The sequence below is a fragment of the Canis lupus genome, chromosome 2, assembly GCF_048164855.1.
Source record: "Canis lupus baileyi chromosome 2, mCanLup2.hap1, whole genome shotgun sequence".
Classification (NCBI taxonomy): Eukaryota; Metazoa; Chordata; class Mammalia; order Carnivora; family Canidae; genus Canis; species Canis lupus.
This window is the reverse complement of record NC_132839.1, coordinates 28,008,923-28,080,474: the sequence shown is the minus strand read 5'-3', so window position 1 is coordinate 28,080,474 and position 71,552 is coordinate 28,008,923. Positions and strand designations below refer to the sequence as shown.

At 44.4% G+C, this 71,552-nt stretch overlaps 1 protein-coding gene, 1 long non-coding RNA gene and 1 pseudogene across 2 annotated transcripts; 2 read left to right on the top strand and 1 right to left on the bottom strand.

Annotated features, from left to right (window-relative positions):
- The first annotated feature begins 16,119 nt into the window (after window positions 1-16,119).
- Window positions 16,120-58,160, top strand: THBS4 (thrombospondin 4). The gene is made up of 22 exons (XM_072793631.1): window positions 16,120-16,229; window positions 21,027-21,230; window positions 32,234-32,481; window positions 34,771-34,879; window positions 35,255-35,337; window positions 35,685-35,736; window positions 35,948-36,159; window positions 37,943-38,080; window positions 40,586-40,654; window positions 42,580-42,732; window positions 45,812-45,916; window positions 46,442-46,549; window positions 46,823-46,982; window positions 48,831-48,949; window positions 49,835-49,887; window positions 52,506-52,699; window positions 53,615-53,793; window positions 54,361-54,409; window positions 54,507-54,703; window positions 55,411-55,583; window positions 57,266-57,405; window positions 57,939-58,160. The coding sequence occupies exons 1-22, from the start codon at window positions 16,142-16,144 to the stop codon at window positions 57,998-58,000; spliced, it is 2,895 nt and encodes a 964-aa protein (XP_072649732.1). The 5' UTR covers window positions 16,120-16,141; the 3' UTR covers window positions 58,001-58,160.
- LOC140614372 (uncharacterized) lies at window positions 51,733-57,888 on the bottom strand. Its single transcript, XR_012015264.1, has 3 exons — window positions 57,213-57,888; window positions 55,863-56,281; window positions 51,733-55,099 (listed from the first exon to the last, which is right to left on the bottom strand). It is a non-coding gene; the product is annotated as an uncharacterized lncRNA (long non-coding RNA).
- Window positions 58,161-66,508: 8,348 nt separating the features above from the next.
- On the top strand, window positions 66,509-69,163 carry LOC140614359 (WW domain-binding protein 11 pseudogene; annotated as a pseudogene).
- Window positions 69,164-71,552: the final 2,389 nt, after the last annotated feature.

Genomic DNA, 71,552 nt, shown 5'->3' with positions numbered 1-71,552 from the left:
TTTCTTTAGAACCAAGTTGGTGGCAGCAAAAGCTAAATAGAGACGGATTTCCCTGAGATGATCCAGGTATCTAGGCTGCTTCCTTGCAGCCAGGGCAAATGATGTCCTCTTGGAGCTTGCATGCTTGGCCACAAGTAAGAGAACTTCTATAGAGGTCTACGAGTCTCTGGAGGAGATAGGAAGGCACATTCTAAAGGGCTAAATCTGGCCTCACCTGGGGGCTGGAAGGTAGACAACAAGTAGGTCTATGAGATGTAATAGGAGAGGGGAATTCATGTTCTGGAGCTCATCCTTATGCCTTCTGGCACATACCTCCCTCTGATAAGGAGCCTCTGATAATCATGTGTTTCATTGGAACAATACCATCCTCATCATTAATAAAATGATGGCTGATGGTGGAGGTTCATGGAGAAGGTCCCTGGGGAGGCCAAGTGTCACAGGGAAGACTGGAAGACAGGCTCCCAAGGGGAAAGTGCCAGAGCCCAGGCTCTGGGAGTCAGTCTTAGGCATACGGGGGGAACTCTTCTCTTGTCAGTGTGTGAGGGAGGTTGGAGATTAAAGCACAGACTGCCAGGATTGTCATTAAAAGTCAAGGTGTCTTTTATGAGGTTGACATTCACATCAGCCTGGTAAGTACATTCTTTGGCAAACTGCAAGGAAGCCAATTTAACAGAAAGTTGCCTGGCAAGCAGCAAAGCGGCTGTTGAATGGGGTCAGTCTGCAATTACCTGATGCATCCATTTCCACCATGTGGCCTGCCTGCTTCCTGGACCAGGAAGGCTGCCTTTGGGGCCAGGACAACCCTTCCATGAAGGGTACTCCTATGTCCACTGCCAACTTTTGCCTCACTGACTCTTCCCCGTGCCACCCATTTCCAAACTTCAGTGTCTGACTAATTCCCTTTCTGACTGACACAGTCTTTCCTTAAATGTGTTAAAATCTTTCATCAGGAGAGGTCACACTCTAAGGTATGGCTGCACACTAGGTTTACCCGTTACACATGCTCAGCTGGCAAAAGGCTATTTCCTTTCCTAGCCTAATTCTTGGGGTCACCCCATTATTGCCCTCCTGCCATATAACACCTACACTATGGTCTTAAAATGTCATTTTGTTTTATTTAATTTCATTTTTATTTTTTGTGTTCTTCTAAATGTCTCTACTGATTTTCTTGAGTGGGATTACTCCGAGAAAGGATGTTATTTTTGGCATAAATTGAATCAAGTGAGATGAAATCTTATAACAAATTCAACTGCCACAATCAACTTCATTATATCAAGGGAGGGCAGGTTCTTTCCCTGTTACAATTTCTCTTTGAGAGATAAAACTATGTTCATAAACAGTGAAATGATGGAACCTGCTTGGCTCAGAGAGTTGGGCCTCTGCCTTCAGCTCGGGTCATGATCCTGGCCAGGGTCTTGGGATCAAGCCCCGTGTCGGGCTTCCCTGATCAGTGAGGAGTCTGCTTCTCCCTCTCCCTCTGTAGCTCCCACTGCTTGTGCTCTCTCCCTCAAACAAATAAATAAAATCTTTTTTAAAAATAGTGAAATGAATATACATATATCATCACATTTAGAATTACGGTTGGCTCTGAAAGTTGGTCTCACTGGCAATGTGAGGTAATCAGTTTTTATTTCTCTTTTTCATAAGACTTTGTCTTGTTGGTGTTTTGCAACCACCAGCAGCTCCTAAAAACCCCAAGCCTAGACAAACTACTTGTGATTCCAACCTTAGATGAGCAGTTTCTTTTTCTTTTTTTTTAAGATTTATTTATTTATTTATTCTAAGTAAATAAATAAATAAATAAATAAATAGAGAGGCAGAGGGAGAAGCGGGCTCCATGCAGGGAGCCCAACATGGGATTCGATCCCGGATCTCCAGGATCACACCCCGGGCTACAGGCGGCGCTAAACTGCTGTGCCACCGGGGCTGCCCAGATGAGCAGTTTCAAACAGGATAGATTAACGCATACCTCACTCCCAATAACAAAGAACTCTACAGAGCAGGCGACATAGTTGCTGCTTTCTAGATTTCAATCTTCTGTTTGCTTTAATCATTTTATTTTTATTTATTGATTCACTCAATTGTATATCTATTCTTACCTGATTTTTGTTCCACAAAGCATGTAAGACAGATGACAAGAACACAAGATGAAACTTAGGATCAGAAAAAATCAAAATCAGTGTTAGATAAAGTGAGAGGGAAGAGTTACAAGATACATAGGATAATAGTAGTTCCTGCATGATTATTAAAGTGGAGGTCAGTGTTTGGGCTGGGCTTCCAGGCGGCAAAAGGAAAAATGAAAATATAATGGATATGAAATTACCTACTACCCCTAAAGAAAACCTCCCAAAATAAACAAAGCTTTTTTTTTTTTTTTTTTTTTTTTGGCATTGAAGCTGAAAGAAATTTCTTATTGCCTCTTTTTTTTTTATTTTTTTTATTGGAGTTCAATTTGCCAACATATAGCATAATACCCAGTGCTCATCCCATCCAGTGCCCCCCTCAGTGCCCATCACCCAGTCACCCCAACCCCACCCGCCCACCTCCCCTTCCACCACCCTTTGTTCATTTCCCAGAGTTAGGTGTCTCTCATGTTTTGTCACCCTCACTGATATTTTCACTGATTTTCTCTCCTTTCTCTTTATTCCCTTTCACTAATTCTTATATTCTCCAAATGAATGAGACCATATAATGTTTGTCCTTCTCTGACTGACTTACTTCACTCAGCATAATACCCTCCAGGTCCATCCACATTGAAGCAAATGGTGGGTATTTGTCGTTTCAGGCTGAGGAATATTCCACTGTATACATAAACCACATTTTCTCTATCCATCGTCTGTCGATGGACACTGAGGCTCCTTCCACAGTTTGGCTATTGTGGACATTGCTGCTAGAAACATCGGGGTGCAGGTGTCCCCGCGTTTCACTGCATCTGTACCTTTGGGGTAAATCCCCAGCGTGCAATTGCTGGGTCATAGGGCAGGTCTATTTTTAAGTCTTTGAGGAACCTCCACACAGTTTTCCAGAGTGGCTGCACCAGTTCACATTCCCACCAACAGTGCAAGAAGGTTCCGCTTTCTCCACATCCTCTCTAAGAGTTGTCTTGTTAATTTTCCCCATTCTCACTGGTGTGAGGTGGGATCTCATTGTGGTTTGGATTTGTATTTCCCTGATGGCAAGTGATGCAGAGCATCTTCTCATGTGCCTGTTGGCCATGTCTATGTCTTCCTCTGTGAGATTTCTCTTCATGTCTTTTGCCCATTTCATGATTGGATTGTTTGTTTCTTTGCTGTTGAGTTTCATAAGTTCTTTTTTTTTAAGATTTTATTTATTTATTCATTATTCATTATATATATATATATATATAGAGAGAGAGAGAGAGAGAGAGAGAGAGAGCGCGAAAGAGGCAGAGACACAGGCAGAGGGAGAAGCAGACTCCATGCAGGGACCCTGACGTGGGACTCGATCCCAGGACTCCAGGATCACGCCCTGGGCCAAAGGCAGGCACTGAACTGCTGAGCCACCCAGGGATCCCCGAGTTTAATAAGTTCTTTATAGATCTTGGATACTAGCCCTTTATCTGACAGGTCATTTGCAAGTATCTTCTCCCATTCTGTAGGTTGTCTTTTAGTTTTGTTGACTGTTTCTTTTGCTGTGCAGAAGCTTTTTACCTTGATGAAGTCCCAATAATTCATTTTTGCTTTTGTTTCTCTTGCCTTCATGGATGTATTACCTCTTTATATAAGAAAAACTTAGTAATACGGATGCCATCCACAATATAGTTTGGCAACTTACAAACCAAAAGAATTCTGTGTATTTTGAGGGATTTTTTTTTCCTTGTTCATTTTCTTCCTTTTACTGGAGCAATACATCCTTTGTCTATTCTTCCAAATGTTAGTATAAATATATTAATTTTTAATAACATCTAAATTTAATCAATATTTTTACCTGCTCCTGAGAAGTACAAGGACATTTTAAGATTGTATCAAATTTCTTCCCTCCCAACTTTATTTTTTTTTTCTTTTTCCCTCCCAACTTTATAAGCTTACTATAAGTTTATAGTACTTTGGGTTTTTTCTTGCTTTGTAATTCTACAAATTAAACGTTGTTATTTTATGTAGCCAATGTTTAAATTTATTTATATTTATGAATGGCTTTACTCACCATTTTTTGTTGCATTCCAGACTTTCAATTTGCGTTCATTTTCTGAGTCTGAAGTAAATCCTTTAGAATTTGATTTTGTGAGGATTTATACTCAGTTTGATTTGTCTTAAAATGTCTTTATTTTCCTCTCATTATTAAAAGAACTTTTCACTAATTGTAGAGTTTGGGATTGATAATTATCTTCTCTCAGAACATTAAAGGTAATTCCTTATGTTCCAACTTCCACAATGCTACTGAAAACAATGCCACAACAAAACAATTCTAATTTTTATTCACTTGAGGTGACTTTGGCTGCCTTTAAGATCCTCTCTTTGAGCTTGGTATTCTGAACGTTTGCTACAATGTGTCTAGGAGTGATTTTCTGCTTATTTATCTTGTTTGGGATTTGTAGGGATTCTGTGGTTTGCAGTCTTTCAACAATTCTGAAAAACTCTCAGCCACTATCTCTTTAAATACTGTCACTTTTTCATTCTTTCTACTGTCTCCATCTAGAACTTCAGTAAGACATGGACTTCCTCATTCTATCCTCCTTTACTTGTAATTACTCATATTCTTTTTAACCTGCTTTTCTGTGCTACCTTCTGTATAATTTCTTTAGCTTTATCATCTGCTTCACTAATTATCTCTTAATTTTGTCCAATCTGTTATTTAATTTATACATTATTTTTAATTTCAATTCTATTTTTCATTTCTAAAAGATCTATTTCAAATACACTTGGTTTTTTATTTAATACTTTTTGTTTGTGTGTTTCTTATTCTTGCTTTCAGGCTTCTCTTTTATTTCTTGAGGCATATTAAATGTACTAACTGTATAGTTTGAAAGTTTGTGAAAATATAATTCTGTTCTCTGTATTTTTGTTGGTTCTCACTTATGACCCTTGTTTCCTTGAGTGTTTTGTAATTTTCTTTTCATTATGGGCCTATATTCTTTGGAACATTATCTGTAGGAATTTTTTGAGAACTGGGCTAATGTTCCTGTCCCCCAGAGAGGATTTTCTGTGACTTTAGTTGCCTGGAGTCACTATCAGTTCTCTATTTGGGTTTTTCACACCATATTTGAGCATGAATTTGAGACTACAGAACAACAAGGAGCAACATCAGCTATGAAGCATTCTTGATGAAAATATTTCACCTGAATCTAGTCATGAGAAAAAATTTGATCAAACCCAGAATATAGGACATTTTACATGACTACTGGCCTGAATTCTTAAAAAAAAAAAAAAAGTCATTGTCACATAGGCAAAAAGAAAGGGCAGGATACTCTTAATTAAAAAACAAAACAACAAAAAAACTAAAGAAACAGAACAATCCAATACAATGCACTTTAATCAGCTTGTTTTCCTTTTTTAAAGTCATTAAACATATTTGGGAGACAAGAATATTAAAATATTGAACATATATGAAATGATATTTTGGAATTCTTACTTTTCTGAAGTAAGATATGTTCTGAAGTAAGAATGCCTATTCAAGTATTTAAGGGTGCTGCGTTTGTGTCCTGTGCTTATAACTTCATTTCAGCTGGTTCAAACAAAAATCCCCTAGGGACAACAAAAATGAGCCAGTGGGTGGCTCAGCAGTTGAGCATCTGCCTCCCGGCTCAGGGAGTGAGCCCAGGGTCCTGGGAAGGAGTCCTACGTCGGGCTTCCTGCATGGAGCCTGCTTCTTCCTCTGCCTGTGTCTCTGCCTCTCTCTCTCTCTCTTTCTATCTCTCATGAACAAATAAAATCTTTTAAAAAGCCCAGATGGTTATTTACACACACACACACACACACACACACACACACACACACACAGAAGTATAGGTATAGGTAGAGAAATTGGTGATTCTAGGAAAACTATTCATTTTTATTTTCTCTTGACTTTTTTTGTAGGTTTTTAAACATTTAAACTTTTAAATTTTGTGGGAAAAGGCAAAGACAAAGAAATAAACCACATGAGGGATAGCTGTAGCTACAAATTTTCAGGAGGAAGACTTTCTCCCCTCCAGGAGAGCCAAGATGAAGACAGGCAAGTCTCCTCATTCTCCCCCTTCTGAACAGAAGGTTTATTTCTAATCTTGTCTTACACTGAGTATGTAACCCTTGAGGTCTCAGCCTTATATGGAAGAGGAGGTCCTGTATTAGACTCTTCACCTTAGAAGAGCCTTAGGCTTTTTAAAAACCCCTTCAACCTAGGAAACTGGTAAAACAAAAGTTCAATATCCCAGGGTTTATCAGATAATTTCAGGGTAAAAGCTGATTTTCCTGCTCATCTACCTCCCAGGATTCACACTCTATATTTGACTTCTATGGATTTCTTGCTTTCTTACAGCTCAGCAATTCATCTAATTTGTAAAATATTTTCCACCCCAAAATTTTAATTGTTCTTACTAGGAGAATCATTTAGGGCATCTTGCCCTATTATACTAGTAGAAACAGAAGTCTTCATGCAACAACATTTTAAATGAAAGGTATTAAAAAAAAAAAAAAAAAAAGAAAGGTATTGTTTTTCTTCCGATTCCTGCAGAGATTTAAAAAGCGGTTAAAGCCACAGGCACATTTTGAAAAAACATTCCTTATCGTATCATTATTATAAACCCTTGGCCTTAATACATAAATCCAGTGTATTTACCTTTCAACTATCCGATTGAAAATATAGTTGTCTCAAAAAAAAAAAACAAAAAAACAAAAAAAATAAAAAAAATAAAAAAATAAAAAAGAAAATATAGTTGTCTCAACACAAAAAATTACTCCATTAAGTCGATCTTTTCCCCTAAGTTAAGAAGCTCATTTATTAAATTTATTATAAAGTCATAATTCTACATTCTGTGTCCAAAATATATATATATATGAGAGGCTAGATCATGAAAGAACACCTTCTCAGTAAGTCATAAACACCTTTCATAACAACAGTAGAAACAGCGCTGTTGAAAAGAGCAAAACATCCCTTTTTCTATGCTTGATTTATTTGGCTCTGTGAGGAGCAGACTACTAAAGCCACTATCTCTCACATCTTCTTTCTTATTGTAGTGGACTTGGGACGCTCTGGATCAAGGTACTCCCTAGGATGTCACACTTCCCTTAACACAAGCCTCCAGCTAAGAACCAGGGTGAGCCTTTCCCTCAAGTAGCTGAGTAGGCTATCATCAGTTCCCTCAGTTGTGTGAATACCAGCCTCAATTGGTGAACAGAAAATAAGGAAAAAGAAAAGAATAATTATATATTCTGCAACAAGCAAATTTCAGAATCATAATTTTCCATGATGTTCCATAGTCCCTGATTACAGTAGAATAATTGTTCTCCAATGTCAGTTATGGGTTGTGGATGGAGGATATTTTCACTCTAGGACCTTCCTTGGCCTGAACCAGACTCAAACTCTATTTTTCTGATCTGTATCTTGGCCAACATATCTAGGTGTCCCTGTACACACATAGTTACTCGGGAGTGAGATTATTCTGCTTCTGTCTATAGTAGTATAACCTCCTCCCTTGATTTTGAAGCTCAATTTTTGCCCTTGGTTACCAAAGCAGTCAAAAGCATCAATTTTTGCTTGTAGTCAGGATAATTAAAACTTCCTCTAAATCCTGCTGTCCTTTTCTTCTTTTTACAAGAGGGTGGGTACCCTTTCCCTACAAGAATATGCTCTACTTGGGACGCCTGGGTGGCTCAGTTGTTGAGCATCTGCCTTTAGCTCAGGGCGTGATCCGGGGTCTGGGGATTGAGTCTCGCATTGGGCTCCCTGTGGGGAGCCTGCTTCTCCCTCTGTCTGTGTCTCTGCCTCTCTCTGTGTGTCTCTCATGAATAAATAAAATCTTAAAAAAAAAAAGAATATGCTCTACTTGTTTAAAGATTGTCAAGGCAAGATACTGCTTCTCCATTTCCTTTCATTTAGGCTCTGGATAATAATAGATTAACTAACTCAATGACAAATGACAATACCTGAACCTCATGAAAGAAGAAGAAGGAGAAGGAGAAGGAGAAGGAGAAGAGGGAGAGGGAGAGGGAGAAGAAGAAAAAGAAAGAAAGAAAGAAAGAAAGAAAGAAAGAAAGAAAGAAAGAAAGAAAGAAAGAAAGAAAGAAAGAAAGAAAATACAATGATCAACAACTGTGTCCTAGGCAATAGGCAATTAGGTCAAATTGATCTTAAATACTTTACTAGCATCTCCATTCACCTTACAGCAGGTACCATGAGCATCTTTATCCTAGAGTGACACTCCAGTCTCCAAGACAGAGCTATTTAATGGCTTCCCAAGGATACATGGAAACAGAGTCAGGAACAAAACCAGGCGTTATGGCCACAGAGCCTCCTGCAGTCCTAACCAGGACACTACCCCTGCTTGTTTTCACCATCTGCTCAGAATTGTTTTGAATTCATACATCTGGGATGTCAGCTTCAGGTCTCCAGAGTCAGAGCCCCAACCTAGGAATAAACAACCACTACTAATTGAAAGCCACAATATATCAGGTACCATCCTAGAGCTGCCTTTCTACAACTCACAAGGTTGGTGTCATTTGCACTTCCTGCTGAAGAAATGGAGATACCATCCCTCCCACAACAAAAGCCTAAGGGTATTCCCAAAGCCAGACACCTAATAAATGCCTGAGCCTGGTGTGGCTCCTCCATGCTACTTCCCGGATTAGTCATAGCATTTCCTTCACAGGTCAGGGCTAGGTGGTAATATACTGTGTTAATGATCATGCCATTTTGGCAATGGTCTTTAAAAGGTATATATATATAAAAAGTAAATACTGGAAAACTGAGTTTTTGTTTCACATACCATTTTTTAAAAAGATTTTATTTATTTTTTCATGAGAGACACAGAGTGTCAGAGACATAGGCAAACGGAGAAGCAGGCTCCCTGAAGGAAGCCTGATGCAGGACTCAATCCCAGGAGCCCCAGATCATGACCTGAGCCAAAGGCAGACACTCAACCACTGAGCCACCCAGATGTCCCTCACATATCATTTTCATATAAAATTAACAATAAGAAAGTCATTCTTATGGCTTCACTTCACTTCATCTGCCTAGGAAGCAAGGTTTTATGCATTGATCAGATTTTCACTCTCCCGAGGCAACACAGCAGAACAAAGGGGTGCTGGGCCTGGGATCAGAGACCTGAGTGTGAGTCCAAGCTCCGGCATTTCCTTGGGAAGGTTGTTCAACCTCCCAGACTTTTAGTTTTCTAGTCTGTATAGTAGGAATTATAATCATCCTATCCATCACATCTTGTTGTGAAGATTGAGATGAAATATATGAGCTACTGAATGAGATATTAATGAGATATTTAAAGTTGATTACTATTATGATGTGGGGTACTACGACTCCGCCACAGAAAAAAGAAAAAGATGAGGTGTATGTATGTGCTTACGAATATACACACACACACAGATATGCATGCATGAACACATATGCATGTACTATGTATAAGTAAGCTGTGTTGTACAGATGAAGGTGAAAAAAATTAGTCATAATATGACAGGAAAAGTCCTGATACAGTGTGCTAAGACAAGCCTGCAGGCCTCGTTTTAGCTGCTAACTATGGGATATGCAAAGAGTGTTGAAAGATTGCTGCTGTGACCAAGAGGAATGATAGTCCTCAGAGGACCGGAATGAAGCTTTGCCTCCACTGGGGACTCCAGGGAGCTGCCATGGAACACCCTAGTTCCCCCAGAGGGCACCAGAAATGAGCTCTCAAGCCAGGGGTGTGGGAGAGGGAGGGATGTGGGATGATGAAAGAGGAAGGTATTACAAGGGGCATGGGACTCACTGAAGGGAGTTTACAAAGAATCAGCATTTAACAGCCCTGGACACAATAAGCTTGTCCTTAAGGGATGCTTTGCTGCCTTCTCATCTCTCCTTCCCCTGCTCTCCTTCTCTTTTTCTTATTCCCTAGTTCCTCTTCTGCTTTTGCTCAGTTCTGGTTTTGTGGGCACAACTTTTACGCAACTGAATTGGACAGATCTATTTTCCTTTCCTGCTGTTCAATTTTTAAATGCAGCAGCCAGAATAATCATCACTAGCAATTAGATCTATACTCAGATTACGTCTGTGAAAGGAACACGCCAGACCCCATAAGGAAATCTCTGAGAATTACATAAGTCAGAATTTCATTTTTAACTGACATGTATGATGGAACACATGCTATATACCAGTGAAAGCCATTGTTCCAACAGAATGCTAAAATGTGTTTGCAGTTCCCATTTCCCATAAAAGGAATCACATTTTCATTAGACATTTTTCAGGTCAGTGACCAACTCTTCATCTCCTGAAACGGATAGAAAGCTGGTCCATTTTAATACCACTGGGAAAAAACTGTACCTCGAAAGAGGAAGGAGAGAAACCGTGGATTTAATATTAGTTTGTGGTGCTAGACAGCAAGATGTAACTCATGCCCATGCCCCTCAAAACCTAGGTTTGAGCAGAAGATAGTAGAGTAAGGAATGGAGTATCAGCAAGAGGAGTCCACTAATATTTGCTTCTTCCTTCCTACCCTTTTTTCCTCTCTGCTTAGTAATTAAGCCTAACTTACTGGACAGGATTTTCAGAAAAATTATGGTCTGAAACAGAGCTTGGTAACATTTCTGTAGAGGGTCAGGGAATAAAGACTTGAGGCCTTTACATTCCATAGGAATTCTGTTGCAACTGCTCAACTTTGCAGTTGTGCAATAAAAGCAGACGCAGATGAGTGAACATGGCTGTGTTCCAATAAAACTTTACTTATAGCTTAAATTGTACCTAATTTTCACATGTCAGGAATAATACTCTTCCAGTTTTTTCGTATCCTTTTAAAAATATAAAAACTCTTCTTAGCTTGCTGAGTCTACAAAAAGAGACAAGGGGCCACTGTAGGCCAGTTTGCCAATTCTGGTCTAGAACTTTTTAAATATTAAGAGTATTCTTCCCATTAGACTCGTCAAAGTAGAAGTTACTCTGTCTTTTATTCCCCTTCCACTTTTCCCTACATCAGTTATTTTTCCCCATAGCCTCCTTCCTACTCTGATTTGCTATTTTGTACTATGAACCTCACAAGAGAAATTGCCAAAGACCCCCTTGAAAGCACCCAGCATTGGAGAGAGCACTAATGAGATGGAAGACACAGAGTCTGTGGCTAACCACGTTGACACGGCCAGTTATCCATTATCCTCTTTCTTGTCCTTCCTAGTACATTCTACTCCCACAAAAGAGGCTGAACACTAGTCATCACTTTCCCACCCCTCCTGGTAGACAAGACATGGGTATGTCTGTGAGCCACACCGAGACAATTAAACCTGAGAAGTCTCTTTGGGTGCCCCTGAGAAAGGTTTTTTTCCACTAGAAAAAGAGAGAAAGAGAGAGTGACGGCCAAAGTGTGAGAGAGAGACAAGAGCAGAAGCCTCATCTCCTTGCTACCTACCTTTGGATGATGTCATATAAGATTTGGAGCTATAGCAGCATCCTGCAACATGAGGAAAATCCAAAATCTTTCTGTCACATGGAAAATGCCTTCTTATCCTTTATGACCCAAATGAAAAGCCAGCTCTTCTGGGAAGCCCTTTCAAATTCTAACTACAAGTTATTTTCCCTTAAGTACTTCCTAATTTCTTAGGATACATGTCTATTATAAGCCTGAACATATTTTTTATATCTTTTCTGAATAGACAATGAGCTGGAGAATAAGAGCTATCTTATTTGACTTTGTATGCCTATCATCTAACACAGTGCTGGGAACATTCTAGGAGACTCTCGGTAAATACTTTTTGAGTGAATTAAGTAATGGATACAGAGTAATTATTTGTTGCTTACCTGATCACATGAATGAGAAGAAACTCTAAGATTCTGTACCCAATAGGCAAATATTCTAACTCAACACTTTTCTCACTCAGCAACACCCATATAATTTTAGAATTTGGAGTTGGAAAAGTTGTAAATATCTAGCCCTACTCCTTTATGAACTCATTTAAGGCTCATTTAATTAGCAGTATGAGTTTTCCCCTTGATAGTAAACAAAGATCTTTGATATGTTCATTCTCTTAGTTAGGTCAAACATGTACCCAGGAACCCAAGTGATTCTATTTGTCTGCTTACAAAACTTTTTTTCCACAGAAAAACTTCAATTCAAAGCAAATTATCCTCAACCCTAAAATCCTTACATCCAAATGAATAGAATTATAGCATTTTTTGCAAGTTTGCTTTATATCATATTATTTTATTACACTTTGTATTGTGTTTTCTTAGCAAATATATTTAGACATCTGATATAAATTTGATATTGTCCTGGCACAGTAATCATTGTTATCACCTGATATTGCAGGAACTACCATCTGGGTGGATTAATGTATTGTTTAATGAAGTAGAGAAGTTACTTTAAGAAATGCTAGTTGCAGGGTGCTTGGGTGGCACAATTGGTTAAGTATCCTACTCTTGGTTTTAGCTCAGGTCATGATGTTAGGGTCATGAGATCTAGCGCCATGTCAGGCTCCATGCTGAGCACAGAGTTTGCTTGAGACTCTCTCCCTCAGCCCCCATGTGTACTTTCTCTCTTAAATAAATAAATAAGTCTTAAAAAAGAAAAACGAGATGCTAGTTGTCAAAACTCTGGACTTCAAGTTGGGTAGACATTGTTATTTGTAGTAAAGGTCCTCACAACTGCATTTTTCTAAGGAATTTTTACGCAGTATTTAGTAAAGTATGTTAAAGAAGCTTAATGAAAGCTTTTTTAAATAGTCTGCTTAGACCCTTAGTGAAATTGAAAATGAGTGATTTTATACATTTGTGTTTTGCTTCACTAATCTTCAGTGCCTAAATTGCTGTCTTTTAAGTTCTGGGAAAAAAAAAAAAAAAAAAAACACCAAAAAAACTTTTTACTTTTAACTGCACACTAATCAAAAGCCCTCTCCTTAATTTACCAGGCCCTTATTTGTGCTAACTAGTTTCTAGAGAAGCTATTTTCCTGTCAGTTAATCAAGTGCCTTCCTTTGCTATTCACATTAAATTACATAGTAGCCCAAAGTCTACATTTTCCAGTGCTGTGGCATAAATGTTATCACACATTAGACTATAAACCATATTCCCTTAAAGCCATCTTTAAATGTTAATAATTATTTTCCATTTCCACTCCCTTCAAGAATTCAAGTGGAAAACTTAACATAACTAATGATAACCTTATTCAAATATCAATTAACAAATATGTGTAAAGCTACTTAGCTGTGCCAAATAACAGTATATAATATGAGTAACTTCTCCCACTTCTGAGGAATGGAAGGAGCAGGAGCAGGAAGGGTATTCCCGTACACAAAATGTGATCTGGATGTTAAGAGTGATGACAGTGCCACACATGCACAAAAGGGTTTGAAAATGTTTATCACCCACATAATGAGGCTTTCTGGCAAGAGTAGGATGGGCTCCCAAGCTGATGTGAAGACGGCTTGAGAGAGTAGGGAAAGGAGGTCGTTTGGGGGTTTTCATGGTGGTTAGAGTGTGACGCCAGGGTGATGATTCCTGGGTATGATGTGGAGGTTGCACAGTTGGAACTTCCTGCCAGCACCAAAGGAAGGAACACCCAGGCTTTCTTATCGGCTCGCTGAGATGTAGGGCCAATGGGAAGGGGAATGCCAGAGCTCAAGAGCTGTAAGCAAACATGAAAAAATGAAGTTATACTCTGTACAAAATAGTTACAAGTGGAAAGACACCTAGTATACCAGTTATCTATTGCTACAATAATACTACATAATAATCCTAAAATCGTAATGACATACAAAATAAACTTTTATTGTTCCCATGTTCCCATGTCTGGAGTTGGCTAGACAGCTCTGCTGATCTTGCCTGAACTCACTCACCTGTCTGAATCAACTGCCGGCTGATCTTAGGTGGCTATGCCCAGGAGGACCGTGGTGACCCAGCTCTGCTCCATGTCGCTCATCCTCTAACAAGCTAGCACAGCCATGCTATCATGGCAAAGGCAGAAGTGAAAGAGTAAGCAAGTCCAATCACACAAAACTTCTTAAGCTTCTGAATGTGGCATTTTTTTTCTAAACTCTATTGTGCAAGGAAGTTACATGGCCAAGCCTAGAATCATAGTGGGAAAGCAACAGATGTGTAGACTGCAGAATGAAGCATTAGGACAATTTTTGCAACCTACTGCACTAATGGATCACTAACATATCACGACCTCTTATCCTACAGTGCTGCTGGTAGAGGGAAAGACAATTCAACGCGCTACTCACTACTATGTGCTGGGCACCAGGATTTGGGTCTACAAAAATAAATGAGAGATAGTGCTAAGGAGGTCAGAGTCGGACATTGGGGAAAAATCAAATAATGCATTATTAAAATAAATTAAAATTCACTTTAATAAGTGCAACAACAGATATTTTAATGAGGTGTCAGGAAAGACACTAACATTTTCATCTCTGTTATCGTAGATTTCATAGCCAATGTAATGGATTTTATTGTAATCGAATTTCCTCTTGGTTCTGAAGGCATAAAGAAAAAGCTGACGAGATTCTCCAATGAATGGTTTCATAAAAATCCAGACTCTTTGGAAGCAAAAGGAGATTGTAAGTATGCTAGGCTAGTGGAAAGTCGCTACACTGTTGATCTGCTACACTTAGCAGTCATCCAGTTTCAACCAAACGTTACCTGTGCAAGCTATTTTGCTGGGAATTTTCTAGGAATTGGCGTTACCTAGCAAAGATGAGTAAAAAATAATATCCACCTTTAGTTATTCTAAAAGAACTTAGAATTTAGTCCTGCTGACCTTCACGTCCATCGTACAAGATATATGTAAGCGAAGCTCTTCTGCTTAAAGCAGAAGTTGTAAACCTGGAGCTCCCTCTAACTCAGGTCACTGTTGGGGACACAGTTGATTTGAAGATTACTCAGCCATCCCATTAGCTTACAGTCACATTGCTACAGTACACTGTCATATACAGATCAATGATGACCCATCCCACAGAGTGGCATCTGTGTGAGGGGACACCAAATGAAGCCTAGAGCTAAGGTAGACCTCAAAGAGAAGAGAGGCCTCAAGGTAGCCGGCAAATCTCCAGGTCACCAGCTACGGCCACAATCATAACTGGTGAGGGGTTATCCCAGCACAGTTCGAAAATAAGATGGTGAGTCAATCTTCCAGCTCGTGGCAGATTAAATTTCGAAACGCAATTCTTTGAGACATGAAGACAGGGACAGAAATGCTTTGGGGCACTTTCTCCAGTTCTCAAGTTTTTTCAACAGGCAAACGTTTAGCCATTGCTCCGAGATAGTTTTTCTTCTAGTTACACCACCTTATTTCCAGGGGGCTTCGCCTGGGAGAAAGACAACTTCCTTGGGTTCCTTCCGGACCTTTGAACGGTCCCGAAGCCCGTCCAGGAGGACGGAGGTGGGGGGGGGGGGGGGGGGGGCTGGCCGAGGCCTGGAAGCCCAAGGCAGAGACCTTGCCGCGAGGCAGCCCCGTCCTGGGCCGATGGGTTCCTCGGGATGTGTTTTATTTCCATTAAAAACCCAACGTTTTCAAACGTTCGCTGTTCAGGTCTCAAAAGTCGATGGGAAAAGTACTCAACATTTGGAATATTCAAGAAAAGCTTGGAGAAAGGACAGAAACCGAGGACCCCCGGGGCCGCTTTGGGGGGCAGGCGTTCCTGGGGAGCCTTCAGGGCTCCTGGGCGGGGGGCCTGCGACGGGGGTTCGGGAGCCTCCGCAAGAAACGTTCTGGGGCGGTGAGGGGGGGTGGGGGGGTGAGGGGGGTGGGGGGTGGGGGGGCGAGGGGGGTGGGGGGTGGGGGGGCGAGCGGGGTGGGGGTGCCGACGCCGGCGGGACCGGGTCGCTGTCCTCCTCCCGCCGCCCCTTCTCCGCCTGCACCGCCCCGTCGGGGCGCCGGCACTCGGCCCTCCCCCCGCCCCCCGGCCTCGGCCCTCCCCCCGCCCCCCGGCCTCGGCCCTCCCCGCCCCCGGGCCGGGCCATAAAGGGCCGGGCGGCGGCCGCGCGGCCAGCTGCGAGCGCGCCCCCTCCGCCCGCCGCCGACATGCCGGGCCCGCGCGGCGCCGCCCTCCTGCTGCTGCACCTGGTCCTGCAGCCGTGGCTGCGCGCCGGCGCCCAGGGCCCCCCCCAGGGTAAGTGCGCTCGCGCCCCGCCGGCCCCCCGCGCCCGAGCCGCGGCGCCTGCGACTGCAGGGGGGGTCGGGGGAGCGCGTTTCCCGAAGCCCTTATTCGGCGGGGACGCCAGCTCCCCAGACAGCCGCCCCGGGGATGCCAGACGGCTTTGCAGCCGGTGCACACAGCGGGGCTCCCGGCCTGACGGCTGCTGACCCCGCGCCCCCCGGCCCCCCGCCCTCCGCTCCCACCCCCCCGGCCCCCCCGCCCTCTGCTCCCGACCCTCCCCGCCCCCCCCCAGAAGCGCACGGCGTTCCCCTGCTCTGCCCTTGGTTGGGACCCCAAAACCTCCCTTGCGAGCCGACTTGATTCCTTGACACCAGCAGATTCCCCGACGCCAGCCCCTGGATTCCCGAGATCAGCGGAGCAGGACCGACGGAGAAGTGGGCGCTTCTCTCCTAGACGCACCAAGGCCCTGTGGCCGCCCCCAAATCCCCCGGTACACAGGGCGCCAACAGCGTTGGCCAGAAGGCACTTAAGCTTCAACTGGGTTTTTGTGGGTTTGCTTTTGTTCGTTTTGAAGCCCAAAAAGAAAAAATTATTTAAGCCAGGAAAGATCCTCGGGCTCTCTGGCCAGGGATGACCTTCACCTGCTGCCCTGGGCCGACTGGTGCAGAAAGCTGCAGGAGCCCACAGGCTGCAGCACAGGCTGTCCTCCCTGGCTGGGGCGCAGGCAGGGACTTCTCCCCTTCCTTCCCTGCCCAGGGCAGGGATCCCCCGCTTGAACTCTGCCTTTCACCAGCTAACTCCCTTGGATTTCTGACCAGGCAACCAAACTAGCAGGTTCAGGGGGTAATGTACTGCATTTAGTTTTCCTTGAAATATTTGAGAGGAAAGTGACAACCTCGATTCCCTAAGTATACACATTGTGAAACGGTCACCACAGTAAGTCTAAACATCCGCCGCCATACAGCATTACAAAAGACTATTTTCTTATGATGAGAACTTTTGAGGTCTTCCCTCTTAGCGACTTTCAAATATGCAATACCCTATTATTAACTACAGTCGGGTGCTGTGCTTTAAATCCCCATGATTTACTTATTTTATAGATGGAAGTTTGTACCTTTTGTCACTTTTCACCCATTGCCCGCCTCATCTGCTGCCTGTCTAGGAGCTCGGGTCGTTGTTTTAGATTCCACATATAAAAGGAGATCGTGCAGTATTTGTCTTTCTTTTTTATTTATTTATGATAGTCACAGAGAGAGAGAGGCAGAGACACAGGCAGAGGGAGAAGCAGGCTCCATGCACCGGGAGCCCGATGTGGGACTCGATCCCGGATCTCCAGGATCGCGCCCTGGGCCAAAGGCAGGCGCCAAACCGCTGCGCCCCCCAGGGATCCCAGTATTTGTCTTTCTGTGTCTGACTTACTTCACTTACCATGATGTTCTCAAGAGGCATCCATTTTGTCACAAATGGCCAGATTTCTTCCTTTTTTATGGCTAATATTCTATTATATACATCTATATATCCCCCACATCTTCTTTATCCATTCATTATTAATGGACACTTGGGTTATTTCCATCTCTTGGCTACTGTAAATAATGTTGCAGTGAACGGGACGTGCATGTATCTTTCTGAATTAGTGTTTTTGGGCTTGTTTGTTTGTTTGTTTTGGATAAATATCCAGAAGTGGAATTGCTGGATCATATATAGTTCTATTTTTAGTTTTTTGAGTATCCTCCATACTGTTTTCCGTAGTGAATGCGCGGATTTAAATTCCTACCAACAGTGCACAAGAGTCCCTTCTCCCCCCCCCACCCACCCACATCCTCACCTACACTTGCCATTTCTCTTTGATGATAACCATTCTAACAAGTGTCAGTTTTTACTTTGCATCTCCCTGGTGATTGCTGATGTTGAACATCTTCTCACTGCCCGTTGCCCCCTGTATGTCTTCTTCGGACAAATGTCCACTTGATCTTCTCCCCACTTAAAAATCAGATTGCTTGTTTCTTTTTTGCTATTGAATTGTAGGAGTTCTTTATATATTTTGGGTATTAATCCCTCATCACATATGATCTGTAAATACTTTCTCTCATCCTGTAAGTTGTCTTTTCATTTTATTGGTGGTTTCTTTTGCTGTGCAGAAGTTTTTTGAGTTGATGTAGTCTCACTTGTGTATTTTTGCTTTGTTGCCTTTGTTTTTTGATGTTAGAAAGGAAGCTTTATAACACAACTCAAAGGTTTACTGATTGCAGACATTATTTGGCAGTTTTAAATTTATGGGTTTAATATTTTGTGTTTTATAAATTCTTGACAGTGGAACACACAACTTCATGGTGTGCTGCATGTCTGAATTTTGCTTCTTAGAGCTGTTTTTAAACAGCTCCCTGTTTTATGGGAGTTGAAATCAGCCTGAACTACCTAAATTACCTGGTTAATTTAGTTGCTGTAGATTATCAGATTAAGTCAAGTTTCTGGTAGATTCTTTTAGTGAGTTAATTAGTCTTTTAATCATCAGCTCAACTGAATACTTTGCTTTTATATCCTTTCTCCTCTGGGCTGCCTTGCTAGTCTTCTTAGTATGTATTCAATTTTCATACCATGGTGTTTGGGCTGATGGGTAGTAATTTCACCTCTAACACTAGAAGGTTGTACTTAGATCCTGGCACTATTACTAAAATGTAATAACATTAATAGAAAATTGTTGTGTCTCATTTCCTTTTCAAAACACACTCCAAACTCATTACTAACTAATCCCAACTCTGCCCCTTGAGAGAGAAGCCAATGGATTAGATGAGCCTTGCAGATTGAAATAGAGTAAATTTAGCTTAAGTTAAATTATGAACGTAATCATAGAGCAAGAATCAGGAAGAGTTTAATTTTGAATGCAATTCCCATACCTTAAACTCACATCTGCAGATACCCTGTCCTGAATGGAACTTCTAGACCTTTTTTTTTTTTTAATTTTTTTTCTTTTTTTAATTTATGATAGTCACAGAGAGAGAGAGAGAGAGAGAGAGAGAGAGAGAGAGGCAGAGACATAGGCAGAGGGAGAAGCAGGCTCCATGCACCGGGAGCCCGACGTGGAATTCGATCCCGGGTCTCCAGGATCGCGCCCTGGGCCAAAGGCAGGCGCCAAACCGCTGCACCACCCAGGGATCCCGGAACTTCTAGACCTTTTGCTCTTACCGGTGGACATGTAAAGCTTCCAATTCTCTGGAAATTAAAAAATATTTCCCTTTTGAAGTACGGTAGGCAGCAAGCTTCATGTTTTGGGGGAATGTGAAGTGCTAGAAGGAACATAGTAGATTTTCTGCTTTCCAATGCTTCTAGTATCAAATTCATTATTTTGTAAGGCGCTAAGCACATGGGAAAGAAACAATACAAACCAGTATTAAGGCAGATTGTCTTTTACAGAGTAGACATTCTTGAGTAACTAGGTTTTACCTGTTGGTTTTACAACTTTTATTTACTTTTTCCTACTGCAAAAGCAACACCTGTTCATTGTAAAAATAAAAATAAAAAACTGGATAAGCAAAAGAAAAGGAAATATATATATAATTATACAACCAGGAGATATCTGTTATTCATGTTAGCATTCTCTTGTGTTGTCTTTCAAAGCTTTTATGTGCAAATATTTATTTCAAATGGGATTATGTTATACATAGTTTTATTATTTTTTTCCAGTTCATATACCTCTAAGTAGTCAGCTGTATTACCCTTTTAGTTAGCTAATATTCTACTTTTTGGAAGGACCAAAATTCATTTATCCAGGGTTTTAATATAGGACACTTAAGTTGCATCAAGTGGCTTGATATTATAAACAACAATTTGTTGAACAATTGTGGTGCGCAGGAGGGCTTGGGATAGCTAATATCCCCTTGATCTCTGTTAAGGCCTTCTCTCTCTGCTAAGGACAGTTTATGTTTTAATAACAGTGTTATCCCAACAGGGGTTTGTTTTTTCACCTCTTCCAGTCAGATTTTCTCATAATTCCTTCAAATAGAAATTATAGAATTACCACTGGTAATTAATGCCTTTGGGTGTTATCGTATTTATTGTATTTTCAATGAGATGGTGTAAAATAATACCTTATTTTTCAACTTAGCAATTCCTTAATCTTTAGTTAAACATGAACTTTTATATGTGTATGTATACACACACACACACACACACACACTTATTTGCCATTGTAACTCTTTTTCTGTAAATTGCTTTTTCATTCATGTTTTGTGCCCGTTTTTCTATTGCTTATTTTATTGATATGTAAGAGGTCTTTATAAATTATGGGTACTATTACCCTTTCATAACCAGATCATTGTATCTAAAGTTTTAGAGGCTGAAGGCAGAAATTCACTGCTTGGGCCCATAGGAGAAACAGTGACTTGAGTGTTCTCACCTGTTCCCTTTGTACTCTAAACTATTAGTCCTTTACCTAGTGGGCATTTTCAGAGCCACTTCTTTGACCAAATACAATTTAGGGTTTGCAAATTTAGCCTTCTCTTGGGGGCCATGACCCAGCGATGAAAATTGTACTGTATTTTTTTCTGGCTCAAATGTCCAGCCACTATAAGAGTGATAAGAAAGAACTGTAAAGAAAGAAAGAAGGAAAGAAGGAAAGAAAGAAAAGAAAGAAAAGAAAGAAAGAAAAAGAGAAGAAAGCAAGTTAATGAACTGGTGATTTTAGCAATGTGGAAAGTGGTAACAGTGTTAGTTGACATTCCTTGTATCTTACTAACAAATTGTGCCCCCTCAAAAAATCTAGTTGTCTCAAACTTTTTTCACTGATGATCCTTTTCTCCCTGTTATTTCCAGTCTTTGATCTTCTCCCATCCTCCAGCCAGAGACTGAACCCAGCTGTTCTGAAGCCAATCCTGACAGATCCCACCCTGAATGAGGTCTATGTGATCTCTACCTTCAAGCTGCACACTAAAAGCTCAGCCACCATCTTTGGCCTTTACTCTTCAACCGACAACAGCAAATATTTTGAATTCACTGTGATGGGACGCTTAAACAAAGGTAAGCACATTTGCAGAAATCCTTTTCTTAAGAATTTTCTTTCCCTATCCCAGCTTTTGGGGTCCACTTAGATGGTTTCCTCCTACAAATCTATTCTCATCCACCATTCATTTCTGTTTTCAAGACCAAACTCTTCTTGTACATTGACCTATACGGGGAGGATGAGTTGATATATGGAGCGAGAACAAAGAATTGCTTATGGCGAAAAGGCCCAACCTCCTGTTATTCTGGGTCCAGTTTGGAAAGGAACAGGACCCAGGGCCATTAGGCCACCATCTTAGTTCGGGCTGTTATACCAAGTACTGTAGACCGGGTGCTTCAAACAGTAGACAGTTATTTCTCATGGTACTAGAGGCTGAGAAGTCCAAGGTCAAGGTGCCAGCAGATTTTGTTCCTGGAGAAAGCCTGTGTGCTACTGCCTTCTTGCTCTGTCCTCACATGACCTTTCCTCAGCCATCATGAGGGTCCTACCTTTATGACCTAATTTAAACCTAATTGCTTCCTAAAGACCCACTTCCTACTACCACCACATGGGAGGTTAGAGCCTCAACATATGAATTTGCGGGGAGAGAGGGACAGACACCCACACCATTCTTATGTTCCCTTGGAAGCATGTGGCTTAACACACCTAACTCCCAGCTCTGCAAGCACTTTCCTGGACTTGATAAAGAGAATATGCCTCAGTCAGTAGAACTAAATGAATGGCTCTCTTTTTCGCCTGTTTTGTGCCAGTTTACACAGGTCTGACACCTGTTTGGTTGCTTTGCTGTCAAATGTTTCACTGTCAGAATGAGTTACTACAAATGCTAAGAAATGGCTTGCAAAGAAAAAGGTCACTATTTTTTTCATCTCTTTCCCTTCCACCCGTGCCCTGAGGACAACACCTGTTCCTGCTTATTGAGGAATGTGACAGATACATGTTCTTGCTGCTGCATGCTTTTAATAATAATAGTTAAAAAAAAAAAAAAGGAGGACTGGTCCTTCTGGCTAGATTTTATATTTATTTTTGTTGCACTGCTTCAAGACTCTATCAGATTCCAATTGTGATTGAACACTGAAATTTTCAGATATTAGGAGCTAAAAGAAATTCCTAATTCTTAGCTTTCATAAGACAGCAGAATTAAAAGCAAGAGGGAATGGGATTTTAATTCCTTTTATGTCAAGTTCCAACATCCACCTTCCCACTTCCCTCCCCACTCACTTGTGCCCTCTCTGTCTGTAGCCAGTCCTCTCAGATACTGTGGTAAGGTCTCAGAGAGTGAAGGGAGACTGAGGACATGGCTCAGCAGATGGTCTAACCATTCCTGCCCCCTTTGCCCCATCCGTACCCCTCATGGGAGACAACTTCACCTATCTCTCTGCGTTGAATCAGATAGCCCCATATGCCTCCCATCTCTGAAGGAACTGCTCATGCTCTAATAACCCAGGCTATTTAGTTTGTGATCTATAAACACCACCCTTCTTCATCCAGAGATCAGAGCTTCTCACAGAACTGTGTATTTTAGATGCATTGGAAGATTCTGGATTAGCTCACTAAGCTTAGTAGCTAGAGGGCCCTCTATGGAGTGAAAAACTCTGTGTCTAGCAGTCCATCCTCACTGAATCTCCCCATCTATTTCAAAATTGGCCAGTATGTGGGAGCCCATTGTGGAAAATCTGTGTTGCCTGGAAACATAAGGCCACAACTTCCAGGAACTGATTCTTTCTGTCTGCTCTATATGAGCAAAGGTACTGCTGGATAGGACGGTGGAGAAGTAATGGTATTTGTAAATGTATTTACTTTGGAAAGCCACCAGTCATGTAAACACCAGCTAATCTCCATGTTGCTGAACACCTCTCCACCCTCCAATCTATTAGAGAAGATAAATAGCTCTTAGGATTCTTTTTATGAATATTTTCTAACAAACTCCAGAAATGAAAATTCTCAGAAAACAAAGCAATTTATACCAGAGTTTGGAGAGTTAAAGAATTTGGCAAAGAGACGTTTCACTGGAGCAATAGGAAAAAGCACAGAAATTTGCCAACATTGGTGGATCTGGAGGTTCTAAGGAGCAGCAGCCCATGGTGATGCAAACAAGGAGAAGTCACTGGGTCCATTAGCTCCCTGGAAAAGATGGGCATGTGGTTGTGACTCCCCGTTGAGGTATTTGGTGTAGCCGTGCAGGCCTGACATAATTTGTGGGGGGAGAACCTCTTCCTGGAAGGTGAGCCCCAGTCATTATCTAGGGCCCTAGACGAGCTCCTATAATCAACTGAAGTGGATTCCAGGAAGACTGCAATGCACAAGTTTGCCACTGAGCTCTCTGCTTCTACTGTCTTGCTCCCAAGACATCTTTCCAGTCATTACTGTTCACGAGCATAACCTGAAATGAGTTACACCGATAGCATATAGTTACTGTCTTCCCATTCCAGACTGAATAAGGTACAAATGTCCCTGCTGGGCAGTCAGGACTTTCGGCTACATGATCCCTAACCAGCCTTTCCAATGTATCCCTCCTTCCAGCCCTCTCTGTAGCTTACCCTTCAGTTGATGGACTAGTTACATTCCCTGGGGTGCCCATGCTGTCTGTGTTTCTCTGTCCTTTTACTGTTGCCCTCTGCTCCCCACTGGTATGTTTACTGCACCATCTGCAGATGCCAAATCATACAGATGCAAGACCCATGTCCTAGTCCTTCTGACATCTTTCATTATAGGACTTCGTCCTTCCATAGAAGGTACTAATATTAGTTTCTTAGTTTGCCTTGTACATGAATTAACTCTAGGTCTTCTCTCCAGTAGGTTGTAAGCTCCCTCAAAGCAGACACTGAGCCTCCCTTTACTCATGGTTGTGGCTGCTGCAGCACCTAGCGCAGTGCCTCATACAAGGAAGTAGCTCATGAGCAAATTGAATGGCGGCTGGGAAGAGTAGCCTTATTTCTTGAAAAAGATATATACTATTGTGAAAATTCTGGAAGTACACAATGTCTGGCACATAGTAGGTCTGATTGAAATTCATTCATGAATTAATGAATTTTGAACACCATTTGGATGAGGTCATAAAGGAAATTCAGTCGTATTTCTGATATAAATGATCTATCAGATTGTTAGTAATACAGGTGGTACAATCTTGCTAGAAATGAGCATTCTACAGAAACCACCTGGCTGGACAGAAGATGTGGTTGATACTTTTCTTGTATCTAGCATAGGGCAACTTTCCAGTTAGTATTTTGAGTTTGAGTCACAGTAAAAATCCTGACAGCTGTGTCCCCATGAATATGTCTCTAAATTGCCCAGCCTTGGTTTACTGTCTCTACAGTGGGGGGTGATAATAACTACTACACAGGTTGATTGCAAGAACTGAATTATATAAAGTATGATTTTTTTAGATCGTGATGCTCAATAAAAATTTGAGGTTCTTCCATAAGCTTCTATAAGATGGGTAGGTAGAAAGAACGAAGAAGGGGAGATGAAGATCTCTACTTTTCAGCAACTGTCTTCTGAAGATGATTTGGTGAACTCTTGGCTTGCTTTGATGAGGCCTTCACCTTTAGAAAAAAAAAAAAAAGAGCTGCTCCTTTAGTCTTAATTTGAATGCCACAGAAAATCAACTTGGTGCTGTGGAAACAAAGGGAACCCCAAAATTTGCAGTAATGACTGTAGATAATCCAGCCCCTTAGCCTAAGGATAGGAATGTCAAATAGTGCAGAGTAAGGGTCCACAGAGAAGCCTGTGGGCTAAAGAGAAACCCAGCATGAGGGAGCTAGAAGAGTTTCAAAATTAGAATTATGAACCCAGTACTGAAGGAGGAAAGTGAGGTGAATTTGTGGAGCTCTTATAATGTACCAGGACTATACTGAAGGCTCAACACTCATTTTCTTTTTTTAATCTTCACAGTATTCTTGTGAGGTGCCCTTGAATTGGCACACATTTAAAGTGATCATATACGGAAAATGGAAAGAATTTTAGTGAACTTTAGGACAGACTCCTGGAGGGTTATATCATTATCCTTGTATTTGGGGATTACTTAGGAAAGGAAGCTGGGATTATTTGAAGGCAAATAGGTTCACTAAAAAGAAGTCATGCTGAACTTTTTTAAAGTAAAGATTCTAAGCTGACAGATCAAAAAGATACTGTGAGCGTAATGTATCTTGACATCAGAAAAGAATTTTATGAAGTCGCTCATTATACCTTTCTGGTTACTGTAGAAAAGAATGAACTAGATAAATAATACTGTTAGGGGTTAATAAGTTGTTTTATAGCAAAGTATCTAGTGGTTTTTGACAAGGCTCTATCTTGGGCATTGAATTATTCAACAAATCAGTGACTTAGGTGAAGACGTAAATAGTATTTATCATGTTTGCAAATGGCACATAGCTGGAAAAGACAGTTGAACATACTGGATGCCATCAAGAAGATTAAAAAGGTCCTAGGTAGGACCTGACACATATATGCCACAATCAGCCAGATGAAATTTAACGAGAAGAAATGTAAATTCATCATGTAGGAGTGAAAAGTAAATTGCGCGACTACAGGATATGGAACACATATCCTAAGAGTTCTAGGCAACAACATTCAGAACCAAGTAGTGTTGGGCACAGAGCCTAACATTTAGTAGCTATTTAGAAATGTTTGCTGAATGAATGAAAGAAAAGATACAGTGATTTTTTTTTTTAGCAGTTTTTTAAATCTTAAATTTTAGGCTTCATTAATGCATTCATGTGGCCAGATTAAGGGAGCTAATAAGTCCCACCTTACTCGTAACCGTCCAGGCCACATGTAGAATGTTATGTCTCATCCTGAACACATTTCAAAGGGACACTCTCAAGTCCGAGATCACCTTGAGGAGACTCACCAAAACAGTAGCCCATTTTTTTATGACATCACAAATCACCAATGTTAAAGGACTTGGAGAAATAAAGGAACCAGATAGAAGACATAAGAGAGATGAAAGTTGCCTTAAAATATTTGAATAGCCTTTAGATTAGGGTAAGACTAAATTTACTGTCTATAGCTCTGAACAGTATCGTTAGGACCCATTGGTAGAAGTCAGGGAGAGCAGATACTGGCTCTGTATTTGGAAAATCTTGGAGAGCAATCCAAAAGTGAAATGGGTTTCTCTTTAATTAGTTCCGAAGGGCATTAAGGAGAATACAAGAGAGATGAGCACTGGTTGTTATACTATATATTAGAAAATTGAATTTAAATAAAATATTTTTTAAAATCTATCATCTTCCTACTTGTCAAAAATAATTAGTTCCTTATTCCTGGAAATGTGCTGGTAGAGGCTGTACTTTTATTGAAGGGATTTGTGAAGTGAGATACTGCACGAGATGACTTACAGGGCTCATGTTCTGTGGCTCTGCTACGGCCAGAAGGTTCCATGGGCGCTTAAGGAATTGCTTTGCAACTCTCTCCTACAACATGACCTTGGGATTTTGTGCACCCTCCCAGCTTTGTTGTCCACCAGATAGTCGAGTATACCATGCATCTCAAAACTTCTCCACGTATAACGTCCTCTGCAGATGTTTGATATAATTGCTGTGTTTCCTTTCACTGGATGGTTTCTTTGCAGGGCGGGGGTGAGAGGGTGGGTGTACGTACATATACTCTGTATACTGTATATTTGTTCAAACTGCTAGAAGAAGGTTTCGAAACCTCCAGACTGCATCCATCACACCTGGGAGTCACCAGAGTACTTCCAGGAAAAGCAATTTGATGATTTACCTTTTATATTATCTTTCCAAAGCACTGAGTTACAAAGTAACAAAGACCCAGTGTATAGGGCATAAAGATAAATAAGCAAAGGCAAACAAGAATATCCATCACCAGAGACATTAATGGCAAGAAGGCTTTTTTAAAAATGTACAATTATTTAAAAGAAGAGGAAAGGTTGACAGCAATGGCTTTCATCATATATTTAAAAGTGCCAAAGAGCAAAGCCATTTGCCAAGCAAAGCAGAAAGCCACAGACTACCTTCACACATTTGCTGCCTGCAGGCCAGGTCACTCTGAACTCTTTTGCCCAAGCAGACAAAATATTATCATTTCCAGTCCTTGAAAGCTGGCACCCTGCTTCATTGCTTTGACATTCAGTACATCATAATATTTTTGACTACCAAGTCCACTTTTTAAACAGTACCTTTTGAAAATTTTTTTCCAAGAAAGCAATATTTCAAATCTTCCTTGCTTGGGTTTGCTCTTTCATCTCCTGCCAGTCAAAGAGACAGTTTTTAATCAAGCTAGGCTCTGTGGTTCTGGTGTCAGGCTGGTATCCGGGCATGGAAATAAAAGTATAAAATCAGACCCCAAATTGTCCAGTGTACAAAGATGTAAAGTTTAGAAGACTAAAACTCTGTAAAAATAAGCCAATAGAAACTGCCCCCCCCCCACACACACATATTATTTAAGAGATTGTGGGTAAAAAAAAAAAAAATCGGAGTGGATACATGAATATTCTCTTTTATCTGTTTTTCATTCAATAAATAGTTGTATTTGGTGTTGTCAGATGCTGTGGTATATGAGAAAATTAATAAGAATAGAATGCTGGTCCCAAGAGCTGTGTTCTAATAGGGAAGATAAGAAATAAACACAAATAGATATACCTACTGTTGTAAAGCAGTTTATAGTTTTTGCATTTTCTTGTTTGACTACCACTGAAAACAAAATGGGACAGAAGGTGCAAATCTTACTAGCTCCATTTAATAGTTTAAGCAATGGACATTTCGCAAAAATAACAGGCCCAGGATCACATAGTTATTAGGTGTCTGGGCCACAACTGGACTCTGCATCCTGGAAAAGTGTTATGGGAACAGGAATGAGAACAATTGCCAGCCATTGGGAAGAAGAAAGACTTTGGGGAGTATTAGGGTACATTTGAGCTGGGTCTTGGCTTCGGACACGTAGCAGTGATGGATCGCGGAAGAGAGTGATGGAAAAGAGAACATTCCACACAGGGAAGGAGGAGGGAAGCCAGAGAAAGCTAGAGAGAGGTGAAAAAGTAAGACAAACTGTTCAGCTTGGCTGGCATGGCAGCATGGAGGGAATGCAGAGGGGGAAGGTTGTAGCTAGTCCTGGGATGAGGAGTTCAGCTCTTAGGGACCACTGGGGAGCTATTAAAAGATTTCATTTGCTTGTGTGTGGCTTTGCGAAGGCAATAACTTGGTCAGAAGAGTCCTGTAAGGAGCTCAAGCTGTCGGTCCAGAAAAACTGCAGCAAGAAAGCTTCAGTAGGAAGGTGAGTCAGGAATTGGGGGCCACACTCAGTGGTAGAATGGAGTAGAGGCCCAGAGGCCACGTGGAGACCCGTAGCCTTCCATGTAATCACATGTGTGCCCAGGTCTTTGTACAGGCCCGGGAGAAGCAGGCTGACAGCACCAATGAGCTGGTGTCAGCTAGGGCTGAGTGAAGACGGACTAGGAGAACTCAGCGTGCGACAGCTGAAGAAAGTTGTACCCAGTGACCATTTCCAAGTGCCGTACTCCTGGAGATGGTGATGGGCAGAGGGTGGTTGACCCAGAAGACCACTCCCTCCAGCCTCAGGGCTCCCACTCTTGCTGGAGGAGGGAACGATGTGTTACTAGCTCTGTGCTACTTCCCCTCTGGTCTCTCTGCTGTGTGTGTGTTCACGCACATGTGTGCATGCATTGGGCTAAGAGAGGGCTAAGTGAGCGCTGAGAAAGGGAGAGAGAGAAGAAAGCAAACATGTCTGTTCTCTCCTGCTCCAGTGGTACTATCTCTGGAGAACGTCAGAGAAACTTCCACCCAGCAGGCTGCAGGCTCCTGGAGCCAGAGCTTTAGACTGTTTCTGGACTCATTGTGACTGATGCGAAAACATTGAGTTTCCTGAGCAGGTGCCTGTCTGCCCTCTGGGGTAGTCTTAGTGCTCTGAAGATAAAATAAGTATTGAGGCACTGAGGTAAGGAGTTTGCAATAAAAAAGAAAAATGAAAGCCATAAGAGAAACGAGAATTACCAAATCAAATATGAAGAATGGTAAATGTCAAAGCACTTGATAATTTTTCTGCTAACAGAGATTGTGAAGATGGAAGTTTCCATAATTCTTCTTTTCCTTTTTTTTCCTCTTGCTATTGTCGCAAGGTCTGGGAGCCTGAGGAATTTGTCATTTCAGTGTTGCATTGCAACATGAAGCAAGGCAGAGGTATAGAAACCCCTTAAATGACAGCATGAGCACAAAGGAGCCTTTGCTACCTGCAGTAGATGTTGAATTGCCACTCTCTAGACTTTTAAATTTATATGTGAAATGCTTTCAATGCGATCATTTTATTATTCATCGAAAGTTCATGTGCGCAACATTTAATGTGCACCTGTTACGTGTAAAGTACTCCACTGGGTACTATTTATAAAATTAAACTTGGTGATTTCAGATCTGAAAATAAATCATGACCCACATACTCTGGAAGGACTGACTGTCAAAAAGCAAGCAGGATGCCCGTGAAAGTATGTTTCCCTTGAATTCCACAGAAATCTCTGTTTGGGAAAGAAAACCATGCCTATTTGTTTTCAACCACTATGTGTATCTCCTCAACTGTTAATATGAGGAGCCCAGGTTGCAGCTGTAAAGAGAATAAGGAGATGTTGACCATACGTGTCTATGACCTAACTGAAGCTTGGTGATCCCAGTGATATTTTCTTGGGTCTGTAAAAACTCCAGATATTTTTTAAAACCGTTTTAAAAAATGAAGAAATAAGAATTTTTAAAAGTTGAATTGGTGGGGCACCTAGATGGCTCAGTTAAATGTCCGACTCTTGGTTTCAGCTCAGGTCATGGTTTCAGGGTATCAAGGGTGATGGGATCAAGCCCCATGTCTGCTTATCTGTCCCCCTCTGGCCACCCCCACCAAAATAAATAAATAAAATCTTTTAAAAAGTTGAATTAGTGCATAGTTTTGGTCAATTTTCCCCCTTTTGGGTACCATATATGCCTCCAATTTCCAGCTATGTGGTTACTATTTATATTCTCAACGATATTAAGTAAAAGGGTAAAAATTCTGTGGTATCCCATATTTAAGATACCTCTTAAATTCATGTCTCTTTTCTTCCTTCCCATTCTTTCTTTTCATATCATACCTACTTAAGTCTTACCAGTACTTTATTTCAGGAAATATAGTATTGTACTGTAGTCCTAGAAGGGCCTTGTAGCCAGTCTGTCTTGCCAGGTCTTAGCAATTCTTTTCTCTTGGTAAACAAGTGGTGGTGACCACGTCGGTATTAAAGATCTCCTTACTCCTCCTGGAATCTCTCTTATCACAGAACCTAAAGCCATCTGGCCCTCTCCAACCATGGTCAAATGGAAAAGCAGACCTAGTCAGATTTTAGAAGCCATGGGAATATCAGCCTAGAAAGTGTAATATATTTGGAGGAAGTCTTCAAATAAACCCTAAAGTTTCACAGTAGTGATTATTTTCTCTGGCAGTGCTACAACATAAATAGGCTGGTTACTCCATGGGGCAGCACCAAGTTGGCATTTACACTCTACTGAAAAGGTACCTGAGGAGAGATAGTCCAAGTTACTCGCTACAAATTGTACAACTTGACAGAAGCACAGTCTGGTTATTTGTGTGAAATACCCTTTCACACATTTCCCTTTTTTTATTATATAAGGAATATACACTTCTTGTGCAAAAATTAGACAATGAAGATGAGCAAGAGGAAAAACACATCATCCAAGCACCCAGCAATGACCCTATTAATGTTGACATATTTCCTTCTGATTTTCTGTATATTTTTTTCTGTATGAAATTACACTGTGACTCAACTTTTTTTTCCACTCAAAAAAATACTGGGAATGCTTTTGTGTTTTTAATATGCATCTATTCCATAGTATTCCATTTCATGATTACATCATAATTTATGTAGCCAGCCGGCCCCTTCTTTTTATACATACATGTGATACAGATGTTTCTTATATGAAATTATTATTTCTGAAAATGAACTTGGGTTTGGCAATGGTACCTATGAATGGATCTGGAGTTGTTCTTGGTAGACTCATTAAGTCCTTGGAAGCAAATCACCTTGTTCTTTACAGCAAATATCACCATTGGGCTTTACTCCCAGAAGCTCAGCATCCAGGAACAGATTTTAGATCAGGGCTCAATAAATTCAAGGCAATAAAGGAGTAAAACAAGATGGAAAACCAGAATCCTAAAATTTGTATGATTTTTTATTTAACAAAAAGTGAAAATGTTTGAGCTTAAAAAGATATGTGAGTAGATAGCTACCTGCATAGAAAAAGAAAAAAGCAAACAGAACAAACAGAACATGAGATAGTGGATGGTAGTCCACTTTGTGCTTGTCCTTCTTTTGCAACCATGGATATCTTTGGTTCTCTAACTGAGCATTGCTAAATTGAAGATAGGTTGCCGAGGGACAGTATGACAGATTATATTCCATTCAGTAGGTGCTTACAAAGGTGCTTACAAAGGCCTATCTGTATGTCACATTCTTTTAGTCATGGAATAAACCACACTCAGTTTCAAATTCTAGTCCTGCCACTTATGATGTCCTTGAGTAAATTCCTTCACTTACCTGAGCTTTGCTTCTGTCATCTGGAGTTACTCCAGTTTGCTCATATTGCAACGAGTAGAAATTAAACGTTGAAAGCAACTCCGGGCAGCATCTAGCCCACAGTGTTGTGCTTAGTAAGTGTTTGGTAAATTCATGAACGTTGCATCATGAACATGTTCGTTCAAGGAATGAATGCATTGAGGAGCTTACTTGGATTACAGTTGACTTTTGATGGGTTCTCCTTGCTCATTGTATTTACACTGTCTGAAATTGTTTTCTGATTTGCTGTTTATTGTCTATCTTTCCATGAGCACAAAGCATCTGCAGCAACTGAGTGGGTTACCAGTGCCTAGAACAATGCCCAGCACTTAAGATGTTGAATATTTATGGTTCCAACTCACTTGGATTCTTTCTGGTAACCCAGCCTTGTGACCTGGAGGCTGTTCAGCAGAGCCCTGCCCCCCTAATACTCCCCATTCACTGATATGTGCTTGGTTCCAGCCATTCTCCGTTACCTGAAGAATGATGGGAAGATTCATTTGGTGGTTTTCAACAACTTGCAGCTGGCTGATGGCAGGCGGCACAGGGTCCTCCTGAGACTGACCAACTTGCAGCGAGGGGCTGGCTCTGTAGAGCTCTATCTGGACTGCACCCAAGTGGATTCTGTGCACAATCTTCCCAGAGCCTTTTCCGGCTCCTCCCAGAGTCCTGACTCCATTGAATTGAGAACCTTCCAGAGGAAGGCACAGGTAGGAATTGTTCCCCAAAGTGGAAGGATGGACTGCCCAGGCTCAGGGAATGCAGAGTAATATGTCAAGGCCATGAGTGGGTCTAATTCAGGCTGTGTAATTAAAAGCACCTGTGGAACTTAAAAAACTAGAGGGTCCACACTCAGGACAAATTGAATCAGAACCTATAGAAGTGGTGCCTAGGAACAGGTATTTTTTTTAAATACTGATTCTAATGGGAAGCTAAGTGAGAGCTTCTGCTTTAGATGATAAATGAAGACTTTCTGGATGTAATTGTGAGGTTGGAAAGAAATAGCAAAAATCTAAAAAGCAGTCTTACGGGGGGTACCTGGCTGGCTCAGTTGGTAGAACATACAACTCTTGATAATGGGGTCATGAGTTCAAGCCCCACATTGGGCATGGAGATTACTTAAAACAAACAAACAAAAACCCATAAAATCTTAGGGCAATAGGATGATCTATTTTAATCTTTCTATAATGATACTATTTACTATTTGTAATGAAAGTGATAAAAAAATGATTGGAAACTGCCATCCACTTAGGAACAACATTTTTCACAGGTCTTATTAGAGCATCCCTAACAAAAAGGACCCTATTGCCAACTTAGTTCCACAAGGCTTAAAAGTTCCATCACTTCTATTATCTATTTTATGCCATGTTGATGGAATTTTTTATTATATCATGGTACCTACCGTAGAAATTGCCACATATAGTTTAAAAGAATCTTTTGTGTTGGAAAATATTTTGTTTCCTATAAAGAACTAGCATTCTTTGTCCTTTCCATTAATTATAACTAGAACTGGTCATAGTTGCTGAATTTTATCTGATGTGGAAGTCAATGCCAAAATCAGTAACTGTGTTCATCTGTTATGGCCCATAATGTTATCTTCTGTGTCTCATTGTCACTTTCCATTTCCTTTTTATTATTTTATTCTATGTGCTTTAGTTACAAGCTGCTCTGAGCCCTTTGTACAAAGAGGCTGGGTGTAAGTAATAATTTCCATTACAACACTGGCATGCTGAAAAGTTTTATATAATAGTATAAAAACTATGAATCTGATATTAGAATTTGTGCTTGGAAAATAGGAAGTATTTTCAAGCAGAAATTGCAAGAAAGCTAAAATTCCAGGATTTTGTTTTGTTTTTACAGAAAAAGAGAGAAAGATGTTTATATACTTAGTATAGATTTACAAAGGAAAAAAATAGTTAATAGAGAGATATGTAGAACTTTATTTCTGAATCCCCGAAGTAGCCCAGATAATTAGAATGACAGAAATTGTGTCACTACCATTTCAGAAATTAGTGTCTACCACCAAATAGGTCAGTTTCTAAAAGCCACGTGTCAGCCACAGCAAGGTCATAAGAAACTATACTTAGTGGAATTTTTTCAAAAGTTCTAAATCCTTAGACTATCAGAGACGGCAGTGGTCTATCTTCATAGTCATCTCATTTATTCAGTTAATTAACAAATTCTAGGCATCAGGGAAAGCATGGAGGGCAAAATAGTCATAGCCCTACCCTATTGATCTCATAGCCTGATGTCCAAAACAATATCTGCTTTACAATAGGTGCTCTGTATGTCTTAACTTAGCTAAATTAGGAAGTAGAATTCATCTGAAAATCCTTAGCATCCTCATTTTTAAAATAAGGATGATGGCATTACATTGGCAATTAACATAAACTTTTTGTGATGAATATATAATAATGGGTACAATTAAAAGTTAAAAATAAAGGGGTGAGGAAATTGACCTTGTGACTAAAAATGAATGATTGATATCAACCAATAATGTAAAAAATCCGATTCCAACTACCTAATAATCATAGAATATACTGTTTATTCATTCTCCTATCCCAGACAATCAGGGACTTTGCTAAAAACCTGGAGCTAAGACATCATAAAAACAATAGTGTTTAAAATTGAGATCATTATCTTATTCATTACCATCCAAACACTGTAAATAAATTCCAGACAATTTTTAATAAGCTCCTGCCACAAAATGACTTGTTTACCATGAAACCAAAAGCCTTTCCTCAGATCCACCTTGATGAACCCTCAGGCCAAGTTGGATGCCAACATTTTCCTAGGCTATTGGCTGCTTCCATATTTGCTCCAGTCAAAAGGATAGGACTGGCAGGTTTTAGGGAAAACCAAACCCACAAAATTATGTAAGATGTCAGAATCCAAGCCTACAGGGCTACTTAGTATATTATAAAAACTGTGTGAGTATGCAAGCACATTGGCTTTTGAGCAGTGTCAGCAATGTGTGGTATGAATGTGATTTCTTCCAGGACTTCTTGGAAGAGCTGAAGCTGGTGGTGAGAGGCTCACTGTTCCAGGTGGCCAGCCTGCAAGACTGCTTCCTGCAGCAGAGTGAGCCACTGGCCACCACAAGCACAGGTGTGGGCTCTTGGGCAGTTTGCACACCTTCATCAATACAGTTAAACCCTCAGCCCCCAAGAGCACTGGGTCTCCTCACTGAAAGGTGGACTTCAGCAGAGCACCCCTATAGGATGTGTCTACAGAAATCAGGCTCTAGTGCCAAAGTTCAGGCCAAGAAATATTTCCATTGTACTTGTGTTTGTATAACTCATGAATTTGGGCTAATAGCCAGTGCATCATTATCATTTTTTAGGTGTATTAGATGAATTACCCCAAGTTAAATTCCTGTACCCTAGGGACTTGTCACGATGGTTCTCTGGGAAATCGTTTTTGAGTCATTGTAGGAATGTCAGTCAGTGGCTGAATGCTCCTTGCCTTTTGCTATTGCTACAGGAGATTTTAATCGGCAGTTCTTGGGGCAAATGACACAACTAAACCAGCTACTGGGAGAGGTGAAGGATCTTCTGAGACAGCAGGTAATGATGAGGACGCAGCATCGGAAAACCCTAGTCCCATCAGAGAAGCTTATTGTATGAGCTAGTGGAGCTGCAGAGGCCGTGGAGGCAGGGAGGCGGACCTGGAGACAGACCTCAGGTGGCCCCATGTGCCCACTACCCTGGAGGTCTGTTAAAAGGGCTCTGGAAATGGGGGGCAGGTGTGTGATGAACGCACCATAGTTCCAAGCAGAGAGGGAGCCATCAAGAGCTACATGAGCACTCCCTTAAGCAGTGTTTACTGGATTGCTTCACGTGAATTTTTTCCCTCCTGGATTATATATCAGATCCTCCTTTTCCATCCTGTTTTTCCCTTCCCATTTCTAAAGGTCAAGGAAACATCATTTTTGCGAAACACTATAGCTGAGTGCCAGGCTTGTGGTAAGCGCTGCTCAAATAACTGCTTCGTTCTGAGTTGGATGGGCAGATGAGGAGGGATGAGGGGCCTGGGGTCGGCTACATTGACTGTGGTTTCTGGATGTTTGGCACAGAGTTGGAGGGAAGGGAAGCTCGTTGGGAACCCAAATTTCATTTTGTATCAGCTGTGTTTTTCTGGTTGTTAGTAGGTCTGTGGATTATTGTTTTTGTCTAGGTCCTCTCAGCTTTCAGTCTCCTACCCCAAACACACTGGTGCCTCCAGCGCCCCCAGCACCCGCGACATCCCCGACACCCCCAGTGCGCCGCTGTGATTCCAACTCATGTTTCCGCGGCGTCCGGTGTACGGACACCAGAGATGGCTTTCAGTGTGGGCCCTGCCCTGAGGGCTACACAGGAAATGGGATCACCTGTTCTGACATTGATGAGGTAAAACTTCAACTTGGTGGGGTGAGGGCTCCCTAAGTATCTTGGATACCCTACAGCTTAGGGAAAAGGAAGCTAGGTGGATGACTAAAGGATGACTTGGGGTGTCCAAATGACATAAAAACTACTCCCTCATGGATCCTTAGAGACCACAAGCCACTGTGAGCAGGGGGACGAAGGAGGCCTGACACACTGTTGTAGCTGCGTCCATAATGTCTCCTGTCTCCAGCTGCTCTGCAGGGCCCATGCTGCTACAATGCCGACATTTGTACTACAACATTGATTACTTCTCATATGCAGTCAGCAATACAGCTTTGATTTTTCTACACTTCATCATATGTGGGAGGGGGATGATCTGCATAGGGGTATATTTTAGGGCTTGCAACCAATTTCTTCAGCCTTCCTAAATTGCAAGTGCAGAGGGGAATCTCAAACCAACAAGACCTGTTGAGGAGGTCCCATAAACCAAACCGTGAGTAACCCAAAATGCTGGAGGATGGAGCCAGAAAGACACAGCAAATGCAGGCTGTTTGGCCAACTTGCAAAGCCTCTGAAGGAGACTGATTCAAGGGAGGGATTAGCCAGTCATTAATCCAGTCCCAAAGCAATTTTCACAGTACATAGCAAGGCTGCCATTAGAATATGCCATTCCCTTCCCACGGGGTCAGAGATGTGCTAGAGGGAGAAAGGAGGTGGCAAGGTGCATACTAGGAGTTTAGGTGTGCATGCATACACACACACACACACACACACACACACACAGCTCCTGCAAGCTCATGGTAGCACCCAACTAACTACTTCCTCAGGTGGTAAGCAATTGAGATGGTCTATAGTAATCCCTCAGTTGGAGAACCATCGTGCGTGTTTCACAGAACTGCATCTGGTTTTGATCTGTGAGCTGGAATTTCCCTCCTTTTGAAAGGGCAGGAAGTGGTCATGTTTTTTACATTAGTTCAGGTGGTTTAAAAAAAAAAAGTTAGAAGCAGTCTCCTAGGTTCTAAGAGTTTTGGAAAAGCCGTGGAGTTGATAGGGCATGAAGGCAGATGCAGACCACAATAGACCGCAGCTTACTGAAAACACAAGTGCCCTGGCTTTGTCTCCTCTGGATCTCTTCTTTGAGAAGTTGATTTGGTAATACGCTTGGATTCATCTATCAGTCAGCTGACAGGTGGCCCGGGAGCACTGTCCTTTCATGGTGATTTTTAAATTACAAGGTGTAATATCAGGGAATTTACATTGGGAGGTAGACTGATGATCCTTAAGGACCTTTTCACTTGGTTGTGCCGTTATTCTGTAATAGAGCAAAGCCCACTACAAGGCAATGCCATACTGTGTGTGTCTGGGATTCTGTGGGCAACTGTGAAATTAGAGGCTTTGATTTCCTTTTACCCATTTCACTAGTACGGGGAATATAAAAAATAGTGAAAGGGATTATAGGGGAAAGGAGAGAAAATGAGTGGGAAATATCAGAGAGGGAAACAAACCATGAGAGACTCCTAACTCTGGGAAACAAACAGGGGGTAGTGGAAGGGGAGGCGGGTGGGGAGATGGGGCGGCTGGGTGACGGGCACTAAGGGGGGCACTTGATGGGATGAGCACTGGGTGTTATACTATGTGTTGGCAAATCGAACTCCAATAAAAAATATACAAAAAAATACTTCCTTTTACCATTTTGGTCTTCAAAAAATGAATAGTTAAGTAGATAAGTATATATAAATAGATGAATGAAAGTTTATTTTCCCTGTGTGGCTAAAGACTTCAGGTTTTTTTTTTTTTTCCTTTCCAGTGCAAATATCACCCCTGCTACCCAGGTGTGCGCTGTGTGAACTTGGCTCCTGGCTTCAGATGTGAGGCCTGCCCAGTGGGCTTCACTGGGCCCGTGGTGCAGGGTATCGGGATCAGTTTTGCCAAGTCAAACAAGCAGGTGGGCTGAAGTTATGGTCTTTCTATTCATTTTTTATCTTAATTACCAACAGAAAAATCTTGGTTTGTTCCCACTTCCTTCATTATAACCTCCTTGAACAGCCAATGTCGTGTGGAATGTCTTGGTGAATAATAGTGGGCAAAAAAGGAAGTTTTCCGACTCATTTCTGAGCATATTTGTTCATAACGTCTAGTAGGGAGGAAGCTGTTAAATCAGGATAATAGAGTATCACTAGGAAAACAATCAGTGGGATAATACTAAATGTGTGGCATGATTTCAGGCCTATTCTGTTAGCCATTCAACGTTTTGTCCTGCAGAATAACTTGAGAATACGGAAAACAAATAAAAGCTTTGAAAAATTAGGTCACTTTTATAGAGTCATTGTTGCTGATAAGAAGCTGTTTCAGAGATGAGAGGATTTCAGGAGTAGAAATAATCCCCTGAGGAAAACCCCTTCTTCTTATATAAGCTATAAATTGTCATAAAGCACTTGAGCACTTTGTGACAGTCTCCATTTATTTCCAAATGTTCTACTATATCCTGGCCATTATTTAACTGACTGACTGTGAAATTCTTTTTGATGTTTTCAGCCCTTAAAAATGGTTAGTCTATAAATATCTTTTACTACCTTAAGGAAATTATCAGGTTTGAAGAAGGGCAGGGGTTCATTATTTTCTAGCTGCATATCAAAAGATTCTAGAGGGCATCTTTTTTTTTTTTAAGACGAGAAAAAGGAGGCAAGCTGGACATATAGGAGTGACAAGAAACCATGAGAGTAATGACCCAAAGTTTTGCTTCCTCTCCTCTGAAGACAATATCTCCAAGACTAAACCAAGGAAAATAGACAAAATGAAATAGTGGGTGCTTTATGTGAGCTAGTAAGAGTTCCAGTAATATGGTAGACTGAACTGAAGTAGAAGGAGCCACCTTGCTACAGCTTAACAAATTCATACTCATGGGAGCTGGGAGTTGGTCCTAGGAGTGGGGATCTGAGGTTTGAGCACCTATGTGGACCTTTAGGAAGACCTAATACCCCTTCATAAAGACACAGCCTCCAAGAGCTACCCTACCCATTACAAGATGGTGAGAAAACCACTAGCTCCCAAAAGCAACAAGGAAGCTTGATGTCATCTCTGGGAACGGTTGACAAAAAAGAAAATTGGCCACCGCAAATCAAAGTTCCAAGTTTATAGTGCATACTGCTATGAGCTTCAAATCTATGTTACACATATAATGTGGGACTACAAGCCAGAAAATTAACATAAAAATCAGCTCTGGAGCAGTAAAATCCCCAGGAGCTTGGCTAATGTCAAGACCATACTGGTAAAGAGACTCTGAAACTCAGGTGCCAGTAGAACATGGGAAAACGGGGCCACTAAACATATGTTCATAAATAAAAGTGGGGATTTACCTGAAGAAGCTACCATGAGGAAATATGATCAATGTAAAACAATTCGAATGGATAAAGAGAAAAAGGAAGGAAAATATACCATAATTTAAAAATAGCGTAGTGTGGGAAATAAAAGAAACTTTGAAAAATTGTCAAGTTAAATTTATTCAATGAAAAACGTAATCATTGACATTAAAAACTCAATAGATGGGGGGGGGGCATCTCAGTGGCTCAGTGGGATCAGTGTCTGACTTTTGATCTCAACTCAGATCTTGATCTCAAGGTCATTAGTTCAAGTTCGGTGTTGGGCTCCAAGCTGCGCATGGAGCCTATTTAAGAGAAGCAAGCAAACAAACAAGAACCCCACAAAACTTAATAGATGGACAAGACAGCTATCAGAGAATGTATAGAAGGGAAGGTGGATTTAAGGAAACCATGCAGAATGCAGCACAGAGGGGAGCCAGGTGGCTCAGTTGGTTAAGCATCTTCCTTTGGCTCAAGTCATGATCACAGGGTCCTGGGATTGAGCCTCACTTCAGGCTCCTTGCTCAATGGGGAGCCTGCTTCTCTGTCTCCCTCTGCCCCCCTCCCCACTTGTGCTCTCTCTCTGTCTCAAATGGATAAAATCTTTTTAAAAAAAGAATGTAGCACAGAGAAATAGAGATGGATAATAGGAACAAGAAGTTAAGAGGCAAAAGAAGAGATTAATGAGAAAGTCTAATATTTGTCTAATTGTAGTTCCAAAAAAAGAGTTGAAAGGATAGGAGCAGAGCGAAGCTGAGAATCCTCCAGAATTGAAGAAAGCTAGGAATCCTCAGGTAGAAGTACATGGAGTACCGAACAGGATAGAGAAGAACCTTCCCGAGTAGAAAGGCTGTAGAACAGAGTAACCATACAAGCTGTGTTTCTGAACAACTTGAAATACCAAGTCAGCAACTATCACTTGAAATTAGGTTAAGTACAGACTGATACAAACACAGGGAGGCGGCTAGAGTGATGCTCCTATTATCATTTTATCTGAAATCCCATACCTTCACACAAAGGCATCAAAGCAAAGCAAAATTTATTTGCATTTCTGCTTAAACAGAGTATCTCTTTAAACTTTTCTGCACTAGGTCTGCACTGACATTGATGAGTGTCGCAATGGAGCATGTGTTCTCAATTCTATCTGTATTAACACCTTGGTAAGTATTTTTCATGGATGATATCAAAGCAGACCAGTTATTAAAACAAATGTATGTTTATAAGTCGTAACCCCCAAAACACACATAGAACAGATGGGCACAATATATTTGGTTGGCAAATGAAGATAAAAGTTTACATTGAAAAATGGTTTTTCATGTAAGAGTAATTTAATAAGTAATATTTATATAAGAAAAACTTTATAAGTGCCAGACTTTAATCAGAGTTGCCATGTTGGGCTTTCAGAAAAATATTTGTTGAATAAAACATTGTTCTTATATTTTAAAAATGTGAAGGGCTTCTGAGTTTATATAGTTGAGAATATGCATTTTATTGGTGATGACACAATCCCCAAATAGTGTTCATTATTTTTATAAATCTTTTCAAAAGTCATTTGTATTAAAATGCTTAGCCCTTGGGGTGTCTAAAATGTATATATTTTAGGTATGGTTTAATTTCGAAAGTTCTTGTCCACTGATTCCAAGATAGAGATGTGACTCAGAAAACCATCAACATGATGGAAAGACGGCTTCCAGCTTCACATCCCTTGGAAAGATAATCCATCTCTAGGTTCCTAGTTTCCTTGTATGTAAAAACATTTTATAGATAACAAGTCATTTATTTTAATCCTCCCAATAAGTTTGTCACTGGGCACTATTAATTGCCATTTTACAGTTGAAGACATTGAGCTATGGAAAAGGCCATTGGGCCAAGGCCAAGTCATGGTCTCCTAAGGCTTCTGGTCTGGCTACAGAGCCTATGTTCCTATCTACACACTCTGCTGCCTGATGGGGAGCTGATGGGGATTGTTATTTCTTTGCTTTTCACCAGGGCTAGCTCACCTAGTCTGCAGATACAGATTTGGGAGATGCTGGTAAAGGGAATACCTAAAGCCACCCTGGGGGAAGGAAACTAGACCTTGAAACGACCTAGAAAGTAGATCTCCAGGGAACCTCAGAAATGGGCAGAGGAAAAAAAAGAGCAGGAGTAAAGAAAAGAAGAGAACCAGCCAAATGGAGCAGTCCAGTAAGGCTGATAGATCAAGGAAATTAAAAAAAAAAAAAAAAAAGATTTAAAAAAAAAAATCACTGAAGAGCATCCTTTAGATTTGGCAAGTAGGGGATTGTGAGACTAGAATCATTGAACTGTATACTCTACATGGGTGTCTTTCATGAAATGTAAATTTTAACTCGGTAAAGCTGTTTGAAAAAAAAAGTCATGGCTGGCCCTGGAAGTGCTGTTGCCGTGGAGCTGATGGCTCATTTGCCAGGTTGCTTCCATAGCAGCCGTCTCATCAAGAATTCTCGGGGCAAGGCCACTGACACTTCCCTGTACACCTGTTCTCTGTCACTCAATTGTTAAAAAGCCAATGGAACGGTTAAAAAAACATTTTTTTCACCCTAACCTGCTTCTCCATCAAACCATCTCCCTTATCCCCAGAATAAATTCTCACTCCACCTCCCAGGGCTTCACTGACACCACCAGCCCTTTCCCTTGTGTCATCCACAGTGCAGCTGGCAGATCACAGTGACGGGGGTTCACTCTGGCCTTCTTCTGCCTTCGGTGCTCTTCCCTCATGCCAGCATGGCTCCAGGCTGCTGGTGTCTCCCTGGGTATTCCCGTAATCTTATAAGATATGTATGGGCGCGGAGAGGCAGGCACGAGTGTCACTCAATCTTGGCATCGTTGGGGCGCCTGGGTGGCCCAGTCAGTTAAGTGTCTGCCTTCGGCTCAGGTCATGATCCCGGAGTGCTGGGATCAAGCCCCACATGTGCTCTCTCTCTGATAAATAAGTAAAATCTTAAAAAAAAAAAAAAAAAAAAAAAACCCTAGGCATCATTGAGTACAATAAAAACACACCTGATTGCAATAGCTTTGCTCACAGTCCTGAGCCCCTGGCCCATCCTCTGATCTTGGCTCCTTGCAGGGATCTTACCGCTGTGGGCCTTGCAAGCCAGGGTACACCGGCGATCAGACAAGGGGATGCAGAACTGAGAGAAGCTGCAGAAATCCCGAGCTGAATCCTTGCAGCGTGAATGCACAGTGCATCGAAGAGAGGCAGGGGGATGTGACCTGTGTGGTGAGTTGTTTGTCACTTGCTCGACCCTCTTCCATTTTAAATGCCACCCCTCCTCGGGTACTCCTTGCTTCCCAGTAATAAGTACTCACAAGTGGAAACTTTCCCCCTGAGAGAGCACAGAATGTAATAGCAGCAGGGTGAGTGGAGTTCCTGGAGAGCACTCCGAAGCCCAGTTAACCTCTGCTCCCCCTCTAGGCCTCGGGTGGTCAGCAGTGGGGCCCCCGCACCCAGCCCCCTCTGTGAAGGGCCAAGAAGGAGGCTCCTCCCCTCCCTTGCATCCACGCCCTGTTTGTGCAGCTGGCTGGCATCCTGCCGTCCTCTGTGGCTGTGCTCAGTGGGGCCTGGCATCCCAGGAAGCAGGTGGCAGCGAAGTGCAAGCAGCTGTAAACTCTCAGGGAGGCCCTGTGTCCGCCAGTGAGCAGGAGGGGGCATGGCACGATTCTGTGCCCATCCCCACCGGGCTCAGGGAGAGCTGCAGGGATGGCCACCTCCTCCGCCTGGGCATTCCCAACCCTGGAGCCGATCGGGGGGAGGTAGCCGGCAAGAGAGCGGGTTCCCAGGCGGCCATGGCTACGGTGCCAGGCGGGTGGTGGGGCCTGGGTGAAGGAGACCCTGCCACCCCCTCCCAAGTCCCAGGCTCCAGAGTCTTCAGGGCTTCTGGGCGCTGAGAAGTCAGCCGTTGAGCTGCTGTCCCCTCCTTCCCTCCCAGCAGGCCAGGCCCTTGGCAGGTGGCCCTGCAGATGGTGGGATTTGTGGGTTCGCGGGGATCACCTCTGAGTGGCAGGACAGACTTTCCTCTCCTCCTGATACCCCAAACTTAGACTTCTCTCTAACGTCATGCTCGCAAAATTTTCTACGGTGAGCCTATCGCTTTTCAAATAGGAGAAACAAGAAGAATGAGAACTAAGTTTGAGAAAGAAATGTAATAACATCCGTCCTCTCTGGCGGCACAGATAGTCCATAACGAGGTCCTGACAAAGGAGCAAGTTGGGTCAGAGGGGAAACCCCCCCAATGTTCCTAATTCCCGTTGCTGGACATGTTTATTACCACCGAGAGGCGAGGGTAGATCTATGTTTAAATCCTAATTTTCTGTGAACAAATTAATGACTTCCCTGGGATAGTGGGTGATGGGGCTCTTAATATGTTTTTGAATTTGTAATAAGGCACAACGACAGATGGTAAAGGATTAATATACTTGGTGTGACTACTAAAATAATTTAATCTGCCAGCAAATGGCTCATTAAAAATGTATTTGTTCCTAGAGGAAATTTTTTCTTCATTAAATTGAGTCAAGGACTGTACCCCATGGCTGAGCTTTCCAGGCCTTCTGAAGGCCCGCTGAAGCAATTGAGCGGAAATAGAGGCACTTAAGGGGAGGGGTGTCGTTGGCCTCCTGCCTTCTAAATCTCTGGTTACAGAAGGAGAGCCTGGACGATTGAGAACAGGCAGGCTGCCACTTAGGAAGTCATTGGTCTTCAATCACCTTATTTTGATTAGCAAGGCCAGGAAATTTAACATTGGTTCATGGAAAGTTTCTTTCCCTTGGCCCTGCTTCTGTTCCTCAGATGCTCTGCCCCCTGCCTGCCTTTCTGGTTCCCCAGTCTCTTCCTGGTCCCCTTCCTCTGTGTTCCTGCTCTCCTGTCTGCCCCCTTTGCAGGTGCCTATCCCATTCCTGGACTGAGCAATCTGGTCCCACCTTCTGCCCCGGGCACCACTTAGGGAATTAATTTCTTTTCTCTCTGGTTTGCCATTGATCCTGGCTCAGGAGCCCAGTTGTCTCTGGTACAGTGGGTAGCAATGACCTTGCGGTGTCATTGTAAGGATTGGAGACAATGGTTATACATTCCAATGTAGGGTAACTCTTAATGCCTATTCTGCTGATAATGAAGTCAGTGGCTGGTGGTGGCAAGATACTTGGGTAGACTTTTCCAGGGACAAAGAGACCATGCAGGCCCAGCTCTGCACCTGTGGGAATCTTTTCCTGTTAAAAGGGCATGAGTAGGAGTAAAGCATGTTGGAAGAGGTAGAGGTAAAGCACTTTTCTTTTGGTGGAAATTGATCTAGAAGACTGTAAAAGTCAAATATATGACTGTAGTTCAAGAATGATCGTTTCTGCTGGGAGAAGAAATGAGACAATCCCATGGGGAACATTTCCACAGTAACTCAAAATTACAAATAACCTTTGAACCAGGAATTCACACTAAGAAACCAGTACAGGTGCAGAATGACAAATGTACTAGAATTACTTGTTGTAGCATTATTTGCAAGAGAAAAAAAAATGTTTTAAAAACCAGTCACACACACACACACACACACAAAAAACAGCCACCCACAAGTAGAGGACTGGTTGAAATTCATGGAGGCGCACACACACCACTTTATGTATGATAGATCTGTGACCATTAAAAAGAATGACATGAATCTACATGCAGTGATATGGAAAGAGTTCCAAGGTATGATATCAATTTTTTAAATAAAGTGCAGAACTGTGGGTATGTGTGCTCTCAGTTGTGTCAAAAGACAAGGTAGAAAAAGAATGTGTGTTTGCTTATCTGTGCATGGCATATCTCTTAATTAAAGCATATGGAGGAATGGGGGCACCTGGGTGGCTCAGTGGGTTAAGTGTCTGCCTTCTGCTCAGGTCATGATCCCAGGGTCCTGGGTTCAAGCCCTGCATCCATCTATCTGCTTGGCAGGGAGCCTGCTTTTCCCTCTCCCTCTGGCTGCAACTCCCCCTGCTTATGCTCTCTGTCAAATGAAAGAAAGGGAGGAAGGAAAGGAGGAAAGGAGGGAGCGAAGGAGTGAGGGAGAAAGAAGAATGCATTGCCCGAGTCAAGGGAACAGGAATGGGAAGGAGTTTTTATTCTGTGTCCCTTTTAACCTTTTGATTCACTAGACTATTCAAAAAAATAACAGTTTTAAAATCCTCCCCAACAACGCTGTGTGGCTGTGGGCACTGCCTCTGGGAATGCGCACAGGGGAGCAGGGATTCACAGGTACAGTGCAGAGGCCCTTGTCAGCCCCCCACCTCCCACGGGGCTCAGCTCCCCAAGCCCCTGCTGGGCTTTGCCTTCACAGTGTGGCGTCGGCTGGGCTGGTGATGGCTACATCTGCGGGAAGGACGTGGACATTGACAGTTACCCTGACGAAGAACTGCCTTGCTCTGCCAGGAACTGCAAGAAGGTAAGGGCGGCACACAGGAAAGAAACTACACCTTCCATGGCGGGGAGACTCTATGGGCTCCATGGCATTTCTCACGTAGCTGCATCTCAAACGTAGCAAAACAGCCATCAGGAATAAAGTCAGGCGGCTGCCGTCAGTCTTGAGGTTAGAAATCATTTCTGACTTAAGACAGATGTAGACGAAGGTGGAGAAACAGAAGTGGATAGAGGGACACAGACTTACAGTGACAAGATGGATAATGTCTGAGGATTTCATGTAAAACATGGTGAGTTTTGTTGATAATACTGTATTGTCTAATTGAAATTTGCTGAAAGGCCAGAACTTAGATGTTCTCAGAAAAAAAAAAAAAGGTCAGTATGCAAGGTGCTGGATGTGCTGACTCCATGATGGGAACCCTTTCATATATACGTGCATGGTAAATAATCACACTGTACACCTCAAGTATATTACAGTTTTGTCAATTATGCATCAATAAAATTGGAAAAAAGGTCAGAGACGTCTCTCTGAGCTGTTTCTTCTCCCTAGGACAACTGCAGGTATGTGCCAAATTCTGGCCAAGAAGATGCAGACGGAGATGGCATTGGGGATGCTTGTGATGAGGATGCTGATGGAGACGGGATCCTGAATGAGCAGGTACTTGCCCTGCCAGGAGGACCTGTGAAGTGCCCCATTCCAGGGATCGTGGGAGGAAGCCCGCGAAGTCACCTGTTTCTATTACTCATCCCAAATACTAGTTTCCATGCCTGCAATCCTGTGGCATTGTGACTTCTATCCTGAGTTCTGACTGCGTGTGACCGGTCGGGGGTGGGGATGTTGGGGAAGGTTGGGGCGTTGCGGAGGCTGGCTGGCATCCACTATAGGACCAGCAATGAGCCTGAGTAAATGCTTGGCCTTCCAATCCTTTAGGATAATTGTGTCCTGACTCACAACGTGGACCAAAGGAACAGTGACAAAGACATCTTTGGGGACGCTTGTGATAACTGCCGGAATATCCTAAATAATGACCAGAAAGACACCGATGGGGATGGGAAAGGAGATGCCTGTGACGACGACATGGATGGAGATGGTGGGCTTGTCTCACTTTGTCGTTCATTTGGGACTCATTTGTCCTTTTGCCCTCGTTCTCTGTTAGGAGCACAAATAGAACTGCTGACTCAGAAGGGCTCCCACACTGCGTGGTTACCTGTGGCCGGTGTCTGGCCCACCTGTTTCTTTTCTTTTTCTTTTTCTTTCTCTTTCTCTTTTTCTTTTTTTTTCCTTTTTTTCTTTTTTTTTTTTTTTTTTTTTTTTTTTAAGAGAGAAAGAGAGGTACAGAGGGGCAAGGGAGAGAGGGAGAGGGAAAGATAGCATCTTAAGCAGGCTCCACACCCAGTGCAGAGCCCGACTTGGGACTTGATCTCACAAGCCTGGGATCATGACCTGAGCTGAAATCACAAGTCTGGATGAGCCATCTGGGTGCCTCTGGCCTACCTGTTTCTCCCTAACCTACTCTGCTATTTAATACCCCGAGTGTTTCTGGAATTCTACATCATTGCCAGAAATTTTGTAGGAATTATTTCAAGCTGTGTCTTGTCAGGGCTTTGTCATTGTAGGGCATCTGTCTTCCTAGAAAAAGTGTGTCTTTCCCCACCACCCCCACCACCATCCTTCTGCATGCATAAGAGTCCTGGAAGCAGAGAATTGAATGAGGGGCCTCAAAAGAGCAGGGTCACCGGCTACACCTGGGTCAGGCTCCTCCAGCAGAGGATCAGACGTCTCCTGGGAAACGTGTCCATGCCCTGCCTATTCTGGGAAGAGCCTGGAGGCAGGAGATCCACGTTGCCCAGCTCCTAGCTCCGCTGAAGGGGCCTTCTAGTGTGGGCTGTGTGAATGGCACCCCCTAGAGCACAGCTTGAGCTCTGGAGCCTCTCCTGATGTGAAGAAGGACATGTTTGGGGCCTTTTTTTTTTTTTTTTTTTTTTTTTTGAAAGAAAGAGAAAGTGCAGGGGATGGGGAAGAACAGAAGGAAAGGGGGAGAGAGAATCTCAAGCAGACTCCCTACTGAGCTCCACATGGTGCTTGATCTCTCGACCCTAAAATCATGACTGGAGCTGAAATCAAGAGTCAGCTGCTTAACTGACTGAGCCACTCAGGCCCTGCTGAAGGACATTTGTTTCTGTATAGCTTCCATGACATAGAGATGACTGTCATCGAAGTATAGACTGGATCTGATAGTTTCTAAAAAACATTTCACATCACAAGGGCCTTGAAGGAAAACCTTCCCAGATGTGTACCCCCTCCCCCCATTCCTACCACCCACCCCCCCCACACCCCACTCCAGAATATCTACACCTCCCTAAAACATTACCTCATCTTCTGCAAGCCTGATGGACGACCAGAGCCAGTGGTATGCTGGTGAACCAGCTCAACAAAACCAAAAAGCCCCAAGTTGTAGTGTTGGCCAGTTTCTGTGGGATAAATCCCATTCCCACCATGACTGATTTCAAGCAGTTGGTATAAGAGGACCTGATGAGACAAAAGCTGAGAAACGAGGGGCACAGTGGGCCTGGCTCCAGCACACCACTGCCTCAACCCTCAGGTCCCAGTCTTTGTTCACCAGCCCTCCTCCAGGGTCAGGCCATCTCACCCTCGTGACCTTCTCATCTAGTTGCAGTGGTTGCCATAGATGTCTTGGACAACTTAAAGCTCCGTGGAGAAATGCCTCAGGTCATCATTCATTTTTAAGTCTCCCAGAATCCATCCTTTGATGTCACTTGCAGATAATTGCTGACAAAAGGTAGCGGCTCCGGGAGGATGGCCCCAGCAGAAGTCACTCACTACGTGCCTGCATCAAGGCCTGATCTCTTATCGCCTAGAAGTCTGTAAACCCACCTGAGATGTTCACTTGACTCAGGCAAGTGTTCCTTTCTTGTAGGAATAAAAAACATTCTGGACAACTGCCCAAGAGTTCCCAATCGTGACCAACGGGATAAGGATGGTGATGGTGTGGGGGATGCCTGTGACAGTTGTCCTGATGTCAGCAACCCTAACCAGGTGAGTACCGTCCGGGGGATTCAGACTCTAGGCCGAGCTGCCCTGTGCAGATTCTTTAAGAACACTGTCTAGAAAACCAGCTGAGCGCACTGGCCCAGCTCCTTGTCATTGCCACAGCCTCCTGGAGCAGAGCTGATGGGGTTGCACACTCCAGGCCTGGGGGTGCTAGGAGGACTGCTACAGGAAGTCTGAGGCCCTCTGGGTGGGTCCCACAGGCTGCAGACTGCTGTAAGATTAGTGGCAGGAGTTAGTGATGCCCAAAACAACAATGATGTTTTCCTGGAAGGAAAATGTAACATGGCATCTAACCATTGGGCGCCTTGTGTCCTTTTAGTCTCCAAACCCCTACACAGCCTATGTATGGACATTTCAGATGCACTTCAGTCAGCGACGTGTTGTTTCCCTTCTCACTCCTCCTTCCTGTCTGGATAATTGGATAGATTGTGTCATGTATTTTTAAAGCCCCAAAAGAGGGGCGTCACTGTTGCCCTCTGTGACTCACTCCCATTCTGGCTCAATTCCAACATGCGGAGGGAAAGCAAAATCGGTTTGCCTAGTCCCCAGGCCTTTGGCTGGCTCCCCTCCGGCCCGTGCCAGAGTTGCACGTCTCCACCTGCCACCCTCCTGCCCCGGCGCCCTTTCCAATCAGCTCATCTGGTGTGTAGGCAGCCCAGCCATGTGGCTTGATATTTTGGAAGGCTTTTTTGACAATTCAGCATTGTGCCTACACCAATATGGTGTTGTCCTTTTGCAGTTCTGCACCAACCCAATTCCAGAGAAATAATTCCTGAGATGCAGTGATGATGGGCCAGGTCTGCCTTCTCTGGAACATTCTGTGCATGAAGGCCCAGGCATAAATAATAACCTGTTCTGTTCTCTTTGCAGTCTGATGTGGATAACGATCTGGTTGGGGACTCCTGTGACACCAATCAGGACAGGTATGGCACCTTTCCCAGCTGCATGAGGGCCAGATGAAAAATTTGGGGAGAATTTTAGCTTTGAGAGCAATCTGCCGCTACCTTACTTTGGGATCTCTCTGAATGGATGGAGAGAGATTGAGCTACTGGTGGGACAGTAGCCCGCCTCTGGTCAGGGTTACCACACCTCCTCGAACGCTCCCTATATTCAAGTGATGGGGTCAGAAGGGGCCACCGAGCATTCTAGTGAGTGAGATTCTATTACAGGAAAAGCAGCAGAGCATCGTGCTTCAGAGTTGGCCTCCGGATGCCCAGCCAGCTACACATCCCAGACCCCTCACTTCAAAATACCTAACCTTAGGCAAGTCACCAGTCTCTGTTATTCAGTTGTCTCTCATCTGAAAAACGGGGATGATGGTGCCATGTAGCTCATAGGTCTGTTGTGAAGACTGAGTTAATTTATGAAGAGTGCACGTTACAGCTGCCCTTACCTAGAGGCGCTCGATGGGCTTAGCGTTTTCATTATGTTCGTTCAACTCAGGAAAGCTTCACCACGATCCCAAAATAGAAAGCTGTCAGTTTGAGAGATCACTGTCGTTTCATTGTCCTTGGAATTTTTTTCATTCTGCGTCCCTTATTTTTGGTGGGATTGTTCTGGGCAAATGAGTTTTGTCACCACCTCCTCCCCCCCCCCCCCCCCCCCGCCCCCGCCCCGCCCGCCCCACCCGCCCCACGTGGAGGTAGTCCTATTAAGATGCAGGCCTAGGGCAGCCCCAGTGGCTCAGCAGTTTAGCGCCTACCTTCAGCCCAGGGCCTAATCCTGGAGACCTGGGATCGAGTCCCACGTCGGGCTCCCTGCATGGAGCCTGCTTCTCCCCCCACCCCGCCCCCTTCTCTCTCTCTCTCTCTCTCTCTCATGAATAAATAAAATCTTTTCAAAAAAAGAAAAGACGCAGGCCTGGATGGGATGCTGTGGAGCGTCACCCAGGACATAGCATCACCTCTGCCCTGGAGACTCCTGCCATCCAGGCCCTGGCCCCTTTCCTCTGCATCAAGAGACTCGGGAGGGCAGAGCAGGGGCAAACAGGGCTCTCCTTCCCCACCTCCTCTCCGAGGCCGCCCTGCACACAGTGGCTCTGGAGCCAAACTTTGTGCAAGGACAGCTCCTAGGAAGCCCCAGCTCGGTCCTCTGTGTGCCTGTGGCCCAGTAAACGTAAACACCCTTAGCAGTTGCACTCTCGATGTCTTTCTCTGCAAAGTAGAGGGAATTAAACGTACCTTGCTGGTTCCGGTAATAATGAAAGAGAAATTAGGCAGAGCTCGGGGCAGAATGCCGGCCCTCAGGTGACGTGCAGCAAATGGCGGCCTGCGTTACCGCTGCCACAGCTGAGGAGAGGTCGCCATTTCTGCGTGGAAGGTGGGACCGGCACCCGGAACCCTCCCTAAGTGGTGGACATCGAGAATGTTCCCCGTTTGTGGATCCTCTTGCGCTGCCAGCCATCCCAGGAATCTCTAAAATATCCTATCCTGTCAGCCTCTAGATATTTGCCTAAAATAAATGACTCATCCTGCGACATTTTAATTCCCACAAACTTGAACCCTGGGGAGGAGGACAGGAACTGCTTGTTTTTGCATAAGAATGTTCAAGGCTGTATAGAACAGCCGCGTGGAAATACCCGATCCTAAGATTTAAACACCAGCCCTGCTGCAGGCACAGCCGTTCCACTGTCCCCTTCTGCTTGTCGGGGTTGGCCTCATTTTCCCTGGGACCCCCCTGGGAAGCGGGGCCTGAAGGGCGTCGACAGGTCTCCGACCCCTCCCCCGTCCTATCCCAGCCTGGGACAGGCCATGGGTGGATGAGGTGAAAGGAGCATCTGTTCTGACTCCAAGTGTGTGGCCTGCATCAGCTCAGGGCAGCCTCTGGGGACAGGGCAGTCTCATCCTTGGTGGCCGTTAGGCCTGGAAAAAAGAATTGTCACGTGGGCAGAGAATGAGGGTTCTGAGAAGCTTTAGAGCGGGACTGAGCCCAGACTCCACGCGCAGCTCTCGGGAAGAGGCGGCCCTGTCCTCTCTGCCACTTTCCCCGGGGCATTCACCTCTCTTCCTTCTTGGGTCTGCGGGCCAGGGGACGCGAAGAGGAAGAGAAAACATTATAGGGCTTCCCAGGAGCCAGCGTGTAGAAGTGCTTTACCACATACTAAAATGTAACGTGCCAAATTCTAGTCGTGTGAACATTTAATCTTTATAACAACCCCATGAGGTAGGCTCCGTTATTCCCATTTTACAGATGAGGACACTGAGCCGCAGAGGGGCCGGCTGCTGGTGAGTGCTGAGCCAGGATCCACACTAAGCGGCCTGGCTCCACTGCCCCTCACACTTGGCTCCCTTTGTAGGTTCTCAGTTGCGTGGGGGGTTGGGGGGGGGCAAGTGATCATAGTCCCCAGGGACTGATTGGGAGCATCTGGTCACAAAATCGGGAATCAGCCTTTATCCTCTGGAGTGTAGGATATGATCTACTTGTTTCAACAAGACGCAGGAATGGGAAAATGTTCTCTGGCCCAACCCCCAAACCCCAGCTCTCATTCCTATCCTGTTCTCTGCTTATCTGTGCCACAAACCACCTGTTCTTTCTCCCGCAGTGACGGAGATGGGCATCAGGACAGCACAGACAACTGCCCCACTGTCATTAACAGTGCCCAGCTGGACACTGATAAGGATGGGATTGGTGACGAGTGTGATGATGACGATGACAATGATGGCATCCCAGACCTGGTGCCCCCTGGGCCAGACAACTGCCGGCTGGTCCCAAACCCAGCCCAGGAGGACAGCAACAGTAAGTGGGCTTAGCGTCAGGCTGCGTGCGGCTCCCAGGCTCCCTTCCACCAGGCGCCTGGGGTGGGAGTGGGACGCCTCTCCCAGGACTTCCCTGAGCAGCCACAGCTTGTGTGGACAGTGGACAGCTGGCAGACACAACCCCCTAACTCTGTCACAGAAGAGCTGCTTTGCAGCTTCTCAGCAGCCCCGGATGAGGTCACATGCGACAAGGGAGCAGCCACGTGCTCCTGCCCAAGGGGCTTTCACCAGGGGCCACAGGAAAGGAGCAGGATAGAGGGAAGGGCAGAGCCGCGAACGGCTTCAGTGGGCTCATCACCTCAGTGGCCGCCGGGGGCCAGGCCCACAGGGAGAGTGTGCACCAGCCAGAAAGGAGACAGGACCGTGAGGACCCTGGAGGGCCGGTGAGGGCACAGCCGTCCACAGCTAGGTAGCATTTAGCTGAAATATTTTAATAACATATCAACGGAACAAATCATACCATGAGCCGGATTCAGCCTAAGGATCACCAGAAAGTACGGTCTTAGAGACCCTCTGGTGACAATTTCCCGGTTTTTCATATGTTACAGCGAAAGCGCTATGGATGTTGCTTCTGTAAGGTCAGCCTTCAGACCCACCACTTGGTGAACCCCAGTGTCCTCAGAGAACATTCAGAGTTTCTTATGAGACCAATTTTGAACAGCTGCCTTCCAGTCTGTCCCCAGGAAATTCTTTTGGTCACATACAGTGGGGTTCACCAACCCACCCTGAAGATTCCAGGGTGGGGCCTGGGGCCGCATGGGCTGAAGATGGTCGCCCTGGAAGGGGGGGGCTCCCTTCGGCTCCTTGCCCAGCCCTGTCTCTGTGAAGGAGCAGTGGTGCAGGCAGTGTGGACGGGAGCCAGATCCTCTCCTCCTCCCCACCCCACCCCACTCAGGGGACGGCGTGGGAGACATCTGTGAGACCGACTTTGACCAGGACCAGGTCATCGATCGGATCGACGTCTGCCCGGAGAATGCAGAGGTCACCCTGACTGACTTCAGAGCCTACCAGACGGTGGTCCTGGACCCTGAAGGGGACGCGCAGATCGATCCCAACTGGGTGGTGCTGAACCAAGTAGGTGCCCGGTGGTGGGCAGCTCTCCACACAGGAGAGGGCGCGCTGCCCTTGGCCTCTGGCCTAGCGCTTCCGCGAGCCCGTTCTACACAGGACATGGAGCCCCCTCAGTCTGCAGTGGTGGCTCACGGGAGCTCCGCAGGGAGAGTCTGGAATGGGGACCCAGGCAGAAGCAGTCTGGCCCGAGAGCCATGCCCCCCAGCTCTCCAGCAGACTGCCTCCCACCTGCCCCCCTCGTTGTGAAACTACGAAAAGCAGGCACAGAGAGGCTTCGAGCCTTTAGCCTCACCCGGCAAGTCACATGCGTTAGAAGTGATGCTCTCTCAGAAGTAAGCTGATTCAAGGAACTCTTAATTCCCATTTTAGCAAAATCATTTCTGTTCAGCTTTTCTCCCCCTCCCAGGGCTGTGCTTTGTTCGAGCACCAGCGAGGTAGAGCAGTTCCTCAGATAAAGCAGGCTGTGTGGAGGCCAGGCCTCGTGAGCGCTCCCCGCCGCGGAGGCTCGGGGCTTCCTTGAGCTTCCCCACCCTCTCAGATTGCCCTTAACTCCTTCAACTTTCTCTGCAGGGCATGGAGATTGTCCAGACCATGAACAGCGACCCCGGCCTGGCAGTGGGTATGTCCAGGGCCTCCGCAGCACGTGCATGGAACCCGCTCTCCGCAGCTCCTCCTGGGGCCGGTCAGCTTTTCTGATCTTCTTGTGGTCCCTGCAGGGTACACGGCGTTTAACGGAGTTGACTTTGAAGGGACCTTCCACGTAAACACCCAGACGGACGATGACTATGCCGGCTTCATCTTTGGCTACCAAGACAGCTCCAGCTTCTATGTGGTCATGTGGAAGCAGACGGAGCAGACGTACTGGCAGGCCACGCCGTTCCGCGCTGTCGCCGAGCCTGGCATCCAGCTCAAGGTAGCGACCGTTCTGTCACTCACCTCCCCTCTGGGCCCTTCACCCTCCTTCTCAGGCCTATTCTCGCCTACGGCACTTAGTTCACATATGGACGTTCCTGTGGACAAGCTCCCTCCTGGGTGACTCATGTCCTCCCCATCAGGTCAGCTCAGGTGGGGAATCAAGAGTTGGGGGAGCCCTGGGGGCACGTCAGCAGGTGCACTGTGCCAGGAACAGGCTAACCTGCGCTCTCGGTGGGGTCCGCTCTAGTGGGCACTCGCTCTCTGCTGGGAGAAAAGGCAGACTTTCAAGTCCTCAGAGTACAGGTGTGGGGCGCGGTGGAGTTACAGCAGGAAAGCCATGGGCGAGGTCAGCGGGGTATCGGCCAGTGCTGATTATTCGAGGGCTGAGGGTCACCTCCATAGAAAGGGCAGATCCAAAGGCAGCCAGATTATAACCATGAAGTCACCACCCCAGGAACCCAGGAAGCAGGAAGGGTGGCCTGTGCATTCTGGTCTAAAACCTCGCTTATTGGGCAGCCCAGGTGGCTCAGTGGTTTAGTGCCGCCTTCGGCCCAGGGCATGATCCTGGAGACCTGGGATCGAGTCCTGCCTTGGGCTCCCTGCGTGGAGCCTGCTTCTCCCTCTGCCTGTCTCTCTCTCTCTCTCTCTCATGAATAAATAAATAAAATCTTTAAAAAAATAAAAACTCGCTTATGTCCCTTCCAGGCTGTTAAGTCTAAGACAGGTCCTGGAGAGCATCTCCGCAACTCCCTGTGGCATACTGGGGACACCAGTGACCAGGTCCGGCTGCTGTGGAAGGACTCCAGGAACGTGGGCTGGAAGGACAAGGTGTCCTACCGCTGGTTCCTGCAGCACCGGCCCCAGGTGGGCTACATCAGGTACGTGGAGGACATAGCTCCTCACCTTGCTCTTGAAGCTAGGCCCACCCTCGTTCAGCCTCACAGAGCCTCTGCTGCCCTGAGCAGCCCCAGCCCACCATGGCCCTCCCAGGGCACACCAGGACTTCTGAGATGTCAGGCTCTGGCTCCTAGGAAGGAAGTGGGAGGAAGACCCCCAGCTCAGACTAACCAAACTGGGGGGTAGAGGGACTCTGCATGGAGGCCTCCGCATTGGAGGAGGGGGGTGCTTGACTGGTGACGGGCGCCTGCCACACTCACCAGTGTGAAGGGAGATGCGGCTCAGCCTGGGTGTTGGCTCCTTCATGGACATTCCAAACTGCACTGCAACGAGTCCCTTACCATCTCTTCCCGGCTGGATGGTGAACTCCATGGAGGCAGTGCCTGTATCTCACTTTATGTTGGCCTCCTTGCTGCTCTGTGTGTACCACACGTGGCAGGAACCGACCTTCATGCAGCCAGTGCAAGCTGCCTCATTTCCCTAGAGGACTGTTTGAAAACCAGATGCAAACAACTGTCCGCAGAAGCTACAATGGCTTAGGCTGCACCTTTGAAATTTAGACCAGGTACTTCCTTTCTCACTCCTCAAGCTCGCAGATCAACACTGACGCCATCTTACGTAGCGCACTGAGAAAGGAGTACAAATTGCCATCTCCTGACCGGGGCAGGCAAGCAGCGTGCTGGAAGAAAGAAAATCATGAGGGCTAATTCATGCTTTGTTCTCCCGAGGACATTAAGTCCAGTGTACTCTTTGTCACACAGTAAGATGATCACGTTCTCAGCCCGAGGAAGCCTGATGCCTCCTTTTCCGTCCCAAAATGAAATCATAGAAGAGACAGTCTGCCTGCAGACAATTTGGAAAACAATCTGATCCCTAACAATTTAATAGAGAAAGAAGAGTAATTTATAACAGAATCACGTAAATGCTTAGACACAACTACACCACAACACAAAATGACATAGTGGCAGTGACATTTTAATGCAGGTTGTTCTCCTGCTTACTTCATTTCTAAAATGGAGAACAGCTCTTGTTAAGCCGAAGAAAGTACTCGATCGCTCCTCAGCTGACCCACAGAAAATTCAGTATATATTCAAACGGTGCAAAAACTACTCGCTGTCGACAAGGAAGAGGAAGTTTGGTCCCAGGTCAATTACAAATGGCCTTTCCACCTACCCATGTGTCTGGAGGCAAGTCCAGAGTGTAGAGGATGCAGGACAGGTTTTGATCTTTCTGTCCAGGGCCAGGTGAACCGTTCAGCATCCCTGGCTTCGGTCACAAAATGCCAAACAGCCAGCCAGAAATGGCCCCACTTTAGGGATGCAGTTGCCCCCAGCGGGGATCACTATTCTGCGATTCGACCAGATGCTGTCGGACCTCAAGAAAAGCAGTGGGTTTTGTGATTCCTCTTGAACTCCTCAGCGGGTACCCATCAGGTTTGACTCTGTGCCCAACATCATGTTGGGCCTTTGGAGAGACAGCATAGGGGAGGGCATGAACCTCCAGTCCCTGACCATATGGAGCTTCCAATCTAGTAGGGAAGGGGGGACAGTGAGGACACAGGCCAGGGCTGTGAGAAGTGGAGTATGAAACAGTAAAGAGGTGGGTCTGACCTTGACTCCAGTTTGAGCTTCATGGTGACCAGCCTGGGCTGTGTTGTCTGCAGAGTGCGATTTTATGAAGGCTCCGAGTTGGTGGCTGACTCTGGGGTCACCATAGACACCACCATGCGTGGAGGCCGGCTTGGTGTGTTCTGCTTCTCCCAAGAAAACATCATTTGGTCCAACCTGAAGTATCGCTGCAATGGTAATGTACTATTCTTGTTATTATACAATAATATTACTAGAATTAATCAAATCCTACTACCTTATTCTTATAGCACATTTTCCTCCCAGAAGCCCCAAGCTCATGCCACGTATTCATTAAAATGCAACAGTCCCTGCTTAGCTAAAGTAAATGGTAGATCTCATTTTTCCTATTTGATGGATGAGGAAATTGAGATGCATAGAACTTAACTGCTTGACTTAGGATTTGGGGGTTCAGTGAGAAATTCAGTCAGATTTCATTTACGGGCAGCCTTTATTTTCTTATGGCTCAAGCATAATCACGGACTCCATCCCTCCTGCCTGCTAATGTCCTTTAGGCCCGTGAATGAGCACTCCTGGGCTTTAAGCCAACAGTTTGCAAAGCAGCCTGAGGTAGAAAATGGCTGTGGAGCCTTCTGGGGCCTGTTGCTCGGGCTGACAGTGACCCCTACTGGATGCGTGCGCGGCACGAGCCGGGCCAGGCTTCCAGGTGGCAGGAGCCTTACTAACCCCTGGGCCTGTTCTTGTCCGCAGACACCATCCCAGAGGACTTCCAAGAGTTTCAAACGCAGAATTTCGATCGCCTGGATAGCTAAGCCAAGGAAGCAATCCGTAACTGCTTTTCCAAACACTAAAGCCATATATTTTTTAACTTCTACAACTTTTTTTTTATATACACGGTGGCTTCCTTTTACCAACCCAACTATATCAGACTTTTTATATGAACGTGACAATAAAGAAGAGATAATTTCTAAACACCGTGTTGTTCAAACATTGCTTACATGTGGCTCAGGCTTTGGGGGTGAGTCTGTTGTTCTTGAGGTCTGTGTATTGACCTTGCTGGGGGATCTTTCTTGCTCAGGGAGTCAGTGAGATTGGGCAAGTGCGTGAGTCAGAAGGCTCAGGAGGGAGCTCCCATCTCTGGTCACTCTGGCTGAGCTTCACAGCAAAGCCTCGAGGTGCCATGCTCGCCTCAGCAGCCTCCCTCCCTCTTCTGGGTAAGGAAACTAAAAAAAAAAACACATGCTCGGGAGAACCTTCCCCACGAAGACTGTACCAGACCAAGCCTGGAGCAGATGTGTGCAGTGCTTTCTGCACATACCCCCCGCCCCCCTTCCCAGGACGCACCCTCCAGACCAGCACCAACCGCCCCATCGTCAGGCTTGTTTGTAGCGTTGGCTCCCCCTAGTGGAATGTCGGCTCAGCGAGCTAAAGGCCCCCTCCCTCTTCCTATAGTCAGCGTCCCCCACGCCCAACACAGTACCTGGAATATAGTAAATACCCAGGACGTGTTTGCTGGCTGGCTGAATGGACAGTAGTGTAGACGGATCGTACAGGCCCTCCTACAACTCAAACGGCTCCTCACAACAGACGCTCGAACGACGATGGTATCCGTGACATCACCTGGGGCAGGGCAGGGAGGTGCCTCATCGCTACACTAGCCTTTTGACCACTGCATCTGTGAGGCAAAGATCCAGGCGAGTTTTTACAAACTCCTTAAGAATTCTGGTTTTTGTTTTTTGTTAAAAAAAAAAGAATTCTGTTTTAAAGAATATTGCTGGGTAGTAAAATATTCTGTTCCAAAATTCCTAGAGGAATCTTAAATCCTAAGGGAAGCATAAACACAGTCACCACGGTTTGAGCATGATTTCAGTAGTCAGAAAATCCCATGGCCCAGGCATGACCAGCACAGGGACAGGACTTCGAGGTAGCTGCCTGCACACGTGAGGTGTAGAGACAGATGCTGCATCATAACACAACATCTGATCTGCATCCGGGTCTTCGCTCAGTGGCCAGAACTCAGGCCAGTCTACCAACTCCTTCTGCTGGACTGTGAGTCCCCCTGGGGGGATTCTGTTCCAGGATCCTTCCAAGGATTTCTGGGCCATCGTGCTGTCATGGGCTTCTTCCAATTTGTGGTTCCACATCTATAAGTCTTCCCTAATTCCAAAAAAAAAAAAAAACTCAGAAGGACAAATTCATTTGGTTAGAGATTGTCCTCTTTCAATATTACTCCTTTTCCTAACTTTCTATATCTCACAGAAAGATGATTATTTCCTGATCCCTTAGGAACTCTAGAAGCTCTTTCACTCACTGTATCAACAGTGCCCTTAGGTTATACCTTTATAACTATTTTAATGCCCTTTTACTGAGTCTTTGGCACTTTCCTAGGCAGTCTATGGTGAAATCGTGGGAGATTTCATGCTCATCGTCGAAATACACTCATCTCCCAATGTGTTGATCAGATCTGGATGTGAATCTAAGATGAATTCTTACTGTATCTTGATCTGACTTTCAGGGAGCCTGGTTTCCTTAGCAAAACGATCCTATGGCTCCCGCAGGAGTCTTCTTGAGACCGGTGGAAAGGAGAGGCGGCCTTCCAGTGCCCTCCTCACCCCCAAGTCTCCCTGCTACTAGCTGTGCCGTTGCGTTAAGAAAGCAACATATCCACAGGAAATTTCCTTTAATCGATACTTTTGCATGTGTAACCATGCTAGTACCATCAGCTTACTGGAGATCAGGAATATAACTGCATCCCTTAGGGAACTTATTATATTGTTGGGAAGACAAAAGTCATCAAATACAGAGAGCAAATAGATCCAGTGATGTGCTGAAGCCAGCACATACCAGCTCAGGAGAGCCAACAATTAAATTTTGAGGAATTTTGAGAGACAGTTGTCAAGATGTTGACAGTTAGAAATCAACCATGGTGAAATATTTACACTATAGAAATTGGCAAACACTACAAAGCAGGGCACCAGAGAACCGATCATCAAACATTTAGTGACACACAACTGAGTGGGTACACTCTTTTGTCTTACTTCTAGTCATCCTTCCTCAATATCTTGAGAACTGGGGTAGAAAACTTGAAACTTTCAGAAAACTTCTTGTTTAAATGGAGAATTACTGGGGCACCTGAGGCGCTCAGTTGGTTAAGTGGCCAACTCTTGATTTCAGCTCAGATGGTGATCTCAGGGTCCTAAAAATCCAGCCCCGTGACAGGCTCCAATCTCAGTGGGGAGTCTGCTTCCTCTCCCTCTGCCTCTGTCCCTTGCCCCACATGCACTCTCTTTAAAAGAAATCTTTAAAATAAATAATAAATAAATGGAGAAGTACCGGGAAAAAATGTACAGAAAAAGCTTCTTGACATCGGTCTTGGCAATGATTTTTTTTAATATGATGCCAAGAGCACAAACAGCAAAAGCAAAAGTCAGCAACGGAACTACATCAGTCTCAGAAAATTCTGCACAGGAAAAGAAACTAATTGAAAAGATAACCTACAGAATGGGAGAAAAATTTTGCAAACTATACATTAGATAAGGGGTATATATAAAGAATTCACACAACTCAGTAACTTAAAAAAATCTGATTTTTTTAAATGGATAGAACTAAATAGACATTTTTCCAAAAAGGACATCAAAATGGCCAACAGACACATGGAAAGATATGCAACATCACCAAACATCAGGGAAATGTAAATCAAAGCCATAATGAGCTATCACCTTCCACCTGTTAGAATGGCTTGTCTTATCAGCAAGACAAGGGACAAGTGCTGGTGAGGATCTGGTGAAAAGGGAACCCTTTTGCACTGTCAGTGAGAAAGTAAATTGGTCCAATCACTATGAAAACCAATATGGATTTTTCTCAAAAAATTAAAAATAGATCTACCATTCCATCCAGCCAGTCCACTTCTGGGCATATACCCAAAGGAAAGGAAAACAGGAGCTCAACCAGTTATCTGCACCCCTATGTGTATGGTAGCATTATTCACAAAAGCCAAGATATGCAAACAACCTGAGTGCTCATCGTGGATGAAAGGATAAAGAAGAGGTGGTAAATATACACAATGGAATATTGTCAAACTATGAGAAAGGAGAATATCCTGCCATTTGTGATGACATGATGGACCCTGAGCGTAATAATTCTAAGTGAGATAAGTCAGATAGAGAACAATAAGCATTCCTGTGTGACATCACTTATGTGTGGAACCTAAAAAAGTCAAATTCCTTAAAAACAGAGTGACATGGTGGTTACCAGAGGATGGGGGTGGGCGGGATAAGATTAATGGTGTTTAAGGGCACAAACTTGCAATGAATAGTAAATAAGTCACAGAGATCTGAGGTTCAGTATAATGAATATAGACAATATTGTGCCACAATCATCAAACCACTAACAGACTAAAAATTATCCTAACTGCTAAAAGAATAATTATACATGATAGAGGTGCTAAATATCACTATGATGGCAATCATATTATAATATATAAATGTATCAAATTAACAAGTTGTAATGCTTAAATTTACACATTACATGTCAAATATATTCAATTTTAAAAGGAGGGAGAAGTAGAAAGAGTTGTGAGAATCAGGAAACACTTGAGACAGTCTAGCCAGAGAGTAGCAACACACTATGGGACTGGACCAGCTGGTGTGGTGCCCTCTGCCCCAAACAGAAACCTGGGATTTCTGAATGTTTATACTCAACCCTAGTGCAGAAACTCACGTTTCTGTGAGAGTCCTAGTCATGTTAGTGCGGTCTTCATTTGAATCTTATCAACACCTGTAGGGGTGGGAACAGCCCTCACTCTCCAACTAGGATGAATTCATCTAGTGCCCATCTTCCTCCTGACTGTTCATTGAGCTCAAGGGTCCTGAGGTGACTGGGAAAAGGAAGAGGGACGTCCCTGGGGAAAAAGACCATACCGGGGTATTCCCACAGGATGTGAGGAGAGTTCCTAGGGGCAGAGGAGGGCTTTGGGGCCATGGGTAGAAGGCCCAGGGAGATGGAAGCAGGGGGCAAAGAGGGAAGTAGAGCACATTTTGCCTCCATCCAACAAAAAGAAAGCTCTTCTTCCTCTTCTCCCAGGTTATTATTCCTATATCTGAGAATTATTACAGGGGACTGTCCTTCACTTAATTTTAATGTGGGGCTACAAAGTCAAAGAAAATGAGAACGATACAGAACCCAGTTACCCATTACTTAAGTACCTATAAGCATTTCTTATGGCCCAGACTAGGAAATAATTAGGAGTATAGTGATACAACAAAAAAGAATCTGGTCTGGAAGAAACGAGAACTAGGTCATTAATGATACGAAGCAAAGGGAGTGATGCATGAGGTACCCTTGTTTGAGGGCCTACACTTGGGCTCCTTAATATCATTTATCATTGGGTTTATGAGCACTCAGCCTTTCTTTCAGAGTTATGAGCAAAATCCCTTGCACTGTCCACAGCTCCAAATCTTACATCTTTGCTCAAATCTTTGGTAATAAATAACCTCAGTCCACTGAGAAGTTTACCCTAAATTTCTTGAGGGTTTTTTATTCCTGAGAAAACTTAAAATTAAGTACAGAGATAATAAACTCACCTTCCTAATATTTTTGTATAGTGTCTAAAAATTATCTTTGTATATATGATATTGATTTTTAGATTATTCTAGAGAGTGCAAGAGCCAATGAGTGCATGTGAGGGGGAAGGGGAGAGGGCAAGAATCTCAAGCAGACTCCCTGCTGAGCATGTGGAGAGGGGCAGCTCCATCTCATGACCCATAAAGTTACAACCTGAGATGAACCCAAGAGTCTGACACTTAATTGACTGAGCCACCCGGGCGTCCCTTAATATGTGATATTCAAAGTACCTGAGGGGCACCTGCCTGGCTCAGTTGGAACAATATGCTACTCTTGATCTTGGGATTCTGAGTTTAAACCCCACATTGGGTACAGAGATTACTTAAATAAGTTAACTTTTTAAAAAAATAAAAATAAAGAGGGACACCTGGGTGGTTCAGCAGTTAAGCATCTGCCTTTGGCTCAGGGCATGATCCCAGGGTCCTGGGATCAAGTCCCACATCAGGCTCCCTGCATGGAGCCTGCTATTCCCTCTGCCTCTCTCTGTCTGTGTCTCTCATGGATAAATAAATAAAATCTTTTTAAAAATAAAAATAAAATGCAAGTAAAGTATTTGAAATATTTTAAAGAATTTGGCATATTAGAGAATCTAATAAATTGAACTTGTGATTCAATCAAAAAACGCATAATTGCATATTTGACTTTAGACTTCTGATTTTAGGTTAAAAGGTATGAAAGAATTTGATTGACTATATAAATAAGAAATAGTTAAGATAATTTAAATCCATAATATGTATAAGTTTGTTATAAGAGTTACTTGAGTACCTATGTAGGCTTTGTCAAATGTCAAAAAAAGTTAAATTTATAAATGAAATCTAAACATACTACATTTATAGTCTATTACAAATTAATATAGCATTTTAGATGCTATAAATTAATATATTCAATTTATAAATGAAATTGAAAATGTCTGTGGAAATTTAAGTTTGCAAATGAGACTAAACAAAGCTTAAAAGTGATGATAAAATTTGCTATCGTATAATAAATATATTTGTATATTTATAGAGTATAGAAGAGTAATAAAAATAAGTTGAGCTTATAACCTTTAAGGTTTTACAATTTGTATCTTTAATCAAACACTAATTTTCAAAACCAAAGTAGCCATAAATTGTGTTTTCTGTGTACAGAAGCTGCCCTCATAAGCAAAAAACAAAACCGACAAAAAAACCAGCCCAGTGCTAGTGTGGGCAAACACATCCTCAACCCCAGATTAGTAGTGACGACTGTTCTAGAGCACACGCCTTTTCTCCAAAGGGGACTGTCACTGCACAGAGGGGAGAAGAACCTCGGTGCAGCCCCTGTGGTTCCAGGGGTGCCACCAGGCCGCCGCATCCCCCAAAGGCCTGGGTGGGGTCCCGGGGGGCTCAGCGGGGCAGCGCGTGACCCCGGGGTCCCGGGATCGAGGCCCGCATCGGGCTCCCAGCGTGCAGCCTGCTGCTCCCCGGCCTGGGTCTCTGCCCCCACCCACCCCAGGCTGAGCCCCTGGGCCCACGGGCCCTTCCCTCCCCCACACCATGGGGCCCGCGGAGCCCCCCAGGCCTCCCCCAGGCCTCCCCCTGGCATGAGGGGATCTATCCTGAGGCTGAGGCAGAAAGCCTCATCTTCCCCCTTGCTTTTGTTTTTTGGTTTGTTTTTTACAGATTTTATTTGTTTATTCATGAGACACACAGAGAGAGGCAGAGACACCGGCAGAGGGAGCAGCAGGCTCCACGCAGGGAGCCTGACATGGGACTCGATCCCGGCACCCCGGGGTCACGCCCTGGGCCCAAGGCAGCCACCAGCCACCCGGGTGCCAGGAGGTCTTGGCAAGGAATGTTGCCTGTCCCAGCCCGCAGGCCGTCCCTGGTGCGGTCACAGGCTCAGAGCCCCCCTCTGCCTGGACAATCAGGGAACGGGGACTATGAAAGGGAGATGGGGGGCAGCCCCGGTGCCTCAGCGGCTTAGCACCGCCTTCAGCCCAGGGCCTGATCCTGGGTCCTGGGATCGAGTCCCACGTCAAGCTCCCTGCATGGAGCCTGCTTCTCCCTCTGCCTGTGCCTCTGCATGTCTCTGAGTGTCTATCACCTCTCTCTCTGTCTTTCATGAATAAATAAATAAAACCCTTAAAAATTTAAAAAGAAGAAGAAGAAGAAGAAGAAGAAGAAGAAGAAGAAGAAGAAGAAGAAGAAGAAGAAGAAGAAGAAGAAGAAGAAGAGGAGGAGGAGGAGGAGGAAGAAGAGGAAGAAGAGGAAGAAGAGGAGGAGAAAGGGAGATGGGGTCAGTGCCCCAGGGAGCTACCCCAGCACATTTCGAACGACCTCAGTTGCGGATGATCCACGGTGCAGTGTCTTCTCTGGGTTTCCGGGGCCTACCTAAAAAAAAAAGAAAAAGAAAAAAAAAGCCACCGGGAATACTGTTTGGAGAAGTCAGACTTGCAGAATGAAAGGAGTTACTCAAAAGGCAGAGCAGGGGTGGCGGAAGGAGGGATTCCTCGAGGCTGGAGGCGCAGAGGGTGCTGAGGGCGGTGAGGGGCGCTGGGGTGCAAGGGGCCTGGCCTGCCCCTCCCGCCTGGTGGGAGAAAGCCCTGGAGCCCCCAGTTGGGCACCTGCTCATGACCGTGGACCGCACACTCAGCCCACACCCGGAGCCACCTCCAGATGCACCCCGCAATGGCAGGCAGGCCCATCACGAGGAACACCCATTTGCCATCCTGAGGAAAAGCACCCCCTCCCCTTCCCCGCCTAAACCCAGGGAACCTGGGAGATGGGGTTGAGGAAGGAGCCCCAGGAAGCTGACGATGCTGGCCGGTTGGGGGGGGGGGGGAGCGGGGCCTGGGCTCTGCTCACCCCGACCCACCCACGGGAGCTAAGAGAAGAGGTGATGAAGGGAGGACCCGAGGGCCAGGGCCAAAGAGACCTGCGCCCAGGAGAAGGAAGGGGTCCACAGGCAGTGCGAGGCCCACCTCCAGGCCCCACACTCCCAACTCCAGAAGGGGTTTCTGGTGACACGCAGCCTTGTACCGTACCCCCCTGTGGAATCAGGAGGCTGCCAAGCATAGTCACAATTCTAAAACTCCTGCCCGTGTGTGGTTTCTCTAAGAAGAAATGGAATCGAATTAAGGTTAAGAAAGTATCAGAGAAACCACTGAACAGTTTAAAGTGATTCAACAGGATATTGGCTAAGAGAAGTGGGGGGGGGGGTAAATGTTACGAATCGAATTGGGTGGCCCAGGTGGCTCTGCGGTTTAGCACCTGCCTTCGGCCCAGGGCGTGACCTTGGAGACCCAGAATCGAGTCCCATGGCAGGCTCCCTGCATGGAGCCTGCTTCTCCTCTGCCTGTGTCTCTGCCTCTCTCTCTCTCTGTCTCTCATGAATAAATAAAATCTTCTGAAAATAAATAAATAAATGATATGAATGGGAAAACATAAAATGGAAATCAAACAGCCTTGGCTTTACCTCTCAACTCACATTACCAAGGCCAGATCTCAACTCAGTTTCTTGAGTGGCTACAAAGTGACCTGGATTATTCAGCTCCTACTATTTGGATTTGTTCCTAAAATTAAAAGATGCTTGTGTTTAGACCAGGCCAACTCCTCCACCTAGAAATCTCACAAACAGCCCCTGAGCTGAGTGTTCCATGTGGGTGGGGGTCGATCCCACCCTCGAAAGGCAGCTCTCGGAAGTCACAAGTTCAGTTCAAAGTACCCTGAAGAGGGCAGGCCGAGGTGAAGGCCCCTACGAAGTAGAAGAGGCCGAGAATCGTTCCCTCCCCGCTTCTCGCAGTCCCAGGAACCCAGGAGAAGTGGTTTTTTGTTTTTTTAATGAGCCCGGTAAACCATATAAGTTGTCAACATGGGACGGAGATCTACATCATCCACCAAGAGTGGAAAATTTATGAACCCCACAGACCAAGCCCGAAAAGAAGCCCGGAAGAGAGAATTAAAGAAGAACAAAAAACAGCGCATGATGGTACGAGCTGCAGTTTTGAAGATGAAGGATCCCAAACAGATTATCCGGGACATGGAGAAATTGGATGAAATGGAGTTTAACCCAGTGCAGCAACCACAGTTAAATGAGAAGGTGCTGAAAGACAAGCGTAAAAAGCTGCGTGAAACCTTTGAACGTATTCTACGACTCTATGAAAAAGAGAATCCAGACATTTACAAAGAATTGAGAAAGCTAGAAGTGGAATATGAACAGAAGAGGGCTCAACTTAGCCAATATTTTGATGCTGTCAAGAATGCTCAGCATGTGGAAGTGGAGAGTATTCCCTTGCCAGATATGCCACATGCTCCTTCCAACATCTTGATCCAGGACATTCCACTTCCTGGTGCCCAGCCACCCTCCATCCTAAAAAAGACCTCAGCCTATGGACCTCCGACACGGGCAGTTTCTATACTTCCTCTTCTTGGACATGGTGTGCCACGTTTGCCCCCTGGTAGAAAACCTCCTGGTCCTCCCCCTGGTCCACCACCTCCTCAAGTCTTGCAAATGTATGGCCGTAAAGTGGGCTTTGCCCTAGATCTTCCCCCTCGCAGGCGGGATGAAGATATGTTATATAGCCCAGAACTTGCTCAACGGGGTCATGATGATGATGTTTCCAGCACCAGTGAAGATGACGGATATCCTGAGGACATGGATCAAGATAAGCATGATGACAGTACTGATGACAGTGACACTGACAGGTCAGATGGAGAAAGTGAAGGGGATGAATTTGTGCACCGTGATGATAACGAGAGAGACAACAATGAAGAAAAGAAGTCAGGTCTGAGTGTAAGATTTGCAGATATGCCTGGAAAATCAAGGAAGAAAAAGAAGAACATGAAGGAGCTGACTCCTCTTCAAGCCATGATGCTTCGAATGGCAGGTCAGGAAATCCCTGAGGAAGGACGAGAAGTAGAAGAATTTTCAGAGGATGATGACGAAGATGATTCTGATGATTCTGAAGCAGAAAAGCAATCACAGAAACAGCATAAAGAGGAATCTCTTTCTGACGGCACATCTACTACTTCCTCACAGCAGCAAGCTCCCCCACAGTCTGTTCCTCCTTCTCAGATACAAGCACCTCCCATGCCAGGACCACCTCCTCTTGGACCACCACCTGCTCCACCTTTACGGCCACCTGGACCACCTACTGGCCTTCCTCCTGGACCACCTCCAGGAGCTCCTCCATTCCTGAGGCCCCCTGGAATGCCAGGACTCCGGGGGCCTTTACCCCGACTTTTGCCTCCAGGCCCACCACCAGGCCGACCCCCTGGCCCTCCCCCGGGTCCACCTCCAGGTCTGCCTCCTGGCCCTCCTCCTCGGGGACCCCCACCAAGGCTACCTCCCCCTGCACCTCCAGGCATCCCTCCACCTCGTCCTGGCATGATGCGCCCACCTTTGGTGCCTCCACTTGGACCTGCCCCACCTGGGCTTTTCCCACCAGCTCCCTTGCCCAACCCGGGGGTTTTAAGTGCTCCACCCAACTTGATTCAGCGACCCAAGGCGGATGATACAAGCGCAGCCACCATTGAGAAGAAAGCCACAGCAACCATCAGTGCCAAGCCACAGATCACTAATCCCAAGGCAGAGATTACTCGATTCGTGCCCACGGCATTAAGGGTACGTCGGGAGAATAAAGGGGCTGCTGCTGCTCCCCAAAGAAAGTCAGAGGATGATTCTGCTGTGCCTCTTGCCAAAGCAGCTCCCAAATCTGGTCCATCTGTTCCTGTCTCCGTTCAGACCATGATGTTTATGAAGCTTTCATGAAAGAGATGGAAGGGCTACTGTGACAGCTCTTAATGCCAGAGCGTTTCTGTTCATACCAGAGGTTGGTGGGGAAAGAGGCTCTTACTAAACTTAGTGAAAGAGCGACTTTCACTGTCAGGGTATTTTTAAATTTCAGTTCAAGGAATATCCTAAAGTTTAGCCTTGTTCAGAATTTATTGCATATAAGAGAGGATTATTTCATTCAGAATAAATTGGTTATTGAAGCAGTGCTGCTAACATCCATTCCCTTTCATACCACCGTTTTCATCCGGTTTGTTCCCCTTCTCCAATTTTTTGGAAACTTGTGATCGAGGGGATCTTGTTACTTATTTGTTTTGATTCTCTTCTTGTGTGCAGTGGGCACTGGAGTAGAGATTTCTGAAAAAAAAAAAAAAAGTTTATTTTACCCCATCTTGCCTTTTGTGTTTGAGTTATTTTAATATTTTCTTGTAAATATTTTGTAATATTTTAGTGAAATGGATCGCAATGTCATTTCCTAATACAAAGCAAGATATGTGGGAAGAAAATGTACAATTCTTTGATTAAAATTATTTCCCACTGACCTAAACTTTGAGTGTTTCGTGGAATAAATAAATAAATGTTCTACACCAAAAAAAAAAAAAGTACCCTGAAGAGGGGCGCCTGGGCGGCTGAAAGGTTGAGCATCTGCCTTTGGCCCAGGGGGTGATCTTGGAGACCTGGGGTCGAGTCCCACATCAGGCTCCCTGTAGGGAGCCTGCTTCTCCCTCTGCCTGGGTCTCTGCCTCTCTCTCTCTCTCTCTCATAAATAAAATCTTTTAAAAACAACAACAAAGTACCCTGAAGAAAGGAGTCCCTTCAAGCCTTACCCAAGCTATGGTCTAGCACACAAGCCTCCCCTTCATTAAGTTCACCTTGCTAAGTAATATCAAATTCATACATTATAAAACACAATAAGAAATCACAGTTGGGAACGTATGTCTCTATGAAAAAGAGTTGTCCAACTAAGTGTGAACATCTCTTACCAGTTTGGAGGGTTTTCTTTTAAGTAGCTGTTCATTAATTGTTTTTCTTTTATAGCACCTACTAGAAAAAAAAACAGTAGCAGACACATAATGTCTAAGAAAAATTTATGGAAGGAAAATTTTCATTCAAGATGTTCTCCGTTAGTTTATTTTTTTATGCGTTATCCTCACAAGGGCCCATCTTGCTCCCACTCTTCTTCCACCAGACTTCTGAGGATTAAAAGTTGAGAAGTAATGTCCCTTCCAGCCCTGCGGTTTCTGTGAGCTGCTGGAGGGTGAGCACTGTGCAATATTTATCTCTGTACCCTACCCTCAGCCCCTCAATAAAGTATTTGTTGAGTTGGAAAAGCCAGTTGCTCATCAAGCCCAACAGCAAGCTTCAAATTCTTGTCTTTCTCCATAGACTCCACGAGGGGGCAGCAATCCTCCAAAAATTGGCCTATTCTGAGCAAGCTTGTGTTCTAGCTAAAAAAAACAATTCCTGAAGTTCATTAAAAATACAGTAACAATTACAATTTATTAAATACTTACTTTACTCCTAGCCTCGGCACTGTTAATAATCCAATATTTAAGAACTCTGTTCAAAACATTCAACTGAATTAAAAAACGACAACCACACATGCAACAAATAAATGTGAAATATTGCAAATTACACTCTGAATTACTTCTGAACACAGAAGCCTCATTGTCTTTACTTGCCAGAACTGCCTAGAGAAGACCTTCCCGTCCCTCAGCCGAAATTCGCATGACAATCTTCTCTGTGAGTGGAGAAAAGAGCCCTTCACCTTTCCATTCACCACTCGCTCACCCACTTACCAAATACCTACTGAGCAACTGCTGTGCGCCAGGCACTGTGCGGGACACAAAAAAAGTAGGCAAATCCAGTTTGGACTACCTGGCTGTAGTCCAGGTGTCTATAGGAGTGAAAATCATCTCTCTAACACCAATAAGTGCAAAAGAATAATTTGGGGCTAGATGAAACTTAAAGCAATTTTCTTGATTCCCTTGCTCTCTGACTCTATTTGTAAAGCACCTGTCTACTGGAAGAACCTCTGCTTATTTAATCTTAAGAGTTTTTAGCTCAGCCAAAAAGAGCCTCATCCTAAATATCCCACCAGGAAGAGTGGCTTTCCAGGGAACAGAGGGCAGCTTTCCAGGCAGGGATGGGTGGCTTGACCAAAGCTGATTTAGTCAAAAACTATTTGGCCTGCATAGTATTTTCATTGTTCTTGGGGTTTTTTGTTTGGGTGGTTAACTTATGCAAACATTTAAAACTTGGAAGAAGTTGGACTTATAGTCCAAGGTGGCAATGTAAAAAGACCCTGAACTCCCCTCCTCCACAGACATATCAAATCTATCCCACTTATAGAGCAATTCCCCCTGAAGAAGGAATGAGGGCTGACTGAGAAGCTTCTGCAAATCATAGAGAGACACACACCCTCCTCCCCCACCCCCCGCCAGAGAATGTCAAGAGATGGAGACACAGTAACAAGAGGAACCCCCATCCCTGATGCTGTTAACTACACTGGAGAGGGATGGTACCCAGACACTGAGCAAATTTATCTGCCCTGAGGCACAGAAAAAAAAAAAGCTATAGCTTAAAAGGGCAGTGCCTGGGTGGCTCAGTAGGTTAAGTGTCTGACTCTTGATTTTGGCTCAGCTCACCACCTCAGCATCATGAGATTGAGCCTGCATCAGGCTCCACACTGAGTATGGAGCCTGCTTGAGATTCTCTCTCTCCATCTCCCTCTGCCCCCACCCACCTGCTTGCTTTCTATCAAAAAATTTTTTATTTTAATTTAATTAAAAAATAAAAAAACAAAAGGGCACCTAGAATATAAAGGAGCCCCAGAACTCTGCCAGACTGTGTGGGAGCTGCTGGAATGCTCTCAAGGTTAGAGGAATTGGTAAGCACCAGAGTTTATGTACCCCCTCTACCTCGATAGTGTGGACAGGAACAGGGTCGGCACCGGCGCAGCTGGCCTGCCACGACAGTGAGCCCCAGGCC

Coding starts and splice junctions, on each gene's coding strand:
- THBS4 (XM_072793631.1), top strand. CDS start 16,142: ATGCCGGGCCCGCGCGGCGCCGCCCTCCTGCTGCTGCACCTGGTCCTG. Junction 34,880..35,254: donor ACTGGCCACCACAAGCACAG/GTGTGGGCTCTT, acceptor CTATTGCTACAG/GAGATTTTAATCGGCAGTTC. Junction 42,733..45,811: donor AGGGGGATGTGACCTGTGTG/GTGAGTTGTTTG, acceptor TTGCCTTCACAG/TGTGGCGTCGGCTGGGCTGG.